Source organism: Thalia democratica, chromosome 8, assembly GCF_965202585.1.
Source record: "Thalia democratica chromosome 8, ktThaDemo2.hap1.1, whole genome shotgun sequence".
NCBI lineage: Eukaryota > Metazoa > Chordata > Thaliacea > Salpida > Salpidae > Thalia > Thalia democratica.
The window spans coordinates 41,130,587-41,202,675 of record NC_139172.1 but is presented as its reverse complement, the minus strand read 5'-3'; the positions used below and the strand labels follow the sequence as shown (position 1 = coordinate 41,202,675).

At 25.3% G+C, this 72,089-nt stretch overlaps 2 protein-coding genes across 2 annotated transcripts; both read right to left on the bottom strand.

The window, feature by feature from the left end:
• Window positions 1-22,275: 22,275 nt before the first annotated feature.
• On the bottom strand, window positions 22,276-35,696 carry LOC145842644 (ciliary microtubule-associated protein 3-like). Its single transcript, XM_082950117.1, has 6 exons — window positions 35,608-35,696; window positions 34,877-35,025; window positions 33,063-33,152; window positions 30,282-30,415; window positions 28,331-28,448; window positions 22,276-22,418 (listed from the first exon to the last, which is right to left on the bottom strand). Exons 1-6 carry the CDS (start codon window positions 35,642-35,644, stop codon window positions 22,353-22,355), a joined length of 594 nt encoding a protein of 197 aa, XP_082806243.1. The 5' UTR covers window positions 35,645-35,696; the 3' UTR covers window positions 22,276-22,352.
• Window positions 35,697-39,845: 4,149 nt separating this feature from the next.
• On the bottom strand, window positions 39,846-57,215 carry LOC145843236 (alpha-2 adrenergic receptor-like). The gene is made up of 13 exons (XM_082950698.1): window positions 57,201-57,215; window positions 50,871-50,900; window positions 49,962-50,024; window positions 49,622-49,680; window positions 48,806-48,997; window positions 47,828-47,903; window positions 45,782-45,873; window positions 44,241-44,366; window positions 43,524-43,612; window positions 43,195-43,259; window positions 42,733-42,872; window positions 41,425-41,542; window positions 39,846-40,073 (listed from the first exon to the last, which is right to left on the bottom strand). Exons 1-13 carry the CDS (start codon window positions 57,213-57,215, stop codon window positions 39,900-39,902), a joined length of 1,239 nt encoding a protein of 412 aa, XP_082806824.1. The 3' UTR covers window positions 39,846-39,899.
• Between the last annotated feature and the right edge of the window lie 14,874 nt (window positions 57,216-72,089).

The window sequence follows — 72,089 nt, the reverse complement described above, 5'->3', positions numbered from 1 at the left end:
ATGGTCGTATGTTCTAGGCCTGTTAATATTAAGTTATTTGATAAAAAAAACTAAAAGACGTTTAAATCGTACAAACTTAATAATACAATAACTATAAGGTTTTTAAACGTGTTTGCTTTGAGAAAAGTACCATGTACACTTCACAACTTAAGGTAAACTTTTAAATAGACCGTTTCCCTGTTCATCTTAAGTTCATGACGGCTTGTTTCCCGTCTGTTAAAAATAAAATGCTTAATATAGATGAAGACTAATATGCTATGTGTTTATGATGCTGTTTAAAGCAAGTTGCTCAGTAGTACTTTAAAAAAAATGATTTGAAAGTAAAAATACTTTGACGGCTGTACATTTCGACCAAAAATTTTTAACGTTTTTAAAAAAACATATTAAACTACTAACTTTACAACAATAAGTTTATCATGGACTCTAGACATTTGAAAAAATTGTAATTGTTATATATCATAAACTTATGACTCTACGGAAAAACAAGGTAAAAATATAGATTTTTGTTAAAATTTCAGCAACTTAAAAACTGTTCATGAAGACAAATTTTCTTTCATTTCATTTAAACTATTTTTTTAATATTCTTACCTACCTAAAATCAGATATTTAATTTATTTATAAAATAGTTTAACGTATGACTTTTTTTCTTTTGTTTAGCTTTCAGTTAAGCTTAAAATTGTTATTTCAAATAAAAATTTTTAAGTTGTACGCTGTTTGAATTTTTTCGCTATAAATAGTTACAAAAAAAAGTTATGGAAAAACAAGCCGTCTAGAGTGAACAAACAACCTAATTTTCATTACGTTGAGTTCAGAACAAATATAAGTTTTGAGCAAACAAACGCTATTAAGTTACTGAAGCAGTATTTTATTGCGCGTTTTCAGATAAAACTGAGTCACAATTGAGTGCTATAAGCCACAAGTTCACAAGTTAAAAGCACTACTGGGAGATAGATGATTTCGTGATACTCAAGTTAGTGAAAGTGTTGTTAATAAAACTTACATGAACGTGTTTTTTTTTAATATTCTTACCTACCTAAAATCAGATAATTAGTTTATTTATAAAACTATTTAACGTAATAACTTTTTGAATTTTCTTTAGCTTTCAATTAAGGTTAAATTTGTTATTTCAATTTGAGACATGAACATTTTACGCATTTTTAATTTTATTCACTTTAAACAGTTTATAAAAAAAATTATGGAACCACAAGCCGTCTAGAAATAAAAAGATAAACTAATTTTCCATTACGTTCAGTTCAAAATAAATATTTGTTTTAAGCAAACAAACGCTATAAAGTTACTGAAGCAGTATTTTTTTATTGCGCGCTTTCTGATAAAACTGAGTCACAATTGAGTGCGATAAGCCACACACAAGTTACAAAGTGAAAGCGCAACTGGGAGATGGATGATTTCGTGATACTCAAGTTAGTAATAATTTTATAAGTAAAAACTTACATGAACATGTTTCAATTGACTGAAATTTTCTAAACTACTAAAAGATTACTTTTAATTTTAATAAACTAGATTGTGTCACTGTCTAAAATATTATAATATTTCGTAAACAATTATTTTTATAGTAAACTTTCTTTATGAAAACTTCTTAAAAAAACTAAGAGTTAAAGTAATAGTTATTTCATAATGTGTAATTTTTAGATGAGTCTGTTATCAAGCTGGTTATATTGAAAAGTAAAAGTCGGTGTATCGATGAAACCCAGACAACATCATTGAGTATTTAAGGTTAGTCTACAAATTATAGTATAAAATGATAAAAAACTTCTGGTTTAGTTTTTTTTGAGATAATCTTATTTAAAATATATAAACATGCAATCATGCATTAAACTAAGACTTTTAAGATTACTATCTAACATTTTTTATAAAAACATGTTTAAGCTTTGTAAGTATAGTTTTATTTGTAATTAGTAAAACTTATTATACATTGGCGTAGAAAATTAACAAAACCTTTTACTTTGTCTGATGACAAGAATAAAATAAAACTAAATTTAGTTAACTTTTTGATTACCAAGAGAATATCAATAATTGAAAAAACTTAAATTTAATGATATATTTTTTAAAACTAACAAGTAATAGTTATTTTTTATCTAAAACTCTCTTCTTTAAACAAGTAAATATTAAAATTAATTAATTTGATAAACGTTTTACAGTCTAGTTGTGGCTCGTTATAGTAAAAAAAATCTACAAGACCAATTAATACAATTTGTTTTAGTATTCAAAGAATTACTAGCTACCAAGTTTATGTGGTCGAAGTAAATGACATTTTCTTTTATATAAAGTAATATTCAATTTGAAAAATTCTTTTAGATATACTAAGTTAATAAGTTACTGGTATAGTGATAGTTATTTTAAAACCAGTTTTTATCTTAATCAAACTGTTCAGTTTCTTACACAGCTTTATATAAAACCACTCAAAAAACAAATAAATTGATTTAAGATCAACAGCTATTTAGAGTAGTATGTTTGAGTTACAATTTATGTACTACATTTTTATTCAGATAATAATTTCTACTAAATGATACAATTTAAACAACTTGAATACTAATTACAACAGACACATGTTTTTTTAGTTATTAAATTTACTTTAGTCAATGTATAAACTTAATTTTCGATAACATTGCATTATAAATTCTGTAATTAGCGAGTTTAGAATACTGTAGTAATGTAAACAAAAATCTTAAACTAATTTCTCATAAGTTAAAAGTTTTTAAAACTATATTTTGTGTATGATACCAATCAATTACAATCAAAAACTCTTTTTCATGTAACAAGTTTCTTTAAGCAATGCATTTAAAACTTTACTAACTTCAGTTCTAAAACAAACTAATTATTCATGAAACTATCTAATAAAACTAAAAAACGAGTAAACTTAAAAAACATTCAATAAAATACTAATCAAAAATCTAACCAAACAAAAAAAAAACTGAGTAAATATAATTAGAACAAAAAACGTACATTTTAAACATAACTGCAACTTTAGATTCTTTATAAGGTCCTAAATGGTGTTTAAAATTCAGTTAAAATTTCTTAGAATTAATTGCTTCAACTGCTAATAAACTACTATGCTTTTTACCAAATTAAATTACGCAAAAAGATTTATAAATATAATCAGAATTTTGATTAAACTTATATTGTTTAATGTATAAAAATAATGTATTCTTTATTGGTTTAGTATGTTTTTAAATTTTAATAAGTATTTGTCGCTCCGTTTCACCAATATACCAGGTATCCATACCTCCTGGACGTAGAAATATTTAAACGAAGCCACTACTGTAATGTTTGCTAGTTTTATATTTCAATAAAAAAATATTTTTATATTTTTCTGCCTTATTCGTTACTTGTATATCAATACCAATTAAGTCAAATACTTTAGTTGCATACAAGGAAAGCATTGCTAAAGTTAACTTTTTAATTGTAAAAAGCGTTTTCAATTGCAATTACTTGGTATTTAAAATTAGGTAACGTGCTAAGTTGAAACCGCTTAAAAATTTTGTTTGTTTTATATTTTAATTTAATAATAATTGGTTAAAACTTATTATAAATTTAACAATAATTTATTTTAAACTAATTAGAATTTTTAATAATTAAAATTTTTTATAAGTTTAGTTTAGACGCTGTATACTTTTTTTATAATAATTTAAATAAAATCCTAAGATAAAATTATTTTACATATTTATTTTTTCATAAGTTTGTTTAAAAAAACTTTAACTAATCGCCAAATTTAATTCCCAAGTAAATTTTATAGGATCAATGGACATTATTATATTGTTTTAGCAAGAGTGTTTGATAACTAAATTTAACTAAAGTTTGAAACAATTTTGTCAAAGTAAAGTTCAAAGCCCTTTTTTCAATGTTTAAACAATTACTTTTGTAAACATTAGTATCGTAAATTACTGTAAATTTGAATTTGTTTACTCGTTTTTTCTGTCACCTTAAAGTTTAGTGTGACAAATTGTTTCACACCAAAAGTAAAGTAAACAATAAAGTTACGTCATACAGCAAAGTATCGATAAAAAACTTAAATGCATTTAACCTTGACACTTCATCGAAGAAAAAAGCAAGAAAACAAATATTTGTTGGCAAATTATTGACATGATAAAAATCTTGTTTATGTCTTTTTTTATATATTTGCTTTATGGCATATAAATCGATAACAATTTAAAAGTTTTTACTGATTAGTTTTCAACCTGTGATAATTTATTTTAACAGTATTAAACTAGAAACAACTTAAAAAATTTTAGACTTGAAAATAATCAAAATTTTAAACACTGAACTTTAACTAACATAACAAACTAAAATGTTTATGTGCAAAATCTGTTATATATTTTCAAGATTTTCAATATTTGATGTACTAAAAAAATACAACAAACTCATAGTTATGGCAAGTGATTGTTTTAAATATTTTTTCTCTTAGCTAATAGATTATTTTCCTCTTAGCAAACAGTAAGAATTTTACTAAAACTGACAAAAAAGTATAAAACTAAATTTAAAAAATCTTTGTTTTAAAAGTACAATTATATTTGAAATTGGGGTAGTTCAGCTTAATGTAATATAATGAACTATTTTAAGAACCAAATTTCAATACATAAATAACTATTATCCTTGTACTTTGATACAATTGTATCACATAGTATAAACGGGTAATTTCAGATATTTTCACATCCAAAACCTTTTAAGCTATTTAGAAAATTAACATTAGTTAGAACTTAAACATTTAAGTTTAGTAGAATCAATTGAGTACCTAGTGGTTTATAAATGAGCTTAAAAACTTTAAAAGCACAATTTTAACTTATTAAACATAAAAACAGTTTACTTTTTTGTTATATAAAATTATTTTACTTGCATATGTAATACATACTTACTTTAATGCAATCTATAAGGTATGCTTCATTAATGTGCTACACAAACATTAATATAAACTTTTTTTTTGTATTTTATTGTACTAAAATAAAAAATTTACCTAGTTTAAAAGTTTTTAAAGTTTAATGTATATTATTATTATTAATATTATTATTGCTAAGTTGGTTACTAACATTCTATGAAATGTTTTACTATCACAACTTTACAATAAGTTTTATATTATAAGACTATTTAACAGTATAAAGGGAACCTGTTTGCACGAGTTATTATACAAATTAATTATAACCTAAACTTAAACGGCTAATCTTTAATACTGAACTTTAAACACTATAGCTATAAAACTTTCATAAAGTAATTAGAATAAATATCCAAGCAAATGCTTTACTACCTGAATGCATTACTCGTCTCTAAACATTACCAAGAAAATTTAAAGTTATCTAAGCTTTAGTTTATTTGAAAGTAATTTCATTGCAAAATAAAATAAATTACACGACGACGCCAAGCACAAGTGGTAGGAAAACAACATAAAATTATTAAAAAACTTTTAATTTACAAAAAAAGTTTTTAAACTGGCTTTTATAACATCCATTTAAGTCTAATCAATAAACGTAGATGAAAAATATTTAAAATAGAACATGTATGTAACTTTACTATGTATACATTGTTACTTATGTATCAAAAATAAAAAAAGATTGTCATGATAAATTAAGTTTTACTTAGTTGTTAATAACTAAATTGAAACTATATTTATCATGATTAGCAAACAAATAACCTTGTTAGCTTATTTTCTTGTGATCATCGTGCGAATGTGAAAGTATTGTTAAGTAATAAAGTCAGTGAAAATTATTCTATTATTAGTTTTTTTGCTTCTTCAAAATGCACTTATAAGTATAGAAAGCTACACCTTTAAAAATGATTATTACTTTATATTGATATGTAACATTTAACCTCTAAGAACGTTTTCAAACTATATTTTGACTACTGTTACCGAATTATTTTTTATTGATAAGTGCTACTAAAACCTAAATTTGTAAACAATTAGTTTAATAACTAGCATAGATTAAGTAACCATTTTTAAGATCCTTTTAGAATTAAAAGAAATATTTTTAAACTTAATAAGAATAAATTATTTCTTGCAGAACTTTCTAAGGTGTATTTATGTTGATGCAAACATTCCAAATTCTTCTCATTATTTGTCTAGAAGAGCAACTACCAATAAAAACTAGAGGTGGACAATTGTAAAGTAAAAGCAATTAATTTTTGCATATACAAATTTATAAACTACATCAATTAAATAAGTTTCTTAGAAATATATGAAATATTAGTAATAATATGTTTATCCTTTCAAGTCTTTATTTTACAAACTAAGTTTCGGTCAAAAACCTCGTCAGTGCTTTAAAAATAAATTTGAAAATACATGTAACAGTCATAGAAAACAGTATATAAAGAGTTAAATAAAAACAAGTTTTCACTTAAAAACAAAACAAACTAAATTTAAACTTTAAGGTTGAATTTATGGTGAATTTTAAATTTTAGTTAAATTTAGAAATCAATATAATAATAAAAATAATAATAAGAACCTATATGTAGCCTTCTTTTTTCTTCTAGTGAGTTTTCAAAATAAACATTGCTTAAATGAAAATGTAGTTAGTAGTAGTAAATGAGCTTTAAGTTGAGAAACATTTTAAATAAACTAAATTTAATGGTGACGTAACTATTAAAAATTTAAAGAATTTTATGCTTGTAATAACTATGAAAATTTAAATCTTTGCTTGAAAGCCTTTTATAAAAATTATTAGTTTCAGGAAAAAAGTAGCTACATAAAACCTATATTAAAGCTTATATATAAGACTTAAGTGTTGAAGTGTAGTTTTTTGAAGTGCGGGTAGGAATAAAAGAGTTCGTACCGTTTATTTAAGTTATCCCTTTTGTTGGCTTTGGCAATCGCGGCTTTTTTTAATATGCAAGTACTGCAAATACTTTGTGGGTTTTATTTTCAATTACAATTCTTAAAGAAAAACTAGTTTTAAATACATTTATTGTTGTTATCTTAAGTTAAACGTTACCATAACCAATTAGTAAGCAAAATAAAAAGTATGTAAATGTAATCTAAAAACGGTAAAATATTGAATAACAACTGATAAGTAAAGCTAATTAAAAATTAATATCTCATAATATTTTTGACAACTAGATTCAATTAAATTAAAAATTTTTCTTTTGCATTAATTAGATACGTTTATTCCATTTACCAGGGTCTTTTTCTTATTGAAAAAGTAAAATTTTATATTTATAAATGCTTTTTTGTTCAAATAGTAATAAATGTCTATAGTTTTACTGACTATAAAAGGAAATAAATTTCAATTATTATTGTTTGTTGAATTTATACCATACCTAATTTAAGTCATAAAAATTCAATAAAAAAAAGTTATACAACGGTAAAATCTTTTTTACTACCAGTATTTATTTGTGACAGTGTTTATTTATAAAACTATTTTTTGAAATGTTAGCCGAAAAGTTATCTAAGCTCGCAATATTTATAATTTTTAATCAAAACTAAATTATTGTTTACACTATAGTTATGTAATATTAGTTTATTTTAAAATATTTAATTTAATATAAACTAGATTAATGTTAACTCGTAATATTTTGTAACTAAAGCTTTTGGTTATATTTTTAAATGCTACGTTATACTTTTATTTTATTTTTGCATAAACCCTTTTTTTATATAACTTTAAAAGTGGTAAACAGATGCTTAAAAAGCTTACTTAAAATAAGTATATCCTATAAAACTTTGTTAATTAAGTTTAAGTGAAAAACATAAGTAGAGTTTAGTTTATTGTTTCACAAAGTCTTTTTGTATACTTTAACGCCTTAGTTAAACTTAAAATCTAAGCAAAATTAAAAAAAATGACACTTATAGTTAATTTACAACTATTTTACCGAATATTTTTGAAAAACACTAGTATTGATAATTACAGCAACAGTTGGTTAGATGAATGAATTTCTTTTGCTTACAAATATATAACTTTAAATTTTACTGCAACATACTGATTTGCAAAATAAAATTATTACAAAAAATTAGACAGTTTTTAAACTTAATACAGCATGTTGTTAAAGTGCTAGAATGTTTCACAATATCTAAAGTGTATTTATTTGTTTAGCTAAGTTTAGTAGTATTATTCTAGTTAAGAGCTAAAAATAGATGAAGCATTTTTTAACAGATTATTGTTTGCCTTAAACTAGTTTAAAGTTTGTTGCTAAATTTGTAAAACTTACTTTTAATTTGATCATGTTTCAATTGAAGTAATTTTTAGTGCTAAAAAATACTGTAAACTTATTATGTAAAACACATTTGTTAAAATTTTTTAAATAATTTAGCACAAAACAGTAACAGTAAAATACTTATCAGTAGACATGGAAAAAAACTTATGCATTTAAAAGCATAAAAATATAATCTTTTTTTTATTCTTAAATCAAATAAAAGTCTTTTTTTTATCATTATTTACTTTTTTGTTTGCAAAAATAAAATAAAAATAATTTTGATCGAATAAACAAGTCTATTTTAAGTGTTTTGAACTTGATTTTAATTTAATTGATTGTAAAGTTATTAGAACTAACTTAATACAGAACATTAAAACTTGAATATTTAATTTGTCTAATTAAAATACAATAAAATGGAAAACCAAATGACAATTTCAACCACTTCTGACGTGGTCTATGATGCCGTTTTCGTTTACAAACTGTTCAGTAATCCCAATTTGTTGGAAAGTTTGAAATGCGTTGAAACAGTTGAAGTTTTCACAGCTATTGACGAGTTTTACATTGGTGAACTGAAGGTATAATACTTAGGTTTTTAGTAAGAAATAAATTGTTAAAATCTTATTTTAAAAAATATAGGACAAGATGCACAGTCTTCAGAATGAAGGAAGGACTTACGAGATTGTTGAGTTAATCCTGTACAAAGGAGCTTGTCGAAAACTAGTTCCAGGATGGAGCAAAAGACTTCTTACGTCTTTGGAGGAGCACAATTTCAACAAAGTTTCTCATGCCGTTAGACCTAGTGAGTTACTATCAAACAATACTTAAAACCTTTTGCTGTTTGTAATAAACTATCTACACAATCGTAAGACATTTAAATAAAATATAAATGACTTCTGATATATTAACAAGAAGTTGTATTGATAGCGCATGTTACTCCTAACTACATAGGTTCTCAAGCTTAAGAAACCTAATAGATCAGAGCTTAATATTTCAAGTAAGTAACATGAAGTTTTCTAGCAACCAAATTTGTTGTGGAATTAAAAATATTTTTTCTAAAATCTATTGTTTTAAAGAAAACTTTTTATTAAATGAAGTGTTTTTCAGCTACTGATGATCTTTCCGAATTCAATAAAAATGATGGACTTTCAGGTAACTTTTCACATAAATTTTTACTATGATATAACACATTTTCATTATAACTGTTTTTGAATTATATGACTAACAACTATCTTTACTTTCTTAAAAATACTTTTTAAAGACTAACTTAAAACTTTGTTCAAGTTTTATCATAAGCTATAGTTTAATTCTTATATCGCTACCGGTATTTTATATTATTTATGTAGTGTTTCAATATTTTCAAACTGGTATATTATTCATAACTTATGACATTTTGTTGTGTATTCCTAACGTATCGTTTTGTATTTAATCAATTTTAGTTATACTCATTGATAGTTTATGGTTTAAATGTTTAAAGATAGTGTCTATAAAACAAATCTTAATTGCCTTTTTAAGTTTATATTCTTTTTAAGGATCAAACTTAGCTATCAAAATATTTTTGTAACTTCTACACTTTGTATATTTAAAATCAAAAGTACACAGTTTTAAGTGTATATTTGTGTACAAAAGTCAACTAAGAAAATTTTTTATGTAATAGTTTAACTAAACAGAAACAGAGAACTTGTACCTTTAAACTTGTTAACATTTAGAAGTCAAACTGTTATTTTTTTTAATACCTTTTAAAATATATTGAACACATTTTTATCAGTAATTGAACATTGCAGCTATAAAATAAATAAATTTTATTGTTTACATACTGTTTGAGCTAAAGTTGAGAAATAAAACAGAATATATAAAACTGTTATATTTTTATTTATTCAAATAAAACGCTACAATATAGTTGCAAACGGCTTTTACTGAATTATTTTTTCAAAAAATCTCGAATCTGATCTTAATTTATACTAGTAACCAAAACTCATTTGATTATTCAAGAAATATTGACACAATAAAAGTATTATATGATACTTGCAACCATAAAACATTGAATCCTCAAACATGGATAATTATATTTATAGTCTTTTGTGTAGTAAAATAAATGTTGTGATTATTTTTGCTAGATTGCAATAAATAATAAAAATAATACTAAAGTACTTAAAATTTTTATTTTATTTAACTGTTTAGGTTTTGTTTTTTATTTTAAGGTGAAGACAAGATACTAGTTTTAATAAATAAGATAATAATTTAGAAAATACTTCAGTTATTAATAAGTTATGCATTTTTCAACGTTTTGATATAAAAGATTTTAAAAAATACATGAGTAAGTATAAAATATTTGCGTTTTCATTTAAGTTACGTAAAAAAACTAATAAAATTTTTAATAGTTAACTTTTAATTACAGCAAATTCCCTAGTGATTAAAATGAAGGCGGTGTTACTTAAGAATTGTGGCATTCTTTCTGATCCAATGGGAAAACCTGACACTGTTCAGATGAGCCAAGAAGTGCCTGTTGTTCACCCAATGATCAAGTTGAGCTCAAATCATTTCCAAAAGAATACAGCTTTCACAGACGCAACATACCAAGTTCTCAATAATCAAAGAAACGCTTACAGAGATGCTTTAGAAATTGAATTTGATGATGTTGTTGGGTTAGTTTTTGCGTTTTGTTTAATTTAACATTTAGTAGGAAAACTATTAGTATCTGTATAATAAATTAGCAAATACGTTTTAGGTACAGTACAAGCTAACTAAACCTTTTGTTTTATGTAAATTAACACAGTTTATCTATACAATAGTTGTAAACTGACGACATTTTCTTTTTCTCGCTCATTGGTTGTTTAGTAGTTAAAAAATGTCTCAATTTTTTTTTGAAGAATAGAGTTTTTAATATTCACTAGAACTTATGAAAACTAACTTTAGAATGGTTCCTTAAAATAAATCCATCCAAATAGTCCAATGATAGTAACAAATTTACAGACTAGGGAACCAAAATCAACCGTCAAGCCCAATTAGGCAAGAAATAAGAAACAGCCCAAACCCATATATCTTGCTTATAGGCCCAGCTGGTGCGGGAAAAACTACTCTAAGCAAAAGAGTGACTCTGTCAACATTTCAAAATAACAATTACGCGTTTTTCGCCCCGCTGGCGTTCATTGACCCTCAAAAACCGATTGACTTGAAATATCTTCTCTTAAGCCTTGGGATGATGTACTTCTCTAGCGGTATTATGTTTAGTGAGAACCAACTTGATGCGGCGTTTGCCTGGTTGCTAACCAACCAGCACAAAGTGACCATCGTTCTAGATGGTCTCGATCAGGCAAGGTTCACTTTAGAGAACTGTCAAGCTCCTGCAGAAACAAATATTCACGGAAAGCACTTACCTTCTGAGTTATTGAGTTTGTTGCTAACAAGAAAGGTTTTACCTAAAGTACGGCTAATTCTGACGTCAAGACCGCATAGTATTCTAAATTTAGAACGAGAAATGCGACCAAACTACGTACTGTACCTAGATGATCTATCGGGAGCTGATATGAAAAAACTGTTTCGCTTCTACATTAATACAGTAGATGTCGACGAAATAATAGGCAAACTTTTAGAAAAGTCTCCGAAAATCCAGCAGTTAACTTTTTGTCCCTTGTTCTTAAGGTTGTTTTGTCATTTGTACGAGATAGTTGGTGACGAAATTTGGAAAGTGGTTGAATCGACGGCTAACCTTTTCGACGAGCTTCTTAACCGTTTGCAAAGCTGCGCGCACAAAGGGAGCCAGTTAGAGGAGGACGAGGTTATGACAAAACTTTCAAAACTGGCTTACAACAAGACTATGGAACGTTCGGTTGTAATCGCGCAGGAAGATCTTCTTGGATGCCAAATCACACCAAATGAGGTCCAGGACCTCATGATCGGAGTCCACGGTGAAGCAAGCTCGGCACTGGTCGGACCAAGCTTGTTTTATTTTGCTCACCAGAGTATACAGGTATTTTTAAAGCACTGTTTTACAAACTATTTAATGTTGAAAGTTGACTTTTTTATGAAAAAAATATAAAATTGTGTACGAGCTTGTTTTGTTTGCTTGAAATTATAATTTATTTATTCACTTTTTCTAAACTTTTATTCAATACAAATTTAAATAAATTGCTACAATAGTTAGAAAACACTCACTAAATTCTAACTTAAAAGTATTAAGATCATTTGAATTATAATTCTCACGTTAAACAATGTATCAAAAATATTTATTGTCTATTTATTTTAATAATTTGATAGATATTTTCTTAAACTAACATGTGTTAGAAAAGCATAGCTTTATCATTTAAGTAATTCATAATAAATAAACCTAAATTCTAGCATTTTTGATGACAACGACAATTTATTAAAGTTTTAAACAGATTACAGTAACCTCTCGCTTATTTACGCACATTGTGTCCACAGAAAAAGTGCGTAAAGATATGAGAGATCGTAAAGAAACGAGAGGTACCAAATATACTCACTATGATGGCTGTTTTTTAATATTGCTTCTGGTTAAAAGCAGACTGGGCACTTTCCCACTTTTAATTATTTGTTTACTTAATTTATAAATATGAAAACAACAGATAAAACTATACATATATTTAAAAAAAGGATTTGAATTTCTATAAAATAATAATACGAGTAGAAATAATTTTACTATTTTAATAATTAGTAGAAATTATCTTTATCTTTATTTATGTGTGACATTTATATTATTTTCTACTTAGCAAATTCAATTTATAATTAAGCATTTCTTTACAATTATAAAATGGTATTTATTAATATATAGGGCAAGACTGCTGTATTATTTCTTTGTGTTTTAAACTCTCATTATTTCATTACACTTTTATTATTAAAAACAGTCATGTTTATTTCAGAATTTTGATTTAATCTCTTATTGTTAACAAAATTTCTGATATACTGAGGTATAACTAAATGATTATCAATTAGTCAAGGAACATAAATTTACAAAGTCTAAAGATATAGAGAGGTGTGTTAGCATTCAAAAACATATTTTAATTCAAAAAAACACATTAAAGCTAATTTGTGCAATATTAAAAAATTGAAAATTTTTATTTTCTGAATTTTATAGAATTCTGAAATGCGTAACTAAACGAGAGTGCGTAACGTCACGAGTGCGTAAAGATCCGAGAGGTTACTGTATTATGACAAGATTTTGCATTAAAGTTTTTTATGACTTTAAAACGTTAAAATCTATCGGAAAAAAAATTTGAAGATTAAATACCTTATTGTATTATGTGTTTTTATGAGTATTTTAGATTTAAATACTTTTGTAAATGTATAAATAGAATAACTTTAAACTTTGAAAAGCTAGTTAAAAGTAAATTTTAAAATTATGTTGAAAAAGTATACGTTTAATAACTTACCAAAATTATATTTTTATATTAAGGTTATGTTTCAAGTTTGCATAAGTAATTTCATTTATACTATAAACAGGAATACTTAACAAGCCGATATGCTTGGTTACACTCGACAGATGAACAATTTAAAAGGTTTCTGGAGCTCACGTTTCCTGAGCTTAATGAAAATGGCGAACTAGTTGAAGATAAAGATGAATTCAGTGTGGTGAGAATGTTTTTCGTCTCCACTTTAAACATACTGCAGTTTGGTTAGTTTGTAACTTTTATTTGTCTTCTACTTTACAATTTACAAAATATTAGTTAAGTTTTTTTACTAAATTTTGGCTTTATATGCATTTATGTATAGATGTACAAAGATTTTTGTTAGTTTTTTCGAGGTCACTAAAGTTCTTAATTTATTTTCAAATACTTTACTTTGAATTTAATTTATTTGTAATTAAAATACAGTAGAAGGTACTATACTCTTCACAATGTTTAATTCTTTAATAGATACAGAACAGTTGAAAAACAAAAAATCAAAATTCATTGAAAAATCAATTGAACATATCACGGGATGTCACAAAATAGGTAGCTAATAAGTTTCCGTTATTTTGATTGAGTATTTTATTGAAATGTTTAATGTTTGAAAAAAAAACATAAAAAGCATATTTTAAATACACTATTATCATTAAGTTTTTAAATTTTATATTTTAAAGGTAAAATACTTAACAATGGTAAATTTTTTTACAAGTAATTTATTAGTTTAAACACTAGATAAATAGTTTATAAGTTAGTTTATTTTATTTGAAAATTGTTATCTTTTATTTAAGTTTAAAGACCCACAAATTCCATAATAACACAATTCAAAACTAAGCTAGCCTGTATACTAAGCATGAAAATTACTTTACCGACTTAAAAAAAACTTTAAAGTAATGGATTGCTGTTTTGTTTACTAATAGCTTGTTTCCTTAATTTAAAAACAGTTGCTTCTACATTTGAGTTGTTTTAGTGCATTTTACGCCAATTATATTATTTAACATTTCAAAATTTTTAAATGTATGTTTGTATATAAATAAACATAGTACGAGTTTAGCATGTAATCAACAAAAAATTATATTTTACAGTTAACATGCATTCGGTAATAGTCAGAAGTGATTTCAATGAAATCACTAACTCGGTCATTATAAATCAATTTAAGCGAAAACTTCAAAACCTCAATTTTGCCATTTGGACGAGCCGTTCCAATATTACTATTGCTTCTAACTTTATCTTCAAGTTTGTAACTCAAATTAATACGTTGCAAATGAATGCTGATAGAATGATTCCAAACAAAATAGAGAAACTGAATGGAGCTTTATCTTCTTCGAAAGCTAAAGTTTGTTTTGTTCGTTAAATAAGTTTGAAAACTTTTGGCAGTCGAGAAAAAAAGTTTAATACTTATGTAAATAGTATCTTAAAAATGATGTACACATAGATTTTTAGATTGATTAAGGAGTTTATATTGATTTAAGTTTTAAATTGTAAACATGTATAGATATTTATTTAAATCATGAATTATTTTAAAACTATCATAATGTAAACCAGACTAAAAGATACGTTCGTAAGTTTTTTATAAACAAAAAAAAATGCTTTTGAATTAAACAAACAGGTTGAATTCTTTATAGTGACTGATGTACAGAAATACAATGAAGAATTGTTTACGATTATGTTTAATGTTATGAACAAAACCAAAGTTGGAAAAATTATTATTCATTTGCATTCGTCACTCAGCCACAACGAAATGAACGATTTATTTACAAGACTGGAAGAAAAAGTTAGAAGTCTAGAAACAGGAAATATAATTGCTAACGATGTTAGTTGTTTTATTCAGTTTTTTTATGACTAAGCTATTTTTTTTTTGTAGAACTAAAATGTTTTAAGCATAAGGTTACCATACCTTTTGAGTTATTTTAGTTATTTTATTATTTCAAATTTAGATCACAATTGAGATAAAAGCTTGGGAAATCATACTAGAAGCAAAAATAGTAAAGGAACAACCACCAATACTTTCTACCCGGTTTGTTAACAGTTTTCATCGGTTTTTACTAATTTTTACAAAAAATTGTTGACTTATTACCATTGAGTTTTATCAATAAATATTTAAATCAAACTGATAGGTTGGTTGTAAATGATGAATACTTACTATCGAACAGTATGAAGAGAATAACTAGTTTTTTGTCCTCTTCTTATGTTAAAGTTTGTTTTGTTTTTTAATTATTGCTTAAATATGTTGTTTTAAAGTTTAAGAAAAATTAAAAAAAAAAAAAGAAGTTTTCTAAAAGTTGTACATCAGACATTTTTAATATAAAAAAAATTATACAAATTAAATTTCGGTTTATAAGTTGTAACAACAAACGACACATTTAAAAAACAATACTAAAAACGTTATTTGTAATTTTATACAGACTGCAAGTCGAATTTATCAGCTTTATAATAAAAAAACAGGTTGAAACGCTGCATGTATTGTATTTACAAAAGTACGATGAAGAGTTGTTTAAAATTGTGTTTGATGCTTTAAACAAAATTAGAATTGGATATATGTGTATTGATTTGCATCCGTCGCTTAGCAACAAAGATGTGAAACATATCTGCGCAAGTTTTCAAGATGAAATAGTACAAACAGAAAATATACCTTCTAATTATGTTAGTTGTTTTATTTAACTAATACAACTAAACTAAAGGTATTTATTATAAAACTTAAAGCCTTTTTACTATAAGATAGCTAACAGTCGTTTTTGTTTTAAGTGTATCAAATTTACAGACCGCAATTTTAGTTCGAGGTTTTATACGAGACTCGACTCGAGTTGATGATTGGAAAACACTAATCGAAGTAGAATTAAACCAAGGACAGCCTAAAATGTTTACTAATCGGTTTGTTACCTACTTTTTACTAAGCTTACATTTTGTAATAAGTTTTTATAAGTTTTATTAACTGTAACCTATGTTCTATGACTTTTAATGATTAATAATAAAATACAAGGTTTACTTTTCCACTTAAACGTTATTACTTTTACTTTTTTTGAATTTTTACATTTAAAGCACTTATTTACTGCTTAGTTTAAGATGTAAGTTTGTTGATATAACGTTAAAGAAAATATTTAACAAAAGTAATTGTAGAAAAATAGTAGTTTTTCATTTTTGTCTGTAAAAATTAAAAAAACTATATACGGTTTTACAAAAAAATAAAAAACTTTATTGATAACAGAAAAGTATTTTGAAACTTTCTAAACGACTGTTTGTTATATGATACACTATTTCAGGGAATATCAGAATATAGAATCAGACTGAAATCCGGATTCAGATTTTCGTCTTAAGAACCAGATGTAAAAGATTATTTAATGTTTTTTGTTTGCAATATTCAACTTTTATTTGAAAGTTCGAATTTAGCTTTTGTAAGCTTCAAAAAAAAAGCTCTATCAAATTAAATACATTAAAATTTAAACAACAAATTAAGCTTTTTTAACAATTTTGTGGTACTGTTTCATATCTATTAAAAAAACATAAAAACAATGTTCAAACAACCTATTATTACTGGTTTATACCGAAGTTTTCTACTTTTTTTAAGGTTAAACGAAACATTTTTTTAAAACTTTAAAACGTTTTACATGTTAGTTTTAAAATTTACATAATGCAATGATTAAATGATTGTTATGCTTACTAGTATTCGTATTTTTATGTATGTACTTTTATAAGTTCAAACAGCTGCTAAGCTAAAAATTAGTTCAAATCAGTATCAAACACTCTTCTTTGATTATTTTACTATTTTTTATAAAATTGTTTTGTGTAACTATATCTTCTAAACTTCATCAAAAAAGTTTCGGTCATTTAAAGATTGACATAAATCTTAATCGTGAGCTTGATCAACTTGTTTTCAATTCTTCTCAACACGTCTTTATTTTTGTCTTATTAAAATTTTACTTTATATTTTTTCAAATGCATTTTATAAAGAAAATAAAATAACTTTACAAAATATATGATTTCTAAGGAATAAATTGTTATTTTATATGTTTTTTTTGCAAAATTTAGCCCTTTTTTTTGTTTCAACTTGATTATACATTATATAAATAAAAGGTGCCAAAACTTAAACTAATCAACACATAAATTTTTAATATATAGGATATGTAAACTAAGGTTATCGTAAATGTATATCTAGTTTGTTGACTCATAATATTAGTTCAAAAAGTTCATAAAAAAAAACTTAGTTATTTTAGTCAAAAAGTTTTCCATAGTTACAAACTACTTGAAAATAGATTTTATCACTAAAGATGTGTAGTTATCCTACGCTTAAAAAGTTGTAAAATTTGTAACATTTTTCAAGGAAATTGTTCAATTTTAGCATTTTAGAGAATTTGTTTACAAACAGTTTTTGCCCTCTATAGCTCTTTGTGTTTTTAAAATAAATTCTTTAAAATATGTTACATTTGTATTTATCTCAATCGACTTTAACGTTGAAAACTCTTTTTGCTTTTGAAATAAAGCAAACATATATAAGCAAATTAATGCAAACTTTTACCAAATGGTGGTATATACTTTGAAATAATTAATTAACATTTTTTTTATTAACCATAAACTCATAGGCTGTAAAAATAAATTAAAACTTTAAACAGTTGTATAAAACAATGTTTTGTATTATTAGTTTATTATAAAATCATTAACTTTATATTCGAGTAAAATATTTTTTTAATTAGTTTTAAAGTAAGAATTTTTCATACTTAGTTATGTAATGGTGCAAAAATCTATCTAAAGTAATTTTTCAGTCGTTTTTATTTTTATTTTTTGACCATATAAGTTGTTTAAATATTAAATTTAAAATATTTTAAATATAATAACAAGATATAAGCTATAAAACTTCGAAATGAATATATTAATCAACATTGAATTATTAGTTTTTTATTTATTTACAAAACTTTGACAAATGGTAATTGTACAATTACTGCTAAAATTCTTATTATGACGTCATAAAGCTTTATTACGTCATATCTGCGTAATCGTATTACAAGCTTGAAATTATTTTTATTTAACCGGTTAATAAAAATTCGATATATACTTATTTAGTAAATCATAAGTTTTAAAATGATAAAATGGTGACTCTTTGAAAGTTTACACTGTTTTGAAAATTTTATTACAAAACTAGTTTGCACCTGCCTGTTAAGTTCGCACATTTGACTGCGTTCAAAATTGCGATTTAAATCGCATTTGCAGTAATTTTTTTCAAAGCGGGGTCTTTATAAACAAGTTTTTTAATTCAAGCAATGCTAAAACTGCAGTTTTATGCACTTTAGTTGTTTAATATTAAATATATGACAATATAAATATTTAAATCACGGCTACTTCAACCACTAGATTTACGGAAATTCTATTTATGTTAAACTTGCTTAGCGCTGTTTAGTTTATTAGAAATTGCTTTTTAGTGAGAACAAAAACTTGATTAGTAGGTAGTTTTGATTGACTGCACTGCAATATTACCATGGTTTAAGCTTTCGAAACTTCGCACTTGTAAAACGTAACAACACAAAACTTAGACTTTAATGCTTCTAGTTTAATAAATAAAGTTAAAAAACTAAAGCTTTAAGATAAAAAAGATCTAAAGAATTTTTAGTTATGGAAAAAGTAATATAGACTTTCTTAAACCTGTAATAAATTTTATTTTAAACTAAATGCCTTTAACTAAAAGTGTTGTTATTAAAAGTTTACTACAGGCAAAGTTAGTAATTACTTCAGAAACAAAGACAATAAACCTCACGAACTGAAATCTAATACAGTCTAAGAATATAAGGGCTCTAAGGATATATTAGTTTTACTTTGAGACCATTAGAAGAAAGTGAAAAAGCACCTAAGAAGAAAAAAGCTATATCTGACCAGATTTAAATTGTAACAAATATAAAAATAATAAAGAATTACTGCTAGCAACATTGGTATTTTAAAAGAATGTAAAATTAAATTTTATTCGTTACTCAGTGAAGCAATTTTGCATAAACAATATAATCTAATTTCATTTAATCTTAATTTAGTTTACGAACAATTAATTAAACCAAGTATTACCCACACTTAATTATTTTATTTAAGCATATACACCTTCTTACTGTGTATAAATGATTGTCTTATAATTTTGTTGTACTGTATGATCTTTATGTATAAATGTACATATTTCTTTAGCTAACCTTTCTTATAACTTTAGTTTGTTAATACTAATTTTAATTGTTTCGCACCGATCTGTTTTTTATAATGGCTAAGGTAGAGTCGAAACGTCGATGTTGAAGTAAACTATAAAATTGTTATGTGTATATTTTTAAATTGTGTGTAATTAAAAGACTTAAAATACACGACTTAATAGTTTTTATGGTCTTAAACATATATCATCATGTATAATTATATAAAAAACTGTTTTTAATTGTTTTATAAAATATAGTAACTCTGAATGTTTTATTAGAGTTTCATAGTTTGGTTTTTGAATTTTTAAAAATTGTAAAAAATTATTGTTATGCAATACATTTCTAATCTCTTTTATTGCTGTTGTCACTTGAAAAAAAAACTGTAAAAATGTGTGTGATACTTTTGGAAGTTTTATTTTAGACTGCCTTAAATACACATTAGAAGAAGTCTTTAAAAACATTAAATAAAACAGTTGCTAATTACCACTAATTTACTTTTAGTAAAACAATGTACATCGTAATTCATTTTAATTGAAAGTACATTCTACTTCTTTCAACTATTTTACTTTTAGGATTCCCTAAATCCTTGTTGTTAATTAAGGTCGTGAAAAACTATATCAAAATGAGTATTTTGAAATATTTCTGTTTCATATCTTATAAAACTAATCCATAGTTTACAATAACGACAAATAAAAATTTAACCTCTGCGAAACAACTAAAACTACTAGTAAAGTAAGTTTTTAAAACTTTATTTTTGAATGAAGCGGTTTCAAAGATAGTTACATGTCAAATTAAAAAAATCAGTTTGTTTTCCATTGCTTACAAGTATTTTTCTACTAAAATGGTGTATTTTCTAAAAAAACTTGTGATAAACGTAATAAATTTAACATTCTTTCATTGTACTTAAATCATTTATAGCAGCGATTCTTAACCAGGGGGTAAATTTTCTTTTTTATAGATTACGAAAATAAATGTTTTTTAGGTTTCTTTTTAAGTTATAAGTTAGTATTTAAATGTAGTTTTTTTAAATTAAATAAAATCTTTAGATTTTTTATATCTAATAAGCTTAAAGCCAAAACTCTTTTTTTTCCACAAAATTAAACACTACTAGATTTGGTAATTACCTTTCATAAATGAGAAAAACATGAGGGGTTTATAACCGCTGATTTTAAGGTAACAAGCAAGAAAAATTTTATCAAAGAGAAACGATTTTTAAACCGTTCGTTTAAAATAGCCGATTTAGAGCACGAAATACTTAATTTGTTCTAATTCCAATAAACGGATTTAATGTTAGTAAGCACCTGTATTAAAAAACAAAAAGGTTAAACAAAAAACTGATTCCATAAATTTACTTTTTATAAACTAATTGCTGTTCTCTAAAAAATCTATAAACTTTTGCTATGGTCATTTTTTCAACACATTTACTTATATCAACAGTTTTGGCTGTCTATAAATTTAAAACATAGGTCGTCAAACCGCGGTCTGAGCAGAAATTTTTGGCCCACAATGTGCTTTTTAGCGAATTTACAACTAATGTAAAACAATAAAGTTTGAAACATAAAAGAGTATATATTTACAAATATGCCTTTTGTTTTTGCTGACGAGAAAACTGTGCTTCTTACCTTCAACTTTGTTCAGGTAAACACGTTTATACGAGCTTTTTTTCAAAGCTATTTCGTGAAAAATTTTACAGTCAAGTTTCATTTAAATCTGACCCACTGCTAATATAAGTCTACTAGTCCAGACTTAAGTTAAATGTAAGCAATCAAAAATGTTAGGAATAAGTAAGACTTACTAAGAATAATTCTTTAGCAGCACATATTTAAAAATTTAATGTAAATTATATAGGATGTTAAACTCTTAAACTATAAAAGTCAAGAAAAAAATTATAACTTTTTAGGTCAGAAAAAATTGACTTTGAAATTTCAGGAAACTTTTCTTTTTTTTATTTAGAAAGTATATATCGTAAAGAGAATTTTAGCATGAAAACACAAGTAATAAGGTTAATAAAGTAAATTATATAACAAAGTATCTAAAATGTATTTTATAACTCTGTACTAGAATCTGTTTTTTTTGATTTTATAACTTGAAAGATTAACTTATCGAAAAATATTTCAATGCTAAACTAAAACAATAAAAATATGGTTTACCTTAAAAAACAGACTAACATATTAAAAAAAAAAGTAGAACTCTAAAGGTTTTGTTGTTGATATAAATTATTGTCTAAAAATTAGTTAGATTATAATAATAACAATAAATAATTTATAATGATAATAATAAAATTAGTTTTTATAGTAAAAGTAATTTGGTATTTGAATCGATGTTTGTATTATAAACATATGCTGGCTAAATAGAAAGAAAGCTACGAAGTTTTATATGTTTATTTTGATTTTTCAAGCATACTCTAATTTTCAGACTAGTTTAACAGAGAAAGGGATCTAAATAAACTGCAAAGAGACAGAAAATGTCCAAAAAAGTTTGCAAAAAAAACTATTAAAAAATTGGCTCGCTACAAAGTTTAAACAACCACTTGAGTTCGATACAGAAAATAAATCATTTCAAAAAATTTACTAATGACAAAACAAAAGCTAAAAAAATTAGCCAAAAAAGTCACAGTTTATTTTCACCAGTTAAAATAAGCATAATGATTAAAAAAATGTTTTAATATATAATATTAGTAGTACAAACGAAAATAAGCAACTTTGTTCTTGAATTTTCTGTATTCTTTGTCCACAAGAAGCTGTTAAATTTGTTATAGTTATTACAATTACGAAGTAGTTGTCATATGTTTACAGCAAGCAACTAGTCATAATCAAAAATATTAAACAAATTTCACTGATGGCAAATTTAAAAACATGATAGTGTAATTTATATGAAAGCATCAAGTACAAAATACGAGCCAGTTTTTATAGAATTAAAAAATATTATTATTTAAATTTTAAAATATTGTAGCTTTTGTATAAAGTTTCCAAAATAAACATATAGACCGCAAATTTTTTGGTGTCTATTTTCTCAGAAACTAAAAAAATCACTAAAAAAATACCTTCTCCTTCATTTTCTGAGCTAGAGACCTCAAAGTTTCAGAAAAATTTTCTTTTATAGTTAAAAAGACTTTGAATGTTAAGATTTTAAAAATGTTAAAAAATAAAAATTTTGTATAAAATAAACAAAAAATAGGTGTTTCTTTTAAATAAAAAATTCATTATTCAATTTTATAACAATTCATGCATTCAATCATTTAAAAATTTAATAATAAAATTTCTGTGAAAGTTTGAAGAAGATTGTTAAAATTGAAGGAGAAGTTAGATTTTTAATGAAATAGTCTTTTTCGCGTTTTTGATTTGTACCTTCCATTAGGGACCTATTGAGGTCACCAACTTTGATCGCTTATATCTCAAAAATTACTTTGAATTTTTCAAGCGGTTAAAAATTTCCGATAGCTCATTTAAAACTCTATAAAATAAGATTAACTTGTAAAAATCAAGGTGGATATGCCCGTAATTTAAATTTACAATATCTTCCATTTTTTTTGATTAAATGCTTTTTTTGAAATTTATTCATTAACTGAAGATCTTTTATAGATTACTATAGGAGTGAAACGTTATATAGTTTTTATGATCTGCAAAAAAAAAAGATTAATCTAAAATTTAAAAACTGTAAAAGTGATAAACAGTCGCCTTATAATCAAAATGAAATCAAATTTAAAAAAATTTAACTAAAGTATAATTTTTTCTATTGAAAATCGCACATTGTATAAAAATAGTATTTAAAAGTAAATTCTGTAATATATACACTTTTGTATACCATTATCATTTATAGCATGTAACATAAAACGTTATAGAATTACTCATTTTATTACTTGGTACATAAAAAAATTAATCAAATTAAAATTTCTTAGCTAAAAGCAAAACTCAATAGTGTTTTCAGTAAATGAAATTAAAATTATAAAAATATATATAAATTTTGGCTTCATATCAGATGATATAAAAATTAAATAAAAATAAATATATATCTTAATAATTTATTATTTTTGAGAATAAACAATTACTCAGTTTCACCGCAGAGCGGATTTTCAAATTGTAAATCTGTGGTAAAATAATAATATTAAAAATGACAAATATTTGAAAATTGGTTTGAGTTAAGCTGATATAAAAAAATAAAAAATAAATTAAGAATTATATTAATGTAGAACAACCTTTAATTTTAAAACTATCAAATTATAGTCTACAAACAATACAATTAAACCATAGTATACTGTGGGGTATTGATATCTAATGGATTTAAAGAGATTAAAACTTTTACAGAGTTAGAAGTTATGGAGTAGTATATACATATTATTAAGCACACAGTTCTAATAATAAATTAATAATGTAAAAATGTTCAAAATAAAACCAGGGAGTAAGCATTAAAAATTTTTTATGAAAGCATTGTTGTTGTTATTGTTAACAGAGTTGTATTATGATGACAAAGTATAAAATGGCTTTTTGTGAAAAATTTTTTAGATAAGCGAAAAATAGAATGAGGGTTAGATTTCAGATGTTAAATTTAAAAAATAAGATAAAAAATTGAATATATTTAGTTGAGAGATAATCAAAGAGAGTATAAACTACTAATAATTCAACTCAAGAAAAAAAATATATGTATACTAATTCTCCAATAATTATGATTTACAACTGGAAATGGGTATATTATAATATATGCACAATTTATCTTATATCTTAATAAAATATATTTAACTAATCAACAGACTTGAAAAAAAAAAAAATAAAAAAAAAAAAAAATAGTTTTAACAGTTTAAGACTGAGAATGGGAATAATATTATAATATATGCACAAATAATAAAATATTTTAATAAAATTGATACCTGTGTGAGATATAAATTATAAATATTCATTTAAGTAATGTGGGCATTGGGTTATCAGTTCATTTCTCTTGTTTAAGGTTTTTCTTTTGTCTGCTAGGGCTATATGGAGTCTTTCTAGGTTACATAAAGTGCACATGTTAGTATGGTTTGTGTTAGATTTTACTGATTCTACTATTTTCCATTCAATTGAGTATTTTATATGGTTACTGTATAGATCCCATAGGTGATTTGCAAGTTGGGTACAATTTTTGGGTTTGCTTTTAAAAGGTTTTGGGAAAGAGGTTTTGTGTTCATTATATCTAGACTTAAATGTTCTTTTGGTTGAACCAATATAAATTTTGTGGTCATTTACGGATGTGGAGACTTTAGCTTGATATATTACATTACTTAGGCAACACTTGTTATCAACGGGGCAGTTTGTTTTTATTCTACAATTACAAAGTTTTTCGTTTTTATCTGATTTTTTCGTGAGTTTTTTGTTGTGGGAATTTATGAGGGCCATAATATTAGGTGCGCAGCAGTATGATATTTTTATAGAATTTCTGTTGATTATTTTGTGATAGATGGTGTCTTTCTTAAAATGTTTATTTACTAAATCCAGGAAAAGTTTGCCAATTTTAGTCTGTACAGATTTACAAAAGGGGGGATTGTAATAAATGCAATTTCTTTTTCTAATTTTGTTAATGTTTGTACTATCAAATTGTTTGTAGGTTAAATTATATTTAAAATTACTTTTATTTAATGCGTTTTGGTATAAGCCTTTGATGTTATTAAAAACTTCTTCATTTTTAGATAGTTTGCATAGTCTTTTTTCAATCATTTTTGGTATATTGTTACGTATATTTTTAGGGTGGTTGGAATTGTTGTTGATGTAGTTAGTTTTGGAATTAGGTTTACGGTAGGGACTGTAGGTGTTTAGGGATAGGTCCAGGGAGACGTCAAGAAATTCTGTACTAGTGTTGCCAATATCTATTGTAATTTCAAAACCTATTGAAGACATTTTTTTTATAAGGGACTTTTTAATTTTTTCAAGTGTGGTTCCAGAGGATTGTTTTATAATTGCAAGACCATCATCTCTATATAAGCCTATATTTGATGGGCCTGTGATTGGGGATATTTCGTTTAGGATGTATAAGCCTATTAAGTCACAGACCTCGGCGCCCTGGAATGAGACCAAAAAAACAAATAACAATAACTTTGATATAGCTATGGGTTCATTCCAGGGCGCCGAGGTCTGTGACTTAATAGGCTTATACATCCTAAACGAAATATCCCCAATCACAGGCCCATCAAATATAGGCTTATATAGAGATGATGGTCTTGCAATTATAAAACAATCCTCTGGAACCACACTTGAAAAAATTAAAAAGTCCCTTATAAAAAAAATGTCTTCAATAGGTTTTGAAATTACAATAGATATTGGCAACACTAGTACAGAATTTCTTGACGTCTCCCTGGACCTATCCCTAAACACCTACAGTCCCTACCGTAAACCTAATTCCAAAACTAACTACATCAACAACAATTCCAACCACCCTAAAAATATACGTAACAATATACCAAAAATGATTGAAAAAAGACTATGCAAACTATCTAAAAATGAAGAAGTTTTTAATAACATCAAAGGCTTATACCAAAACGCATTAAATAAAAGTAATTTTAAATATAATTTAACCTACAAACAATTTGATAGTACAAACATTAACAAAATTAGAAAAAGAAATTGCATTTATTACAATCCCCCCTTTTGTAAATCTGTACAGACTAAAATTGGCAAACTTTTCCTGGATTTAGTAAATAAACATTTTAAGAAAGACACCATCTATCACAAAATAATCAACAGAAATTCTATAAAAATATCATACTGCTGCGCACCTAATATTATGGCCCTCATAAATTCCCACAACAAAAAACTCACGAAAAAATCAGATAAAAACGAAAAACTTTGTAATTGTAGAATAAAAACAAACTGCCCCGTTGATAACAAGTGTTGCCTAAGTAATGTAATATATCAAGCTAAAGTCTCCACATCCGTAAATGACCACAAAATTTATATTGGTTCAACCAAAAGAACATTTAAGTCTAGATATAATGAACACAAAACCTCTTTCCCAAAACCTTTTAAAAGCAAACCCAAAAATTGTACCCAACTTGCAAATCACCTATGGGATCTATACAGTAACCATATAAAATACTCAATTGAATGGAAAATAGTAGAATCAGTAAAATCTAACACAAACCATACTAACATGTGCACTTTATGTAACCTAGAAAGACTCCATATAGCCCTAGCAGACAAAAGAAAAACCTTAAACAAGAGAAATGAACTGATAACCCAATGCCCACATTACTTAAATGAATATTTATAATTTATATCTCACACAGGTATCAATTTTATTATAATATTTTATTATTTGTGCATATATTATAATATTATTCCCATTCTCAGTCTTAAACTGTTAAAACTATTTTTTTTTTTTTTTATTTTTTTTTTTTTCAAGTCTGTTGATTAGTTAAATATATTTTATTAAGATATAAGATAAATTGTGCATATATTATAATATACCCATTTCCAGTTGTAAATCATAATTATTGGAGAATTAGTATACATATATTTTTTTTCTTGAGTTGAATTATTAGTAGTTTATACTCTCTTTGATTATCTCTCAACTAAATATATTCAATTTTTTATCTTATTTTTTAAATTTAACATCTGAAATCTAACCCTCATTCTATTTTTCGCTTATCTAAAAAATTTTTCACAAAAAGCCATTTTATACTTTGTCATCATAATACAACTCTGTTAACAATAACAACAACAATGCTTTCATAAAAATTTTTAATGCTTACTCCCTGGTTTTATTTTGAACATTTTTACATTATTAATTTATTATTAGAACTGTGTGCTTAATAATATGTATATACTACTCCATAACTTCTAACTCTGTAAAAGTTTTAATCTCTTTAAATCCATTAGATATCAATACCCCACAGTATACTATGGTTTAATTGTATTGTTTGTAGACTATAATTTGATAGTTTTAAAATTAAAGGTTGTTCTACATTAATATAATTCTTAATTTATTTTTTATTTTTTTATATCAGCTTAACTCAAACCAATTTTCAAATATTTGTCATTTTTAATATTATTATTTTACCACAGATTTACAATTTGAAAATCCGCTCTGCGGTGAAACTGAGTAATTGTTTATTCTCAAAAATAATAAATTATTAATTATCAATCTCCTATTAGTGGATAGATTACTGTGTCTTATTTATTTGTTCTAAACTCTCTAGTTAAATATATATCTGCCAGTTTACTTTACATAAAAATTAATATTACAATATAAATCAGAAATATATATACGAAACACAAAAAAACTTGTACCTAAACAAAAAACTGAAAGCATGTACAAAATACTAAAGGTAAATAAATAAATTAAAAATAGTAAGATATAAATCAAAATACAATAATGTAATACTATAAATTTTAACTGAAAACTTCGATAATTTAAAATACTATTTTTTTATATGAATTAGTTTTATAACTTAAAAATGTGTAAACAGACACATTAAACAAGTAACATAACAAGTACATTAGTTAAACAAAATTTTGTTAATTTTTCTAATTAAAAATTACTTTAAGAAATCAAGTCACAAGAACTTATGTAAAAATAAAATAATAAATTGCTAAAAAATTAAATTTAGAATAATTTCAGCTTCAAAAGTTAACTAAATTTATTATTTTTATGTTTATAATAAGTAATCAAATAATATTAAAAACAAACTTCAGTTTTAAGTGATCTCTGGGGCAGATTAGGTTCAATTGGGAATATGGGTTTGCCGAATTGTTCCGGCCAAATTATTTTCCTGTTGACCTTAAATTCATGATCGTATGTTCCAGGCCTGTTAATAACAAAACAATTGATTAAAAAAACTAAAAGATATTTTAATCGTACAAATATAATAATCCAATGACTATATGTTTTCAAAAGGTTTGCTACAAGAGAAATACCATGAAATTTTTACAAATTAAAGTAACTTTTGAAACACTAAGCATTCACTTAATACAGTGTTAGATCGAAAACAAGTTGAAGTAACATCTTTAAGTCTGTTAAGGCCATAGGGGGGGGGGATGTAAAACACTTTTTTTTTACAAAAATTAACTTTGGCTTTTATAAAAAAGCTTTAAGTACAAACTACAAGCAAGTTTTTATAGAAATCAAAACTTTTATTTAACTTTTATATATTCAAATTTTGGTAAAAAATTTCTGATACAAACATATGGACCGTAAATTTTCGGGGTTAATTTTCTCGGAAATTTAAAAAATCACTAAAAACTATCTCCTCCTTCATTTTTCAAGCAACCTTCTTCAAATTTTCAGGAAATGTTCTTTATATTATAAGAAAAAAACGTTATTTATGAATCTTAATAATTTAAAAAAATAAAATTTCATCACAAAAGAAAAAAATTTTACTAATTTTTTTGAAGTCCAAAGTAACGTTTTTTTTGTTATTGTATAAAAATTAAACTGTGAAAGTTTGAAGAAGGTTGCTTGAAAAATGTAGGAGGAGATAGATTTAAATAAAACTGTCTTTTTCCCTTCCCATAACGATCCTATTATGCGGCCCAGCTTTGACTAGTCATATCTCGAAAAATATATCAAATTTTTTATAACGATAAAAAACATCTTGAAGCTTAGAAAAAACTCGATAAAATAAGATCAACTTGTAAAAAACATAGCTTAAACCCCCCTATGGCCTTAATAAGTAAAGAAAAACAACGAAATAACTTATAAATAAATGCATGTACTAAGGGTGGTTACTGGTTTAAAAAATATTCCAAATACTTTAAAGCATTTTCCAGATACTTTTTTGTTTCTTTTTAATAGAAACTTAAGCTTTAAGTAAATAAATTATTTTACTAATATAAAATTACATATGAGATACTGCAATGCTTCTTAAAACATGTTTTTTTATTTTAAAAACTCTGCTTTTTAAATTTTTTAAATTTATAAACTATTCTGTTTTTTATGATAATAATTTCTTAATTGTCCACATTTAACTAATTTAAACATATAACTGTTCAAAATTTAAGGTTTTTTCGTTGATTTATTAAAAACCACAGAAAAAATAACTTCAATTTTACTAATGTTTAAACTCCAGTTATTCAGGCAAAATCTCTGTCCTGTGAAATTTTAAAACCAATAATGCTGTCATGTTGGTACAAGTAGATAGCTTGATCTAGTTACAAAATTTAATAAAATGATCAAAAACCTTAAAGTTGTTTTTGAACCACTAGGCTTTAAATCAGATTTAGAATTTATTGAAAACTTTTTTTGCAGAACTAAAAAAATATCAGCCTTAAAACATATAAATAAGTTGTATTTTACACACTACAAAATATCAACAAATCCAGTCTCACGTACATTTTTTATGTTAAAACAGGCTTATTACTTTAGAAAATTTTAACAAACAAAATTGAAAAAAACCTCACAGTTGCAATTTAAATGCTGAGTGAAATCATCAAAATAATTTTTTTCATTGAACTAACCTAGGTTCAGATAAACTTTAATTCCTGTGCCAAGGCACTTAAAAGGATGTATTTACATATCCAATCACATACATAACACGAATAAACAACATATGCTAACAAACCAGAATTTCAGAAGTGTGAAATTGCAACAATAAATCTTATAGACAATATATTACACATGTTATCAATATATATTAACTAACCCGGGGCCAAGCACATCCTCAGCTTTCAATCTTTCCTGAGTGCAGTTGAACGCATGCATGTTGGGAGTTTTCAGCTTGGGCAAGGTGGTGTTCCTCTGGTAGTGAGATGGATCAGGCGTCCTTTCCTGGTGTTCCTGAGAATACAAAGTTGAATTTAAAGCAAAAAGTTTTAATACTGATTAGTAATGATGACTTACAACGAAAAATTTGAAGTAAAGGCACCCCTAATGCAACAAAAAAAGGCATTGATACATTTTATTTTCTTGGAATCTTAAAACTGTAATGTTTTTGTTAAATTTTTGAAAACTATTAAATTAGTACTAGACAGGGTTGCTAATTTTTTTTGGAAAATTTTCTCTATGTTTTTAAAATTTCCTCCAGGTTTTTAAAAGTACACATTTTTGGGTCTATTTTTTTAGTTTAAAGTTATGTTTAAGAAAAAAAAACTGTGTTAATTAGTATAAAAACAATGAAAAGATACTGCACAGTTAACTCAAATGTGATTATTTATAAAAAAATTTGATAGTGACAAAAGTTTTTTATCTATATGGTAGACTTTATGTGTCAAATAAAAATTTTAAACTTAATGTGTTAAAATTGTTTAACATTCCAGGCTTTTTCGATTTTTTTATTTAATTTTTCAATTTCCATTTATTTTGCCTAAAATGTCTAATCTAGGTTTTTCCAGTTTTCTAAGTTTTTTGGCTACCCTGATTAAAGATAGAATTTATATAGAACCCAAAAGTGTTAAGTTAATTTTTAAATTATACGCGTATTATAAAAGAAGGTTCTTTTAAATACAGTAAAAAATGTAATAGTTTTCAGATGAAAACTTTAACTGAACATACAAAAAAGTGAAACTAGACAAGTAACTATGTACCATTTGCTTAAATATTTAAAAATTATTACTAAGAAATTTCATTAGCCTCATGACCTAAATAATAAGACTCCAAAATTTGTAGTAAGTTTAATTAATTTTGCAAAAAGGTGCTAGAAACAGCACAGTTCAATCCTTGAACAACTAACGGAAGTATATAAAAAATAAAAGTAACTTTTACATATTTGAAGTTAAATGATGGTTGATTTAAAATAAAGATGCACTCTATAAGCATAAAGATTCATTAAGGGCATAGGGGGGTCCACTTTGATTTTTACGAGTTGATCTTATTTCATAGAGTTTTATCTGAGCTATCAGACATTTTTAACCTCTTGAAAAAATTCAAAATAAATTTTAAGATATGAGCGATTACAGTCGGTGACCTGAATAGGTTCCTAGTGGAAGGCGCAAATAAAAAACGCAAAAAAAGACTATTTCACTAAAAATCTATCTTCTCCTTCATTTTTAAAGCAATCTTCTTCAAATTTTAAGAGAAAGTGTATTATTAAATTTTAAAAAGATTAATTTCAGAAATTTTTTTTATTTTGAAAAATAAAACTTTTATAAAAAAAAACTATATATTTTGTTTTATTAATCTAAAATTTTTATTTTTTAATATTTTTTAAATTCCAATATTTAAAGTATTATAAATTACGAAAGGAACGTTTCCCGAAATTTTGAGGTCTCTAGCTTAAAAAACTAAGCAGAAAATAGATTTTTAGTAATTTTTTAAATTTCAATAAATTGACCCCAAAAAACTTGCATCTATACATTTGTATCTGAAAATTTTCATAAAAATTACAATATCTTAAAAGTTAAATAATATTTTTTAATTCTATAAAAACTGGCTTGTAGTTTGTACTTTAAGCTTTCATGTAAGATCCAATGTTATTTTTAGTAAAAAAAAAACGCGGACTTCCCCCTATGCCTTAAACAATGTACACCCTAGTTTTTTGTGAAACATATTATAAGTTTTAGAATTCATAGCAAAAATTATAAAAAACCCATTAGAAATTATTTATACTACCAAAACTTTATAGGAAAAAAAGTTGCAGAGCGATAGCTAATAGATGTGCTTTCTATTTACTAGTAAACATATACAAATTAAACATTAACATTCAAAATAATATTGTAAGTTTTTGCAATTCTAAGAGCAGTTATTCTTAAACAAGTGTAGCACAATTTGCTAACCAGCACTTTTAATTCCCTAGTTTAATTTTCATTATATACATTATATACGGGAAAGGGAAAAATATGCACAAAGACACTGTTTCACTAAGAGACACTTTTGTAAAAAAAAATGCATGAAGGAGATAAATAAAATAAATAATAACAATAATAACTACTAAAGAAAACAGTGACTAAGAGTTAGGGGTAACAGCATAATAAAAAATAAATAAGAAAAAACTCGACCTGGGGTAAGGGTTAGTAGTCCTACTAAAATAAAACTAATAAAAAATATAAAACACAAAGAATTTCACCAAGCCACCAACAACAACATCCAAGACAACGTACGACTGGTTTCGTCCTTAATAGGACTCATCAGGCAGGCACAATTGCAAGAAAGATTTAGATATATTGAGATCTTACCAAGAGGGCTTAAGTACAAATTACTGAAGGAACCGTTTGTTGGTAAAGTTGAAAAAACTGACACAGCCAAAAGTTGTCTTGGATGCTGTTGTTGTTGGTCAAGTGGTGAAATATATCATTTATGATTGATTGCCGAAATAAATACCAGTTAAAATAACAAAAAAAAAGTTACCAACTAAGGGTAAGGGTTAAAGGTTACAGTAGAGGTAAAAAAAACAAATAAAATAAGCCTTAACTTGTGCAAAAACACCTTTCTTGCATACTTGACAGTTCTCCATTATAAGATATACATACAAAATAAATTTAAAACAAACTTTTGCAATCCTGGGTGCAGTTCTTGCTGAGCAAGTGTATCCCAGTTTGCTGGTCATCCAACGATCAGAATTTGTCTTTATTGTGTTGTACTGTATAAAATTATTTATTCAATTAATCGATTGCGTTAAAAAAGCTTTATCAGTTAAGATCACAGGGGTAAGAAACTATTAGCAAGTTTTTACAGAATAAAACATCTTTATTCCAATTTTAATTTTTATTGTGTTGAACAGTTTGGAACTGATATATAATGACTATAAAATATGTATATTAGTTATTAGAAAGTTGACTTTCAGGCATATTTGTGTTGCTAATGTAAAGTGATGTCAACATAATGTTTACATGCATAAATTATGTGTTATTAATATTTCACGATAAAATGTAGGATTAAAAAGTATAAATATTTCTTAATATAAACAACTGTAATAACTAAGGACTTATAGGTTCACATAAATTGAAAAAAAAGATCTTGAGTATTTACAAATGATATAGCTACATTGATTATATGTATAAATAACTAAATGTAGTTAATACATAAACTTTCTATAAAAGTAAATACTTAATATATTTTTCATCTTGTGCAGATTAAAAATGGGTAGCTGTCAAATTTGCACAAGGGGATAAAATTGGGCAAAAATAAAATTGCATGAAAACTTTTTCACACAAAGGGTCACTTTTGCAGGATGACACTTTTGTACAGAGACATTTTTGCATGGGTTGAAATTATTAAATTATTTTATTCTTTTATTAATTTAAATTTATTTCTTTTTAAGTTTTATTTTTAACTATTACTGTTACCCCTAACTCTTACCCTGACCAGTAATTATTTATTTTTTAATAAATATTTTTCTAATTTTTTTTTTACTACCACTGTTACCCCTAACCCTTACGCTCGGTCAGTAGAATTTTTTTATTATTAAATTATTTTTTTCTTTTGTATTTTTTTAGTAAAAAAATTATTAGTTACTTAATTTTTTTAATATTTTATATCACTGTTATCCCTAGCCCTTACCCTTAATCAGTATTTTTCTTTTGTTATTTTTTCTCTTACTTTATCTTTTAGTTTTTTTTCTGTTTTTTTATACATTTTTTTTTATAATTTTTTTTTTACTTTAGGCAGAATTGACTATGGTGCAAATTTGTCTTAGTGCAATTTTTTTTGTACAATTTTAACCTTTTTTTATCAAAAATAACACATACCATTCTTAAACAAATATTTATAGTAAGTTTGTTTTTTAATAGACAAAAAGTATATTTATTAAGAAGGTAGCTTTAAAATCAAAAGAATAAAAATATTATAAATTTAACATACATAAGAGCCAATGTAGTTTTTTTATCAAAACTTAACCTAGTTTTTGCAGGGTTGTCACAGGTCTTAAAAAACTGTTAAAGAATACTTAGGTTTTATAAAAATGTTCAAAAATTTTAAAGTTCAAACTTATTAAAACTTTTTGTAGACTTTAGATACAAATAAAAATTTTAGTTTTTGAATAAATATGTTATTTTTTCAGAGTCCTTTACTTTTGTAAATAAAAATTAAGTGTTCAGTATAAAAAACTACAAGAAAAACATAATTTATTATATTGCATATTGTTAACATTTTTATTTCTATGGTTAAGTTTGCTTAAAGTTCAGATTTGCACAGCAATACTTTTGGAAAGGTGACAGTAAGGTAAGTATGAACAACATTTTGATATATTGGCTTTAATAAAATTATTTTTGGCAAGAACTCTCAAGTAAAACGTATTTTTGGACACTCTTTTTGAAAGGGTTTTAGTGAACAAACTTTTGATAATTAACTAAACCACTAACTCACATCATGGTTATGATAGGCACCAGGTCCAGTGTTGGGCTGCCCCTTAATCAACTTGATGCTGGCCCCCATCCTGTCATGAGCCTGACCCGTTGGAAAGTTGTTCCTCTCCTGAGTGGTCAGAAACGAGAAGTGTTTCTTCCTTTCCTTTTCTGTGTGTAATTTGTATTTTTTAAAACAAGCTTACTAACAATATACACGACTGATTGTTTCAATGTGCTCAAGGTATTAAAATTAAATGTGTATGCATATACATTTAAGAATATTCCTTAATATATCAAACCTTACCAGAAGTACTGCCTAATAAAAACAAAAACTATAACTGAGACATAAAGAAAATCTTGATTATAGCTTATACTTGGCCAATTTAAAATTTATTGTTATGTTACCATAATTATAATTACGGAGTACCATAAAGAGTTAACTATGTAGTTTGATTGAACAACAGTATTTTTATCACAGCCAGATTAATGTTTAAAAATGATAAAGTCCAATTAGCAAAAATAATTATGCTAAAATTACTGTTTTATAGTATCAAAAAACAAAGAAAAGTTAAAAATGTAAATTTTTGGTATATATCATTATAAAAACAAAATAAATATACAGGTTTGACAATGATTTTTTTTTAAACATTTCTAACAGAAAAAAGAGAATTATGATTTAAATTAGTTTTTGACTCTTATATCAAAAAGTTATTTTAATTAAATCATAAGATTTTTATTTTTTTTTCTTACCTTTTTCCTTTTCTTCATCTGATAAAATTTCAGACATTTTGAATGTTCAGAATTTTAAGTAATAAGCAACGTACGAATTTAAATTGATTTCTGAATTTGTAAAGTTAAAGTTGTAGCTTTTTATATTTTAAGCTGGTTTGTTTCATTTTATAATCTTAACACAATTAAAGTTTGTATACAAATAATATTTTTGTAGATTTCTGTAACTTTATTTATTATATAAAATAAAAAACTAAGGATTAAATCTATCTTAAAGGAAATTACTTCGTAATACTAAGTCAGTATTTGAATATTAAAAGTATTTGTTTTAGAACTATAGGTTTTCATTGAATATATACAATACCTGAGACAATACAAAATTACTACTATTATTGTTTTGAATGAGAATGATATTATTTGCAAAAGAAAAAATGACCCATAAATTATTAGATTATTGTTTTAGTTTCAATAATTTTATTTTTTAATAAAATGATAGTAAGTCTAAGTAAATGATATCTGAATTATTTTTTAAGTTTTCTAAAAAATGTTTTGGATTTAACTGAAAAAGAATGAAGCAAACACTTAGAAGAGAAAAATTTATTTATAACTCCTGTATAGCTTTTTTAGTCAGATATTTATAAAAAAAAACTTGATCTAATAATTAGCACAATTCTACACTGAAACAAAAAAATTACAGTCTAAATAACTATTATACTTTTAAAAATTGCATAATTACTAAACTTAGAAGCACAACTATTTTCTAGTATACAAGCTGATAATAAAAAAACATCAGGATCACTCTTCACTCTACAATGTTAAACAAGAAGGTCAAGCAAGTAATTTGTCATAAACTGTAATTCTACCTCCCCCTTTAAAATTACTAAACTAAATAAATATTAAAAATAAAAAACTGATATTTAAATGATAAAATATTTCTTGGTGACACACCATTTGGCAAACACTTACAAGGTTAAAATCTGAACACTAAAAACCACAAAGTGAGAAAAAATCATGAAGCTCAAGCCCCTACACAAGTATCTGCTGATCTTACAACAAAAATCACATCAACAATCCAATCATGTGATCACTGCCACCAGTGTGAACTCACAATATTTTGTTGCAAATACAGATATATCAATATCTAACTGAGAGTAGTAAGTTCTTTAAAATAACTAAAAAAAATATACTGTAAGTAAAAAAAAAATAATAATACTAAAAATAAATACTGACCTTTTTGTATACTTTCATCGTCTAAACACAACAACCAATCTTTCACTAGTGCCTTAGCTTTTGGTAACTGCGTTAACATACTCACATATACTATCCTTTCCTACTTACAAATACAAAAATGCAAAGGCTACTTGGTATGTTTAAATGTTCTTTTATTATTTATTAATCATATGTACTGAAAAGTTTCAGAAGTGTCCATAGAAACAAAATCTTAACTTAGGGAATTGTTTTTACATAAACATTTATAATTTATGCAACCAGGGGCAAAAACTGTAAATGGATAATTAAGATTTTTATAATTTAATAAAAAAAAAATACTTGGTTTTAAAAACAGCTTGCTAAGCTTAAGTAGTTTACAGTAAAAAAATTAAAACATCAAAAAGTTTACAAATAAAAAACATGATAACAAAAAGCTCAGTTTATTTAAGTGTCCTGTGCAGGCGTAGGACTTTTAATAATGATGGCATTAAAATATCTTTGACTCGAATTGTGCAAGATCATATCCAGAGTGGTCGACCGAGACATATCAATTCAGCTTAACTTAAAATATTTAAAAAAAAGCAAGATTTTCCATATACCATTATATCTAAAGTAAATCAAAGCGTTTATCAATTTTTACTTATTTTGACAACTTAAGTTAGTATGTTTTGAAAACACGGAGTTAGAATTCACGAAAAACTTTTGTTTGCAATAAAAAAAAAAGGTCTTCAGACCTTCTTTAATAGTTATATTATAGTTTATTAAATGACAAAAAAAAAAGATAAAAATATTTTGTCCAAACACCTAGTGCACAAAGAGCCTTTCGGTTATTGAGTTACACAATCGACACAACGGATTAATAACACTGTCTTGCTTAGAACAATTTTTAAATTTTTTTAGCACATTTGTTTTAAAGCCTTATAAAAAGCACACTTAATCTTTTAACAAATAGATTTTTTGCAAAAAAAAATTGTTTTCTGTTGGCATCCAACATTTAAAAAGATATAAAGTCGAAATCCTTAATTCAACCTGTTAGCTGAATTTTTTCTTTAACAACCAATATAAAAATTTTCTAGATTTGATTATGTAAGCCTTTATAATAATTTTGTAAAAGTTTATTTTTAATGTTGTAAATTAAAATAGTTTTAAATTTATTTTTAGTTTTTATTAGATTTTGCAGAAATTTTAAATACATATAATAAAAAATTTTAGTTAATTCTTTTTAAAATACAAAACTATAATTTACTATTGTACTTAGTAGATGTAAAGCTTTATTACAGTTTATTTACAACGTTTGTTTACCTTAAATATAGTTTTAATTATAGTATAAATAAGAAGTTTTACCAGTTTTTATCGCTCTTGTTTAAATATAGTCAATAAATTTAAGCTGAGCCATAATGTCTCTAATAATGTTTAATTCAATTTTAGAGTTTATTTTTAATTGAGGATCTCATAAATCTCGTTTATTAACTGAGTAAACAATATAAATTTGTTAATTGATGAATTCATAGGTTTAAACTAAAAGAGGTTGATGTTAACATTTTTAGTAGTAAACTATTTAATTATTTAAAAAATGTAGCCAAATTAGATAAAAAATAACATTAATAGTTATATGTCCTGGACAAGACGTCAATAGGTAACCGTGGTGTGCGATTCGATAACCGAAAGGTTTTTTGTGCAAAAGGTTTTAGGACCAAAAATTTTGAGCGTCTTTTATTGGTCGTTTAATAAACTCTATGACGTGTTTTACTAAACTATTTATGTTAAAATGTTTATTTAGCTTACACGGTAAAGTATAAGTATTACGTCTATTATAAAGTTTTACAATAAATATATAGTCAGAAATGTTGTAAAGTTAAATTATTTATTGTTTGACTTTTAAAAACTCAGTTTTGAATTGGTTAATAGTATTTAATTTTGATTTAGTTACTTATATATACTAAACTATTAAATAAAACTTACATCAAATTTTTTTTCTTTTGTCTTTAGTTAATGTTTTTTTTAAGTTTTTAAATTTGAGTCTCGAACATTTTTTCTTTGGAAAATAAAAGTAACTGCGTTAACCTTTATGAAAAAACCTTTTTTGACAAACCCAGCTTAATAATTTACGTTCAATAGATACACAAAATCTTTAATTGTTTATGTGAATTTTTAAACGCAAAACTATTAATCCGCTTTGAATTCAAAACTTTAATAAATTTTTTCAAAATTGAAAGCAAATTATTTATCAGTGTTTACTTTAAAAGTTTGTGCTGTTTTTAAGTAAAAAATCGTTTTTTTTTACATACACTTGTATTTATATTCAAAGTGTAAAAATCTTCAGCCTTCTTGTAAAATGTAATTATGTACTAATTTAACAAAAATAGAATAAGTTTTGATCAAATACCTTATTTGTTTGGTTTATAAAGTTCTGCAACATCTTAAAGTTAAAATAATAAAACTTGTAAAACAACTTCTACTATATTTTACTATAGTTATCAAATATTTAAGAAAACAATGTGCCGAAGTACTAAAATCATACAGTAAAAAAAACTTAATTAGGTTTTTTCTAGAAAAACTTTCTGAAAGTAATTGAATATCGAAAAATATGAATTAACCAATAAGTTTTGTTGTTCAAAATTAGAAAACAATTGTCAAAAATTAAATAGATCAAATACTGTTGTTGGTAGAAAAGTAATCATAAAACTTTTATGTTAAAAACAAAGAAATACAGATGTTTAATTAAAACGTTTACTGCATTTTCACAACACTTGAAAACTTTTTTAACGTTTTAAACTGAGTTTATCCTTATACTTATAAGATTAATAAGAAAAAAAGAAAATCTAAAGTTAAACTTAAGACAAAAGTTTAGTGACATAGCTAAAGTTTTATTCTTTAGTTAATTTTTTTTTAGAAAAATCACATCAAAACAGTTGTATTTTATTAATTTCTAATCGTTATCATTTTTTAAGTGATAAAATATTTTTTAAACAGTCAAGAAAAACTTTAAACTAAAAAAACAAAAACAAATAGTTTAACTCAATTTAACTGCAACTCATAAATACAACCATCCACTCAACACGAGCCTGCATCTCAACACTTTCGGTGCTTTCCCAAACTCGAAACTACGTGAACTTCCTCCTCGTATACAGTCTCTTGAACGCCTCCCTCAAATCCTTGTTGAAGATGGTGTACAATATTGGGTTGAGACCTGAATTGAGGTATCCGACCCAGAAAAATATGATGAACAGTTTTCGGTTGATGCAACATTTGATGCAAACCGCGTACAACAAGTAGGTCTGTGATTAAATGAAACTACAAATACTTAATAATCATTGGCTATTAGTAAAAATACTGGGATTTTATTGGTTAATTTATATGTCTTAATTTGGGTTGATGCAGCATTATATGAAGACCGCGTGCAATAAATAGGTTTGTGAATATAATGTATTGCAAATAAAAAACTATACTTCTGTTTGTCAAAAACATTTTACTGTAATTGGTCTGACTTCGAAATACTAGGTTTTGATAGATTGAAAATAAAAATACCAGGTAGTCGTTGATTTTGTGCACAGTGCACATATACTTATAAGTGATTGATTGAAGTTATAAATGTTTGTTTTGGTAACTAGGAATAGTGTGTTGTTGTCAGTAGCAATAATAAATAGTATATTTTGATTAGTTCAACTTTGCTCCACTTTGTTTTGGTCTTTTAAACCTGGAGTAGTGGATTTTCATTGGTTTATACTACCTATGCAGCATCTTCATTGTATTATATAAAAAAATAGAACATTAATGGGTCAAAATTGTTTACCGTTTTACTTTTAAGATTTTCATTAAAAAAAACAGAAAGATTTGGTTGATATATTGATTTAAATAATTTACGTAGCTATTTGATCGATTGAAAGCTTGTAATACTTTGTTTTCACAACGTAGAAAAATATATGTTTTGATTTTATCAAGTAAAACTAATTTGATTAGATTTATATGTTTTTATTGTAAATTTTTTTCTTAAACCATTTTAGTTTTGTTTATGTAATAATTTAAAGGCGTATTACAAAAACAATCATTTTGATTGGATTGAAATTTCAACTGCTGTGATTTAATTGGTTGTTTTAGTAAAACTGTGGAATTGGATTCTTAAATGTTTTACCTTATTTTTTAATTGAAATGTTTATGAATTAGACTTTTTACGTATTTGGTTACAAAAACAAATATATATTGATTAACTTCACAGATTTACGTAACTAAAGATTAGATGTCACTATAATTTTGACCACTAAATATTAAGCTGAAAATTTCGACTTGAATACATAAATAAAGCTTTGAAAAGTAGAAAAAACAAATAAGTTTGCGTAAATTTCCTTTCTGTTTACTTGCATAAAAGTTTGTGGAATTGTTAGAATGTGATACGATTATAATTTATAACGAGTTGAATTTTCAACATAAAAAGCATTAATATAAAGACTACTTAAAAAAATATAAAAGTTTATGCGCTTATAAAAACTAATTTCTTGAGAAGTGGTGATTTTATTTTTTTACAAAAATTTGTATAAACTGAGCTATCAAATGTTTCTCTTTGTATTCAAAAAACGTAAAAAATAACTAACAAATCTATAAGTTAAAACTTTTGATTATGACGTAACTAACAGTGAAAAACGGAGTCCAGCACAGCATGAAGCACCCCATCACCAGACTGATGATGAACACGAATCTTTTCTCCCTTGAGGAGTACTTCTTCAGATGGTTCGTTGAACTTTTTCTTCTTCTGCTTTTAAAAATTGAGTTTTCACAAAAGTATAAATAATTTATTAAAAATTAAAATTAACATGCGTTTTCTGTTTTTGATTGTTCAAACAGTTTTTCACATATAAAACTGATAAAAAAAAGAGTAATCTAATCTATTCGATTGCTTTAGCACAAGGGTCGGCAAACTGCGGCCCGCGGGCCAAATACGGCCCTCAAAGTCAAATTCTGCGGACCTCAAAAACTTTTACTAGATAGTGCGGCCCGCGAGTTACAAAAGGCACAAAGCATGTTTCTTTATACTTTAAAATTTTTACACAATGTAAACTTTTTTGTTAGCTTGACTATGCTAGTAACTTATACTTAATTTCAATAATTACGTCACATAAACTTATGATTTTTTTAAAACTTAATGTTTCAGAAGATGGTATGGTTGTAAAATATTAAATCTAAAACGAACGCAAAACAGTATACTTCTTTATATTAAATATGTTTTAAAGTATCCTTTAGCTTTATGTTAAAAGTATTTAAAACGACCTTTAATCTTCAGTAACTAAATTAAACACGTTAAAATAACTTAATTCAAATTTTTTGAAATAATGCAGACTTGCCATACTAATCAAATCGATTTTTTATCAAGTTTGCTGAACTTGTCGGATTTACTAAAAAAAAAAGATATTTTATAAATTTTGTAACGATATATAAAAAAATTGTTCAAATGAACATCATAACTAACGATGATATTTTTCTAGTTTTATCTATGATATCGGTTAATTTTAAACTAATCCTTTAGGTTCTTATACTTTACTTGCTTTGTTACTTATACATTTGTAAAATTTTATTTTTACTAAATATTTTGCTTGTAATATGTTATAGTAAAATCTGGCATAGGATTAAAATACTTTTGTTTTTTATTGCTACTTAATTGTTATAACAAAATAATTGAAAATAAGTGTAACATAGTATCAATAAAACAAACTAAACATATACAATTACCTACATAAATCAGTATAAAATTTATAAAAGTTTAAAACAAATGTTTGCTTTCAAAAAATAGTTTAAAAATTGTTTTTAGCAAAAAAAAACAAAAATGGTGGTTTTTTGGTAGCAAACAAATTATTAAGACATTAGGTTTAACTAAAATCATAAGAACTAAAATATTCTAAGATCAAATTAGCAAACTGAATACTAATTATGAAAGTCTAAACTAACAAATTAGTGGTATTAGGCAGCAATAAAGTTCCTCCGACAATAGATTTCTCCACACACTCTTTTTGGACTTTTCTGTCCAAATTTTCCTTTGAAGTTTTTCGATCAGTGTTCGTTTTTGTCAGTTCAGTTTGAGTTGTTTGCTGTTCATTTAAATAATTATTAGAACAAATTCAGTTGAGTTTATTGCAATTAAAATAAGTTATCAATAACACCTTTACACTGATAGACAAAAGCTAATGAGACAACTAAGAAGTATAATTTTGTACTGAACTTGTTTTTTCCATAAAAATTTAATTACTGAAAATCGAAAGTAAATGATTATATAAGTTTATATTCAAAAACTTCTTTCTAAAAGTTTTAATCCTCTACTTTATTTTATGAATAAAGAAAAGCTAATATTTAGCAATTTATTTAAAGTTAACGCTACGAATAGTCAATTTATCAAATTCTGTTAATTTTAACCTTTTCGTTTGATAAATTTACGTCGGTCGACAAAATTTTTCCTTCGTTCTCCATTCCATTGTCTTCTGAAATAAAATAATATGAATTTGCAAATCTAATCATTTGTTTGTATAGAAAATGTGCGTTTAGTTGAACAATTGTTCGAATTTATATAAACTTATAAAATGTAAAAAAACAAATCACTATAAGTTAAAGTTATTAACTAATATTTTTTTTTCAAATGCGATTGATTAATAAAGTTGTTTTAAATTCGACAAAATTATAAAAAAAAAATTGAAAAACATAAATTTTTAACATTTGTTAGGTAATATAAAAGCTATATTGCAAACCGGTTTTTTCAATTTTTTTCGATCTTAGTTCGCAAGCACTGATGTCCGAACACTTTCTTGACTGAGGTAGTAATTTCTCCGATTTTATTCTAAAATACAATCAAAATACTAAAATGATACTATCAAAGTTACTAATACATTGAGTTTGTAAGAACCTTAAAGCTGTCAGTGAATGTTTTTTACTAGAATTGTAAAGTTTACTTTCTTTGTAATAAGTAAGGAAAAAAATTATTCTATGTGTTTACTGTTTATTTTGCTCAGAATAGTGAAGCCTTTATATGTTGTTTGTCAAAAGTAAAAAGTAAAAGCTTAAAGTTATACATTTGAAACTTTAATATTTAACTATTAGTCGTAATTTTATCACAGAATATACAATTTGTACAAGCTTTGAAATTAGCAAGAAAAATCTAATTAATTATTTCTATACTCATAATTTTAGACCTCCTCCACCTATGAACAAAAACCTTAAGTTTACAGAAAAAAGTATTTCAAAAGATTGAGCAATTAAACTTTCCTTTCTATGAAAACACAAAAAACGTTAAAATGAAAATATTAATTAAGTTATGCAACATTATAATTTTTTATTTAATTACTCTTATAAATCAAACTAGTTACAAAGTGCACAAAAAATTTAGTATAACATATTTTTTTTTTCATGCTTTTATTTAAAACTTGTATAAATATCATTTGAGTTTGTACATTTTTTAAAATTAAAACCTTTTATTTTCCCTTGCTTTTCTTTTTTCTTCAATTTTCCTACCGATTGCGAATATATTCAAATAAACAGGGCAAATAATAATTGTTGGAATATAGAAAGAAAGCATACTCGACAGAATAATGTACCTGGTAAATTGTTTTTGTTATAAGTTTCAAATTAGTTCTGCAGATGTATGTTTTGATTTTAATTGTACGTTTTCAATTCTGACAATAAAGTTTTTAATACCTTATAAAAGCAATTTATGCTCCAAAAATATTTTGTAATATTTGTTTTTACTTTATAAGTATTATAAAAATACTAAACGTACTGTAATATAATTTTAAGACTATACCTATAACTACTCTTATCTATAATGCTTGCTTTACTTTGCTTTCAGACAAACATTGAAAACTTAATTTATGTTTCTAGCTTTTAATTTAGGGACGTGAAATTTAATATTCTTACTATATTTCAACTTTTACAGCTTTATATGAATTATGTTTTAAAATTAAAAGTTTGTTTTGTACTATTTAACTAACAAAAAAAGTTTTATATGTGCTTAATAAATCTTAAAAATATTAATTACATAAAATTAAGAAATTTTTAAAGAAAACTTATAAAATAACAAAAATTTAACTGACGTTTTAAAAATAAAATAAGATAGTGAAACATTTTATTCAACCTTGTGTGTTTTCTCACGAAGTTAAATCGTTGCAATTTAAAATAATTCTAAATGCTTTATATTTAACAGAAAATAAGAATATTAATCAGCTTTCAGCTAATTGACAAGGAAATTTTCTAATGCTGGCGTATTAATGGGGTTTAGAAAAAACTAAACATCCTTAATGACAAATTAAGTACTGAGCAATTGATTTAAATGCTGATTTATAAATGCTCGTTTAAATATCTCATTGAATTTTAAAAGTTTTATAACTTGTTGTTACAAAACTATGTATAGTTTTAACGGTTTCTTTAGGTTCTATACAAAAAGATATACAAACTTAAAGTTTTGTGTTTTATGGTGATGTTTAGTTAGAAAAAAGGAAAGAATACTAAAATAAATTATAAGTAGCCTTAAAAACGCTATTTGTATTTGTAAATATTTTTATTTCATTATAAAGTTAAACGTTGAAACTATTTACATTTTGTATTTAAGTTTGTACTCAAAAAGCTACAAAAGTTTCGTACAGACCGTGGTTTAATGCGAATACATTAAACTTTAAACCTTGACTATTGCATTTTAAATAAATATGCTGCAATGTTGGTAAAATTAGGTTGTTTACGAAGTTTAAATCATTGAGTTTTTTTGATTTATAATCAAACATAAATTGTTACATATAAAACTAAATACAAAGTTTGTTTTTATATTAGTCGCTTCTCAAGTACAGCTTTAAATTATTTGATGCAACTGTACTGCAAGATCATTAAAAGTGGTTTTATGACATAATAACTGTAAAAAATAGATTTTTTCGGAAAAAAATAAATATTATTTTATTATCAATGTATTATTAAACAAATTTACTTAACTAAGTATTTTATGGAATTATAGAATAAAACTAACCAAGGGGAATTGTTTATTCTACAGCTGCCTTCTTGTTTAATTGTTTCAGCCATAAATGGTACAATACTAACCAGTGCGGAAAATATCCAAATCTGTGATAAATGATTAATAAATTTAATCTTACAAAGTATGTAGTACTTGCAATACAATTAGTTAAGAATGTTTTATGATATGATTGATAAGTAGTATTATATATTATTTAAGCAAGAATTGTTTTTCTTTTTTTTGTGTTTTTTGGCCAAAATATAACAAAAGCACACGTTTTATAACTTAAATTCGTTTGATTTAGTGCTTTAACTGAATTTACTTCTTTTTCAAAGATATAAAAACATAAGCAAAAAAATTGCGTTTATAGTTTTCTATTAAGATATATAATACAATTTATTTTATCAAATACTTTTTCAAAAAGTTTAAGAAAATTTCTCAAATAAACAAGTTAAATAGTAGACAAATCGATTGGAAACAGCTAGACTTCAGTTATTTAACTTATTGATTTGTTCGTAGGAAACTTAAAAACGAAGTTTTGTTTCCGAATGTGTTTTGCAGGAAACAGAAACAAAAGAAGTTTAAACAATCAAAACTTATTAAAAAAAACTTACCACAGTGTAAGTTTGACACTACACTATAAATGCGTAGTAATCTAATTTTTGTCTTAACTGTATTTTTATAAATATAATTAAAGTTTATTTAAAAAAGGAAAAGTAAAAACTGATAGCTTTGTTACGTAAAACCAAAACAAAGGCAAAATAGAACAATAATGTAAACAAATTTAAAATTCTGGAAACTGAAAGTGAAAAACTTTGAATATTTAAATTGCATAACAAAAGTTTAGTAAAGGTTTTAGTATTAATAAAAACTAAGTTACTTTAAAAATTAAACAAACTAAATACCAAACTTCTTTTTAAAAAACAAATAAAATTTTCACACTTTAAATGACATTTGGTGAAAACTTATAAAACTTTTGCAATTCGACATTTATCATAATCCATCAAACAATTGTCAAATTTCTGTCAAAACTTTTGACGAGCGTTTAAATTGCGACAATAGGAACTTTTAAATATTTAAACAGATGCCCTCACAATAGGAAAATGAATTTGAATTTAGCACGCTTTTTGTTACTTGTTTGCGAAAAAATTACTAATTAAACTTCAATGTTAAAAATAAAATACTTGCGTTTTGAAGTATTTTAGCTAAAAAAGCTAATGTAAAGTGTGAATATAGAGACAGGCAATTACCTCGGATAAAACAATCAGAACCTCTTTGGCGAAATAAATTATTTATCGAAAGCTGTAAATTGGGCATTAAGCTGTTGCAAAGTTTCATGTTTGACTTAAATGCGCACAGAAAACCGGCGTTTTTGAAACTGGGTTAATATTTTTATTAAAAAGAATGCTGCTTTGTGAAAGTGCTCTAATTTTCAAACAAGGGTAATTAAACCTAGTATTTTTTTGTTTGCTTTGCAGTAGCAAGACTAAGTACTCAAATTTGTTTATAATATTTTAAAATTTGTGCATTGTAAATCTGTAATAATAAAAGAGCCTGTAGCTTTCAGCTTGTAATTTTTAATAAAAAAATATTGTAATGTAATATTTTAATGTTTTTGATAAGTTTTGGTCACAAAACTTTTAAAATTGGGCAAAGTTTAATCAATAAAACAAATAAAAAAATTATGATAATTTTGTAAAGTATTTTTTTTGTTGTTGATTATTACGTGTTTAAATTTACATATTGATCATATATTGTTTACTTTTTTTTATGCAAGACATTTTAAACTTGGAGGTTAAAAAAAGTTTTACTTTATTGTCATTTTTTACAAATACTTATTGCTACAAAGTTCTTATAATAGAAAACCAGCATTTAAAATGTAAATATGCATCTAACACCAAGAAAACATTTTTACTACTTTATAAACTAAAGTTTTAAAACTCTAGGATAACCCATTATAATTATTTAATTTCACGGTGGACACAAAAGTTCTATTATGACGTAAGAAACATAACATTTTCCATTTTACGTAACAAGTAATTCTATTATGACGTAACAAACCGTGCTGATTCCAGCAGTCACTCTTGTTTTGCTTCTGAATCTTCTGAAAGTGAGCGGGTACTTGACAGAAAAATACCTATAAATTGTTTAAAAAAGAATTAATGTTTCAAAAAATAAAAAGTGTTTAAAAAAAGTTAATATTTTTAAAAACGTTAACAAGATCAAACTTTTATTATTCTCTAATACCTAATAATATTAAGTAAATATGGGTTTTTTGAATATAGTTTTTTTTATTTTTTTAACGTTTAACTTGTGTTATGATTGTTATTTTTAATAGAATAAACTACTCAAACAATTGAAAATTTTAAACAGTATATAAACAAACAGACAAAACCTTTTTACATAATTCATAACCTTTCGATAATAGAATTGAATTAAATACTTCAGACAATCAATAAGCTAGGGTTTAACTGTGAGGAAGCAAATAGTCATAAAACTAAGTAATTGCCAAATATGTACTTTGTAAAATTAGATGTGATCTTAAAAAAAAAGCAAACATTGTTTGAACTTTTAAAATTAGAGACCGCTGAATTAAAATAATTATTTATTGCTCTACCTTTTATTATAAAGCACGAAAAAAAAAAGTTTCAATATCGGTGCTAGTAGCTTAACTAATAAAAAACAAAATCATACTTCTCAAAAAATTGAAACAAACAGTAGTTTGTTTAGTCAAAAACATAAAGTAATAAATACTAACTCTTATTACAGACAGAATATAAAGACACAGTCTCATGGCTTTGCATTCAAGTATCAATATAAGAAACTTGAACTAAAATAAAGTAAAATGTCTTTAGTTAATCTTTAAGAAAATATTTTGTTAGCTAACAAAACAAGAAAATACTTTTAGAACCTTTTACAAAGTAAAAACCATATTTAATTTATTTGATAAGCTAAACTATAACCGTACAAAACCAACCTAACAAAATACTTATGTAAACAATTTTGAAAAAGCAATTAAATAAAAATAAAGTAACAAACCTATCAACCCCTATAGCGCAGATGTTCCAAATGGAAGCTGTGCACAGCAGCACGTCAACCGAGAGGTACACCCTGCAGTAGAAGGCTCCGAACGGCCACTTTTCAAGCAGCTCATTGGTCAGCGAGAAGGGAACCACCAGGAGCACTACGCCGGCGTCAGCAACCGCCATCGAGAGCAGGTAGAAGTTTTGACTGTTTGTTAAAATATTGATAAGTGAATAGAAATCTGGAGTGAAAAATCAATCAGTTGTGATTGCTAATAAGTAAGTAGAATTTTTGAGTGTGAGATGTAAATAAATAAAGTATTGATAAATATAAGTTTGTTTGTGAAGATCGTAATTCTCTATTAGTTTTCTATTTTGGCATAAATTTAATTTTAACTGAAGTTCCTGAATATATTGGGACATGTTTTTATAACGAAACTCTTTGAAGTTAAGTATTTTATAAAAAAAACTGAAAAATTCGACAATAGTTCTGAAAGCGTATTGTCAAAACATTTCATACTTATCTCCATGGTTAAATTTGTATTGATTTCTTATAGACACATTACAGTTAAATTAGCAAAAAATCTATGTTGCTTATGACAAGTCTAAACATGCATTGTATACACAATAAATACTTATTACTTAACAAAAAGTGTTCAAATAAGTACTTAAATTTAAATAAAGAAGAGGTTAAAAAGTAAGTATATAAGCTTTTTTGTTTGTTGCTTTTAGTTTAATAACAAATATGTTTACATATTCATTTTAATAAGTTTCAATGAAAATAACTAAGGTACTTTACAATCAATTGAGTTTCAAAAAAAAAAAAACTAACCGATGTTTGTTAATGAGTTCATCTTTTAGTACAACTACCATCACTGACACATTACCCACCTGAAAGTAAATTTTAATTAAATTGAAAAAAATATTTATTCAAATTTTAAGGAACGTCATGACATTTAGTAACACGTTTTGATATGCTTCATTCAGCTACTATTAATCATTGTTTAACTATTATCAAGGTACATAATTAGTCGTAAAACGATATAAAAAAGATAAAAAATAAGTAATGTTTTTCTAATGAACTTGATTGTTAGTATTTTTTTTTTCATCAATTAAAAAAAAACTTTCAAGGATTCCTTTTATATTTCATGAAATATAATGTACCGACTCACAAGCGCAATGATGCAGAACAACACTGTTGCTAAGGAGATGACGATCCGTTCCGCTTCAGTGTACTGCTGATCTGTTTTGTTTGTGACGTCATATTCGTTCAAGTTCAAGCACACCTCAGTCGAGTTGTCCATCTGTTTGCTACTGATGATGATTTTTGTTTTCAAACAAGTTTATTTTGCTAAAAGGTTGGAATCTGAAACAAAAACTGAACATTTGTCGTTGAACAACTTAAAGTTATATTTTAACATGATTGCTTTAATTAAGTAAACATAATAATTTTTTAAGAAATTATTTGGACCATATAACAAACAAACGAGACAAAAAACTTTATTTAATTTTATTACTAACAACGTAAAGTGTACATACTTGGTTTTTCATGAACATGGTTCAATAACATTTGAAACTTTAACATGATAGAACAGTATGTAAAATTAGCAGTTAAAAAAAACGTGTATATTGTGCTGATTAAATTATCAGTTACATTAAATATAAATAAAAATTAAATAAGTTAAATTTAAAAAGATTAATTAAAATAATAACTTTTTAAAAGTTTTACATAGCCTAGCTATACAATTATCAATACTGCCAAAAGTTTAATATAAAACTTTACATAAATGAACTTTTAACAAACATAAAAAAATATTTGATTTTTAGCAGTTTTAAAAAACTGCAACTAAATTATAAACAGTAATAAACAAAAAGTCTAATAAAATCGACTTGATACTTTATACTACAAACAAAGCTAAACTTAAACAAATTTGAACATATTTTTTTAAGAACTTTAAATTAGAAATCTAAAGTAATTTACTAGAACTGATTATTCTTTGAAATGAAGTATTTTGCAAAAAAAAAATTTTTGTTTAAGGAGCATGTGTATTGCATAATTTTTTAGTATATAAAATCTACACTAAGATACTATTTACAAAGATGTTGGCGTTCTACACAAAAAAAAAAGAAAAAAAAGAGATAGCGTTTTTTGTTCGCGGTCAATAAATTTGGCAATAAACACATTTTCTTCTGTACTTCTTCAATTTAATTGTGAAACTATTGACAGTCGAGTTGGGCGAATTTAAATTTGAATACATCAAATAAATGGGGGTCAAGTATGAATTGGAAGTAAAATCGATAAACTACAAGAAAATATCACTCTTCTCCATTGAAAAAAAAATTGTGAGCAGTTAAATAGCTTAAATTCAAAAAATACAACTTAATTTTTAAATGTCCTTTATCTAAATTATTTAAAAATTTCAAAACACTACATTTAATTTATTAAAAATTATAGAAAGGTAGATTGGTAATTAATAATTGAAATAAACCATTTAAGTTGTCAAGTAGAATTTGAATTAGCTTCAATGCAAATGGGTTCACAATTAAGCCATGAATCTGTTAATTATGCTTTAGCTTTATTAAAAATAATTTCGTTTGAATCTCAACTAAATTTGTACCTATATATCATACTTTACCAAAGTTACTATAAAGCTTTAAGCTCAATTTTTTTTTATAAAGTTATGAATTTAGTATAAATTTAAAGCATTAAATAAAAAAGATTTATAAGACATAACCAAAAGTCAGCTAATAAAAGCTTTGATAATTTTTACAAAACTGAGGTGAAAGTAACGAAGCATTTAACATATTTTTCTGGCTGTATATGATCTTCTTCCAGCAAAAGATGAAATAAAATTTAAATGTGTAAATAATTTTTCTTTACTACCAAAAACAATACTGTACGTACAACTAGACTAGTGGTTTTTTGAAAGCTGTATAGTTTACTGAGTTATTTTAACGATTGCAAAGCTTATTTTTAAAGGTTAAATTAAAAATGAACAAATGTATTTAACAAAATTAGCATAAATAACCAGAAAAGTAATTAAGTTAAGTTATCTCATAAAACTTAATAACCGAAAAGTAACAGCAGTAAAATTAAGTTACAGCCAACAAAGATTTTATTTCAAAAGACAAATAACACTAAAATGATAATTTATTTTCAGATTAAAAGGGTAACGAGGTACTAAAGACTGAAAAGTGACCTACTTTTCAGCCTAATTCAGTCGGATTAAATTTTTGATTGAAAACTGTTTAGCAGATTACCTCATTTTCTCTGGTGGTACTCTTAAATAAAGTTATGCAATTTTAAACTAAATTATGGTACTTTTATTTAAAATTTGCTTGGCCCTTGAACTTAATCGTTTAAGAAATTAACCAAGCTTAATAAATATAAAAGTTAAAAGTTTAGCTTTTGTTTTAAAGCACGGTCAACTTTTTTCCTAATTTAATTTGTGTAAAAAAACAGTTTTAAGCTTCATACTAATTAAATATGAAATAAAGAAGGGGTAATTTTTGTTAAACTTAATGAAAAATGTAAGTTTTAAACTAACTTTGTTTATTAATTTAAAGCTTACGCAAGAAAACTGAAATTTTTTAACAAAAATAAAAGGAAGTACGTATTTAAACTAATTATAAATTTATACGCCTTTCCAAATGCAAAAACTTATTGATTTTAGATTGGAAAACAAACCGTAGCAAAAAAAGTATTGTAACTTTATAGTTTACCTATGAGAATTTAAAACTAACATAATATTTTTATTACTATCTTGTTTACATTTTTGTTTACAAATTTTATATAAACTCTGCAACAAAAGGTGTATGTTTAAACTTAAGTAAATCTCAATAAAGTCTTTAATACTTTTGTCAAATTTTTTTTAATTCAAAGTATTTAAAATAAATATATACGTTTGACATTAAAGCTCTTTTTAAATAAATGCAAAACAAGTCATAACAAAATAGTACAAACACTTTTAACGAAAATGAATAAAACAAAAGTCTTTTGAGTGTAGTAAATGTAAATGAAAAAATGAATATACAGCTCACATAACATAACAAATAACACACGTCCTAAAACAAAAGTTGCGAAGTAAAATTCATGCAAGTTCGTTATGTACATTCAAAAATACGTGTTAGAGTTATCAGAAGTGAAAAATGTTGATAAATTATCAATAATCAATAATAAGTCCAGACGGATTAAAGAAAGAAAATTTTTACATCGGCTTATAAATGTTTAGTTTGCAGTTTTATGTTCGTTTCTTTAAATTTACTTAAATAAATGTTATGTCTTTTTTATTTCTACTTATTATAATATTTAAATGTATTAAGTTAAATAGTTCTTACCACTGCCAAATCTAAACTAACATTTCCTTATCATTTTAAATAAGAAATATTTTATTTTGTGTTTCTGAAAAAAAGTAAGATTAAAGTTTGTTGCTACTACTTAAGTTTCAAATTTTCGTTAATGCAGCTTAAAACTAGATATAGTAACAAAAAATAGAGCGCTGTATTAAAAAACATATGTTTTTAAGCAAACAGTTTTCTTTTTCGTTTTTAAACGAAAAAAAATACTTGTAATAGTTAAAATCAATTTTCAAAACGTATATATTGGTTTATAATTATATCGAAATTTAATGATTTAACTTCAATACTAAAAGTTTAAGATTTGATTTATAAAATAATTTTTTTCTGTTTTTAAAACTTTGCATACAACTTTATTTTTGCTACTAGATTTTCCTTAGTACTTTTTTGATTTCGAATATTATAAAAATGTTGTTCAACGTATAATATTATATATTTTAAGCTCAAAGCAAAGCTCATAAAAGCGTGCAAAAATATTTTAGGATCATGAATTAATTAATGAGTGTTTATTGTAACGTAAAGTTGTGACTTTGTGACTACAGTTTTTGTAACTTTCGACATTTTGGTTTGTACAAAATCAAGTATTGAAGTTTTATCTACTTAACTGAGTTTGTAATTTTTATAATGTAGTTAATTTTTATTAAGTTTTCGATATAGCCAATATTTATTTTAACTTTTAAGAAAAAACAGCATGTTTTAACAATTAAAAAAATAATCATGTTTACTAAACTAACAGTATTTTGTTCTAACTATTAAATTAGTGCTTAAATTTTATTGTTAGTTAATTAAATTGTTGGTGAGACTGAACAGACTTACAAAACTATGAGTTTTTTTTACAAATTTTTCAACCAAAGTTTAAAATTTGTTAAACAACTCAAATCAAAAACAACTTTGAACAAATTAAACACTTTCTTAGCAACAAAAATTAGTTATCTTTGTAAAATAAAATGTTTTCAAAATAAAGTTTAATTTCATTTAAACTAAAAAAGTAGAAAGAGTTATACTGATAAAAAGCTATTTTAAATTAAAACTAAATATAATAATTGTAAATCTAAATAATACTTAAATAAAAAAGATTTAGCAAACAAAAAAAAAATTGACTTAAACAGTATTGTTGCACTGAAAAAAAAAACAAATTAAAAAACACTATTAGAAATAATAAACATGTTAAAGCTTAACAAAAGCTTTCTAAAAATTGTGAGCGTAAAAAACTATACTCCAACACACGTTTTTATTTCTTGTTGATAATAACTCAAGATGACAGGTTTTTTCTTCTTGTATATATATGCTTATAAATTTTACTTTTTAATACATTACTCAAAAAATTTTCAAAACAACGCTTTCTATAAATCAATTATGGTTTACGTTAAAACTCGATTTTAGATTTAAAAAAAAAAAAAGCTTTTTTCTCCATCTGTAATTGAAAACAATGTTATTCAGAACTAATTTGAAAGTTTTCTCAACTTACTAAAGCGAAAAAGCCACATTTGTATTCGAAAAGAAGAAAAAATTCACAAAAAAAAAAACTTGAACCGAAAGTTAAGTTTGTGAAACAAAAGAGAAAAACTCCCATCAAAAGAAAGCAGTAGTAGAAGTTTCGATAGCTTTTAAACATTCAAGTGTTTTATAACCTAGTTTGGCTCGTAAACAAATTGGTTTATTTATACCAGTATTATACAAAACTGGTTTTATTGCCCCATTAGTAAACAAATTTTCTGGTAGCTAAACGCTTTGAAAGGTTTGCTTAGTTTGTTTGAACCTTTATTGCTTATTTTAACCTGTTTTTTTATCTTAAAATGTACGCTTAACAATCTATACTTAAAACTATCTTTTGAAATTAAATTAAAATACGTTGGTACTAAAAAATATATTTATCACCGTTAAATTATAAAAATTAGCTTATAATATGTTTTTAAATACTTTTATTAAAAAAAAAAAATTAAATTTTTATTTGACTGAAAGTTTATATAAAACTAACCTTATTAAACAACTTGTCATTTCAAATAAATGCATGGATTTAGACAATGCTGTTTGCAAAAATTATTACAAAACTAATTGCATAAAAGCTTTTCGTATGAATTTAAATCAAATGAATTATAACTGCGTTCACTATACCTTAATAAAACTTTAAAAGCTTTCTGTGAAATCTAGTTTTAAATAAATTACATTATCGTGTGTTTAAAAAAAATTACCAGTTATTTTTATTTCACACGGATTTTAAATCTGAAAAATTTTAACTAAAACATTTTTGCCTACTGTTAGTATGCTGCTTATATAAATTTTTAAAGAATTTATTTTTGTACATTTAAGGTATGACTTTTGTTCTATTCATTTAATATTAAGTTTTACAAAATAAATAACTAAGTTGTGATAGTAAACATAAGAATATTAAACTATCTCATTGTCACGATATAACTTTTTTAAAAGTATTTGAAAATAAGCACTAAATTTTTTTACTTCTTTTTGCAGTATGTCTTGTCTTATTTATAACTTGCACACCCAAAGTTCGTTTTGCAACTTTTTCATTGTTACAAATTTTATGTTGATCAAAATATAGTAAAAAAATAATGAAAACAAGTTGGAAAACAATGTAAAATAATTAATCAGCTCAAGCTCAACAAAAGACTTCTAAAAACTTTAAGCGTAAAAAAGTTATGTTCCAACATACGTTTTTATTTCTTGTTAATAATAATTCACTATGACAGTTATTTTTTTCCTATATATAAGCTTATAAGTTTAACATTTTAATACATTACTTCAAAACAACGCTTTCTTAAATCAATTATGGTTTACGTTAAAACTCGATTCTATATTTTTGAAAAAAAAGCTTTTTTCTCCGTCTGTAATTGAAAACAATGTTATTCAGAACTAATTCGAAAGTTTTCTCAACTTGCTAAAGCGAAAAAGCCACATTTGTATTCAAAAAGAAGAAAAAATCAACAAAAAAAACTTGAACCGAAAGTTAAGTTTGTGAAACAAAAGAGAAAAACTCTATTAGTAAAAGAAAGCACTAGTAAAAGTTTCTATAGCTTTTAAACTTTCGAGTGTTTTATAACCTAATTTAGCTCGTAAACAAATTGGTTTATTTACACCAGTGTTATACAAAATTGGTTTTATTGCCCCAATTACTAAACAACTTTACTGGTAGTTAAAAGCTTTAAAATATTTGCCTTTTGTTCCGAATTGTTGTTTGTTTGTTTTAACGTAATTTTTTATTACAAAGTTTACATAAAACTGTTTTTCAAAATAAAACTATGTCTTTGAAAAAAAACTTAAAATATAAAGATGCTAGAAATGATATGTTTTATAACTTTTTATTTTAAAAAAATAATCAAATAATTAAGTTTTAAATACTTGTTTGAATACATATGTTGAAAATAAAACTTGCAAAAATATTCAGCTTGAATTTAGTTTAAAGCCTAACATGTTTAACAAGTTGTGTTTTCAAATAAATGCATTGTTTTCTATGAAACTAATTGCAAAAAACTAGTTACAACTTGCATAAAAGCTTTTTCGATGAAATTAAATCAAATGAATTATACCAAGCTGCTAGTACTTTGAAAGCTATCTAGTAATTTCTAACTTCGAATAAATCGCATTATCCTGTGTTTCAGATCAAAATAAATTTGTAAAAATCTCGTTTTTTTATTTTGATTATGAAAGACACAAAAAACTGCAAACTTTTATAAACATTTCAAAACTTTTACTATTTCGTTTGTGATTTTTATCTGACAAAATTTCAGCTATAAAGTTTGCGGTGAGACTGCGAAACTGTAAACTTCTGCTCACTGATAATATGCTGTTTATATAAATTTTTAAAGCAATCATATTTTTACATTTAGGTATAATTTTGTTCTGTTCATTTGATAACAAGTTTTAAGAAATAAATAACTAAGTTGTGATTGCAAACATTCAAATATAAAACTATCTTGTTGACTTTTCTTATAGTTTTACTATCGGTGTAACGATAAAGTTTAAAAAAAAGTATTTAAAAATAAGCAATAAACTTTTTTTTACTATTTCTTGCGGTATTTCTTGTGTTATATATAACTTACATTCCCAAAGTTCATTTTGCTACTTTTTCACTGTTACAAATTTTTATATTAAACAAAATATAATAAAAAAAACTCTTTAATTACTTTTTTATTTCTACAAAATAACCTAATAGAAATCAAAATGATAAATTAAACCTTTAAAACACTTGAGTACGTCACTTGTTTTGAATTAAAAAGTATTTGATAGCACCTAGTTGCTGTATATTTATAAATATTTAGCTAAATATTGTTCTGTCGAGTATAAATTTTACTTATCACACTGAGGTAAAATAGATAACAGAAATGCGTTTTAAGAATTAATTATGTGTAACTATTTTTATAACATTTTTGTAATAGTTTGTACACGTTACTTCAGAAAACATTTCCACAACGTAAAATAGTAAATTAAGTTAAACTAATTATGATGCCATAAGGCCACAATTTTGTAGCCAAGTTCAAGACCAAGGCATTATAAATGAAGCTTCTTTAAATACATAAAGTTACATTTCTGCTTTTTATTGTCATAACATAGTGTAAGTCAGTTTAAGATTAAAACGTACAAAAGCTATAAATACTGAAGTTATGGCAATTATGGCCTCTGGAGAACTAGGTAAAGCAACTTAACCAGTCAGCGTTACTTGAGTGAAAAATTTAGTTTTTTTATTAAATTTTCGCGGGTGGTCATCTCATTTTTTCCGTATTAAGGAAATAAGTATCCTTTTGTTAGCAAAAAACACATGCGATTAAACATTATATTTGAAAAAAAAGTTCAAGTTGTTGTGTACAAGTCTTACAGGTTAAAAGTTAGTGGTGGATAAATTTGCTCGTAGATTAAAAAATATTCCATTTAACCCAACAACATTTATCAATTTATAAGAAATTTAGGGAAACTTTTATGTTTAAAGTAGTAAACTGTATAAATTAGATCCTTTCAACAAAGTATGTGCAAATTTTGTTAAATAAAGTCGTTCCATGTTTTAATTCATTTGATTAATACAAATATAAAAGACAAACTCTTTGTTCTTAACTAGTATGTTTTAAAATTTAAACTTTAAAAAAGTTTTTGTTTAGTTTTTTTTTCATGATAGTTCTTTTAGTACTTTAATAAACAATTATTGCGCAACGTTTTAAAAAAGTTTCGTAAGTATACTTTAGTATAACAACACAATGAAACACAACGAAACGTAATCTAAAACTACAATGATGTGAATGCTTTATGTAACTTATGTATTTAAAATCTTGCAAACAATGGTCTTGCATTTAATAATATATGTCCAAAAAGACCAACTATACTAATAACATCAGTTTACAACAACATTACTTAACTGCATCGATTAGTCACAATAATATTCAGTATCTCCATAAGTTATATTAGTTATATTTTGTCTTATGAGCTGCACTACAAAAAAGTGAACTGATATTTTAGTAATCTTAAAAACATAAAAAAAGTGCATAACACTGGTTTCGTAAGTTCCATTGTAATAAATAGTATATATACAGTTTGCAGAACATTCAATATGTGCTCTTATGAAAAACCTTAAGATTGAAATAAAAAATTGTAACTTGTTTGTATTTTAAAACAAGTGTACAATGGTTTATCTAAAACTAAGGATAAGTATACCATTAGTCTTAATACGATCTTAACAGATCATTTTTGATAGTAAAATAACTTAGTTTTAAAAGGTTGTCAGAAGTTTTGTTTAGCTTAATCAAGTAAAACTTTGTCAATTGCTTATTACAGCAAGTTTTACTTATTTAGTGATTATAAAAGGTAGTAGATTAATATTACTAAATAAAGTAGATTAATATTACTAATATTAGTTATAATCAAAAATTTTTGTATTCTTTATTAATCAAATTTCATTTAAATGTGTGTTCAACTGCTAATAGTTTTTTCAAAACGTAAAACATAAATAAGAATTAAACTGTTTTTGTGCTTTTTTTAGGAGCAGATTACTTTCTTTTGATTTAAGTCATGAAACAACAATTTCAAAACTTTGTAAACAGTTTGAACGGCATTATGCTTTTCTGAAAAAAAAAACAATTTTTAACAACCTAAATCAAAAAATTAATTTACTTTTAGTTCAGGCCGTCTGCTATTAAAATTAAATTTTATAAAAAAACATAAAAAAATGTTCAAACCTAAATAGTAAATTGTAAGTATGTGATTTACTGTCAAAATATAATCAAAACAATAGTAATAATATATAATTGTCAACTAAGCAGATTTTTATGTAACAAGTACATATGCAGAAGTATTAAACAGTATATAATATTCATATTACAAATTTTCTACAAAAAGAGTTATTTTAGTTTTTGCAAAAGCACAAAGACAAAACTTGCTATAGTTTCGTCTTTTTCAATTAAGTAAAAATAAGTAAAACATATAAAACTAATACTTTTAGGTTTGTTGTTATAATATGTATATAAACGCCTTTTGTTTGTTCAAAAAGTGTTGTTTAAAAAGTTTACTTTATAGCTAAGCCTATAAAATTGTTTTTTTTTAATATCAAGTACAAGTATGAATTTTTTAAAGTAACAACAGTAAAGTGAAACAGTAAAGTGCAGTAAACTAATGTTTAAATTAGTTTTTTTGCTAAAGTAGCTACACTTGTAAAATGCTTAATGTGTAAAGTTAAGTAATTTGAATTACTCAAAAAACGTATGTTTTAGTTTAGTAGGCTTTTGCGTGGTTTTTGTAAGTAAGTCAAATAAATGTTTGTTACGCTTTTTTTTTTGATATAAAAATTTCCAAATGTAAACAGTTTTTTACCAGTTTTAAAAGTGTTAACTTGAAAATTAGCTATAATAAAACTGTAGCTATAATTTTCATAACTTTTCGCCGTTTTTGTAACTAAACTTCACACATTTAAATACTTGAGCAACTTTGGAATTTTCGGCTCTTTTAGCAACTTTCGTTGGTCCAAAAAAAAGATTTGTTGTAGGTTTGATAAGTAACACATAGTAAAATAGTTTTTTAACGATTATCTTTTATCAAGTAATTAAGTCTATATAAACAATTATGTTTTAAAGGTAGAATAATAACAATGTTTGAACTGTATTCCTAAATTTTTTTATAAATCACTAAAGTAAAGCAGGCTTTCTAAAGACGTTGAATCGGAGTACTTTTAATTTTAGGTGTTTGTTTAAAAACAAAAAACAAAAACAATGAAAGTGTTCTTGAAAGTTTTGTGTTTCGTCTTGGTGCTGAAACTGGCTTCATGCAAGCCCGTAGCGGATGACTCCGCAACTATGACGTATTACGAAGAAGAACATACCGGAAACTTTTTAACCCCAAACTTCGGTGACGCGGAGCAATCAGGCGATTTCTCAGGTGATGACGTCATTAGCAACGACGAGGTGGACGGCGTCATCAAAGAGTTCTTCACCGGCGAAGAAACGAACGTAACGTACTTCAACGGTTACGATCAAAACGAGAACATCACTTACGAACCCGTCACTGATTATGAAGAGTTTTTAAGCATGAACTTCTGGGACGAAGACAAACAACGGTTCGTGCCCGGCACCGAGTATTTCACCGAAGAAAGACGTAGAAAACTTATTTCTGAATATGGGGGCAGCGATTACTCCGAATATGATTACGAAGCGGAGCTGCTAGAAGAGCAGAGGTATTGGGAGGAACAGGAGCGTCTGGATGAGCTGAGGTACGAGCAGGAGAGGAAGGCGGCCGAGGAGGAGTGGCTCGAGGAGCAGAGGAGGATGGAGGAAGAGGAGCGTCTGGAGGATCTCCGGTACGAGGAGGAGAGGAAAGCGGAAGACGAGTACTGGGCGGAGTACTACGCGGAGCAGGACAGGATATACGAAGAAAGGCGCTTGGAGTTCATGGCTGAGATGGAGCGCACGGGGCAGTACGTGTACCACGATGACGTTTACAGCGATGACGTGTACAGCGATGACGTGCAAAGCGATGACGTGCACAGCGATGACGTGCAAAGCGATGACGTGCACAGCGATGACGTGCACAGCGATGACGTGCACCGCGATGAGTAGTCGGAGTGTGTTCGATAATGTTCAGCTGCGTAGTAGTAACTTCCGTTCTTATTTACTTTTTATATAAGATTTGATACCAATTCGATCATCGTCCAATTTGTATTTTTTTCATAAGTATTTAAAAATTTAATTTGTTTTTGACATGCTTCTTTGAACGTTGAATAAAACGCAATAAAAAAAGCAAAAAATAATAATTAATTATAACTTTTATATTGCTGGACTGATAATTAAGTTGAATGAAGCAACCCTTGGCATTCAATCATTAATTAGTTTAATATAATTTCAAAAAATATAAATTATAATTGGTACGTTAGTGTTAAAACATTTGATAGGATTTTGGGACAATATGGTATAATACCTTTATAATATCACAAAGAATAAAATGAAATTAATTTTATTGAAATTAGAAAAACTATTTTTTCAGTTTCATTAAAAAAAAACTCAATTTACTGCAAAATATTAGCAACATCATTAATTAGGTTTACTATAACAATATTAAGTAAAAGAAAAAAATTTTTTTATACTTTTTGAAAACAGAATACAGTTGAAAACTAAGTTCTACAAATTTTTAACTGATATTAACTTAATTTTAGTTTACTCTAGTGTTTTGAGACCCCTAACATCCGTCTAAAAAAGTTATCAGCGCACTTTAAGTTTGATTAGTAGAATGACTTTACAAAGAGCAAAGTAAAATTTTAAACTCAGACACCAGTAAGAAAGAAATTACCTTTTTTTTTTACAACATCTTACTTTTTTAGTCGCAATAAGTGTTAAAAATACTTAATACAAAGTTACAAAGTTTTTACTAAAACAAAGAAAAATATTTTGAAGTGTGCTTTTTTTGTTACATTAAAACTTTTCAAAAACAAGGTTACAACTTTCAAAAGAAATAAAAACTATTTCTTAAATACCGTTAGAGATTTAAAAAGTCGAAACTTAGGTTAACTTAAACTATTACTTTCTATATTTAAAAAAAACTACCTTTTTTTTTATTCAAGCAAATAATAATGCATAAAACACAAGTATCACACAGATATCAAATGAATTTTTTTTTCTGAATTCCTTGGCATCATTTGCTTATAGTATTGTGTGTCTAGTATTGACAAATTAAGTGAAAGAGTTATAAAATTTAGTGCAGCTAGTTTTAAAGAAGTTTAATTATTAACGGCGCTGCTTTGAAAACAAATTTAACTTCCCACAAAATGGGTATGAAAATAGCTTATATGGTTTCAGCAATAGTAATTTGAGTGTTATGAGTTTTTATTAATTGTGTGTAACATATCCTTTTAAAATCAATGTAATATCAAAATATTTAAACAGTACTCTTTCTATATTACACTAACACATGTTTCTGTTTGTAAACATGTTAATAGACTTCAACAGAGCTGTGAAAGTTCAAGAAATAGCTCTAAAATGTTTCTTGAACTTTCGTAGCTCTGTTGAAGTGTGTTAACATGTTAACACACAGAAGTATGTGTTTGTGTAATAAAGAAATAATACCGCTTAAACTTGCTATTATCATACATTGTTTCGCTAGGATCTTTATTAGCACACGCAAAAATTTATATTTTGAATAGTGTAATGCAATATATGTTCTATTTAAAAAGAAACACATACGCTCAAAATATTTGGTCAAAGGACCTGGTGTACTAAAAAACCTTTCGGTTATCGAGTGACACCCCATAGATACAGTTTAATGTCTTGTGAAGGAAAAAAAAGTCTTTAATTTTATAACAACTAGTTATTACAATTAGTTTAATAGTAAGTTAGTACTATGTGACACGCTTTTATTTAAACTTTTTTTTCGATTTAATTTTAGTGCACTCCAACAATCATTTTTTCTTGGTTTAGAAAAGTTCACAATCCTAGGTCACTTTCTTTCTATCATTTGTAAGGTAAAACCAAACATTATTCAGTTCACACCACATGCTGTAACACTTGTTAAATAACAAGTAGTTTCAGTACATGCATAATTCTAACTATTTTATCTTCCTGATTTTATTTTTTAGTTAATTTTTTTATAGCTTTGTAGTATACAAAAGCCATGAGAAACACATATAATTTTTACTGTGCTTAATTGATTGTAAAATAAGATTATCTTTATCTGTACACTCTTTTAACAAAATATTAAGAATGTAGAATTGAATTGAGTTAAAAATTACTAATAATATTAAACATTTATATTTTTTACTACATATTGATCATGTAAAGCAGGGGTCGGCAGTCAGTTGGTGCTCGCGTTTTTCAAGTTTTTTAAATCTTCGCGGGCCACAGTTTTAGTTTAGTGATATTTGTATGATGTTATGGTTTTAGTATTGGTCACACAAGAGATAGCTTTTCTTTTATTCACTTAATTACTTTAAATGACTTTTAGCTACACATAGAGTGCCTATTTAATATATGAATACCTATTGTAACAGAATTTACATTGTTTAATATATTTAAGTCTTAATAAAATGTGTACTTTCTTAAACACTTGATAAGATAAACTTAATATAGTACTTTTATTATTTTAGTTACAACCTAACTCTCTATAAAAACCGAACTTGAAAAACATCTATCGGCCACTTTTATACATTGTTTAGTTTTTGCTTTAGAAAATAGTTTTTGCGTCTTAAATAGTTTGCACTCTTTAGAAAATTCAGTAGTTATTTAATTAAATAAAATTAATACCTATTTAAACCGTAGATAAGCTATACCAATTTTTTAGCATAATTAATGCTGGAACACTATAATAAAATACCTTATTAGTAATTAATTAGTCTTTTAAACGGTTGCCACTTTAAAAGCAAAAATGTCTGAATTATATTAAAAGTTTACTAAAAGTTAAAAAATTTCTATTAATCAAGCTTAAATACATAACTAAGACATCATTATTATAAAAAAGCACAACATGTAAATAGACAAAAAATTACAATTAGTAAACTACACTACAGTCATAAAAACTATTCTGAGAGTTTGAAGATTTATTTAAAGTGTTTGAAATAAATGTTTAAGATACACCTGAGTTTTATAAAAATCAATCACACAGCTTTAACCTAGTCTGAATTAAATAAAATAAACTAGCCTGTTTGTTTGGCAACCTTGTTTAAAATAAAGTTCACAAAATAAAGAAATACCGAAGTTTATAAACAGTGAATTAATTAGATAACTAAAATTGTTGTAATTCAGCTTGAATGGACAATTAAGTTTTGAAATATTTTAAACAAATGTATAAAAATTTATTAACCTATTTTTTATTGAGCATTATAGCAATTCTTTATCTGCAATAAAAATATTGCATTTAAAAAGAACAAATGTTAATTACAAGACGAGCGGTAAATAAGAAATATAATACGTTAGTTTTGAGTTATTGCGAGAAACAAAAAAAAAATTGCTTAAGTCAGTTTCAACAACGAACATAATTATTTTCAGTAACTACAGACTGATCAAAAAAAAAATTTTAGGCAAGTTATAAAGTAGCAAAATTATGTACTAAAAAAAGATACCGTTGATTGTTGAAAACTTATTTAAATAATTTGTGTTTGCGTTAGTAAAATATTTTTGTTTTTTCTTCAAAATCAACAAGAAGTCGTGTTTAGGAAATTTTTGAAAATTGTAAAGCCGCATAAACCAAATTAGGACTTAAATCAATCTGTTAAGATGCGAGAACTAATACAACAGATATTGCTAATTTTAGAATTTTTATTACAGGTGGTTTAAGAATTTTGACAATTTAGAAGAATTTCTAGGTTTAATTCCAATACAAAGCACAACCATAGGTAAACACATTTTAAAAGCAAAGGTGCAATGCACCAATATAAAGTTTTTAAAAGTACAAACTTTTGCTTTTATTTTTAGTATATAATTAAGTTAAAGTTAAAATAAAAAAGTGTCTTAAATAATATTAAAAAAAATAAAAAGATACTGTTAAGATACTTTAAATGTTTTTTTTTAATAAGAAATATTTATTTGGTAGATTTTTTGTGTCAAATCGAAATTTCATTACTTTACATGTAAAAATTGTTTAAAATCCGTTTTTTTTTTCAGATTTTTAAGTACAAATTGTCAAATTCCAAGCTTTTCCGGGCTTTGTTAACAACACTTACTGTTCACACTTATATGTATACTATTAATATAAAAAATAATTCAAATTATATCAGCTAAAAGACTTAAAATTTGAAATATATTCTAATTCAAACCAACACTGTGCATTAAACAAACATACATCATAAATTTAATTTACCACTCTGTAAAGAAAAAAAAGTCAGTCCGAGTGACAAAACTAGCCTGATATTTTAGCACACAAAAAGCAATTTAAGCCAAAAACTGAAAATTAATAAATTGGCCTGAGATTTGAAGTCTTCGAATAGTCATAGTCTGATTTTGTGGCATTTTTTATTTGTTTATTTGATCGAATTTGAACTGTTTTGATTAAAAATGTACAAACTTAATAAATTAACATTTCTCAATCTAGTTTGTATTAAAAAGATAGTATCAAAAAACAGCAAATGTTTATATTAGTATGCATCGCATAAGAATTAACTTATTTTGCCAAAAAACATGGTATGAAAAATCAAAAAGTATACCTAACAAAATATTTTTGAATTTATGTCAAATATATTGTTTTAATTGTTTCTGTACGCACTTAGATATTACATGTAGAAACAATAATGTTAGAAAATTATGCATAAACTAAATTTTATTTCGTTAAGTAATAAATAAAAAGTGGTTTAAAATATTAGAAACTTTGTTTATTGTTGTGCACAGGAACTAATAAAAAATGAAAAGGAAACTTCTAAAAAATCGTAGGTGTCAAAACCAACATAAAATTTACCTTATTTCTTCTTCTTATTAACATCATGTATTTTAAATGTTTTTGTGTAAAGTAGAATATAACATTAAGAAATTAAATATTAGTAATTGAAACTTAGGTATAAAAAACGTTTTAAAAAAACTAAACTAAAGAAATGACATTTTAGTTAATTACTGTGCATGACTTTTGTACAAAACGGAAAACATTTGCAATTAGTTATTACTAAATAGGTATTATATAACTATTTTACTAATTCAAAGCACTTTTACTTTCTTTTTTCAGAAAATAATTTGCTTTTGCAAGAAGAAAGTTATTATTAAATTGAGAAAAAAAACTTTATAGAATTCTAACCTGTCTTTTTCACATTTTTAAGCTAAATCACTAAAGTCTTTTAATTTTTTTAAAATGTTATACAGGAACTTAAAACAAAATGTATCAGACAAAATTAACTCAAAATATATTTTTGCTCAGCGGGCCACATCTACATGCTCGCGGGCCGCAAAATTTTCTTTCGCGGGCCGCATTCCATTCAAAAAAATAACGTGCTCGCGGGCCGCAGGTTAACCCTTCGCAGGCCGCATTTGGCCCGCGGGCCGCAGTTTACCGACCCCTGATGTAAAGCCTCAGTCGTTTTTTTACTAGATAAAGTCATACTGATTGTTTATTGAACGACAAAAAATATTGCTTGAAAAATTTAGTCTAAAAATATGGTAAACGAAAAAACTTTTCGGTTATCAAGTATAACACAATATAATTGTATGGTTAAATGTCTTGTCCAAGACAACGACTAAACAAATATATATTTTCTGAGGTAAAGTTCAGACTGTTCAATTAGTTAATAAATGTACAATTAGAAAAATTTGCAAGTTATAAACTGTTTTTATAAAATATTTTATATGTTAGAGTGGTTTGTCAAATCTGGTTTTGTCGAAACAAAAACGATAAGATGTAAGGCCATGGTTGGTGGTTTAAGTTAACTTAGTGTTGTGTTTGAAACATCTAAGAAGCTTGTTTCATAAGTTTTTTTCTGTAGTATTCTAAAATTCAAACGAACTTTTCATGCATAGTGGACAAAAACCTGGGAATCGTTTTTGAAGGCTTTATATGAAAAGACTAGTTTCTTAAATGTATGTCTCATCAATTTTTAAGCAATTATTTCTATCTACAACAGAGTGTAAAAAATGCTCTAAAACTTTGGCGATACTTACTAACTCCACGAGCAATTTTGAATCTTTATAGTTTATAGTATCTTAAAGTTTCTGGAAAACAAGGATTAATGCTAATTTATGTAAAAAAGTCTAAACGTTATTAAGCTATTTAAACAGTGACAAGTTTTAGTTAAAAAACATAAAAATTATTTGATTAACTAATTTTAATACAATAACAGCAGGTCTTTGTGTAATATTTATTAGACTGTGTAGCTTTATATGTCATTTCAAAATACCAATAGACATATACTTTGTTTAAGATTATTAAAGTTTTACTTAAAATATTTTCTTAATCGGTTGTCATAAACTTTCGTTTCATTATGTCAAACAAAATTGTTAAGAAACAGCTTTTAAGTCAGCACAGAAATACTTTAATAATTCATGAGTAAACTTATACCAATTATGAATGAGTTTTCAATACTTAAACTTTTTTTAGTTATAATTTGCTTTGAAATATAAACTTTTAGTACAAATACTTTGTTTAAAACTAGTTTATTAAAAAAATTATATTTTAGATCAAATTTCTGATTTAAACTTTTTTTTATGGTATATCAAGTATTTTTAAAGTTTATTGCACAAAATGCTTAAAACTTTTTGAAAATGTTATTTATAAATTGTAGTATAACAATACAGTTGAAGTCTTACAGTACAATGGTATAAATGCTTTGTGTAACTTATGAATTTAAAATCTTGCTAAAAGTAATCTTACGATTTTATGTTACACAAAAACAAAAAAGAACTAAATCAGTTATACTAATACCTAACAATGTTTCTTTACTAAATCAGTAAGTAACACTAAATACCTTAATAACTTGCATTAATGTTTTATCAAATGCTCTACACATTTGCAACCTAAGTGTTTTTTAGTCAGAACAACAATAAACGCAACACTAACTTTGTAATAAACAGTACATAACACTTGTTTTATAAATTGCAACAGATCGTATATATAAACGTTTGTACAATGCTCTATACGTGTTCTTATGAAAAACCTTTTAAGTGAAATGAAAGAAATTAACTTTTTTTATTTCACAACATATGTACAATGTTTTTTTATATCAGTTAGGGATGATAAAACTAGTAGTTTTACAGTAAGTTTTGAAAATATTTTGTTAAGAATTTTCGTACCTGATTGAAAAAAAGCATTGACAATTTTTTGTCACAATTAGTTACAGTTATCAAAGGAATGAAAAATAAATTACTAGGTTAATGCTTTTACTAATTAAAAATAATATTTTTTTGTATTTTTAAATTAACACAAAACTTATTTTTAGATTACTATTGTGTGATTTAGTTCGAATAAAGTTATTTATTTAGATAAATAGAAAATGATAGTATATTTAAGTTCTCGTTTGTGATTAAATTTTGGGCATAAATTTGCATTTATATTGTTTAATTTTTGTAAACGTATTGAATGACGTTCCACATATCTAACAAAATATATTTTTTTAACCACTTATTTCCGTTTTTAAACAAAAACTTGTAGAAAACTGTCTATTAGTTGCTTTTAGTTGATTAAAAGTAACTTTTCTATATAAAACCATGAAATTTTTTTCAAAAATATATTGTAAATCAAACTATACTACTAAAAGCCAAAAATACAATATATATAATACTGTTACAGATCATCAACAACTTCGAATTATAGGTTTTTAGGTAATAAGTCAAAAAAAAAAAAACAATGAAAATGTTATTGAAAGCTTTGTGTTTTATTTTGATGCTAAAGCTGGCAACATGTAAACCCGTGGTAGGTGAATCTGAATCTATGACCTATGGCGACGTAATCAACAATTTCGTTGACGAAGAGCAAGCTGTGGATATTTCTAATGATGACGTCACTGATAGCTTCTCTGGTGAAGATTTTTCCGAAGTTATTTCCGACGAAGTGTATTCCGAAAAGTTTTCAATCAACAGTTCCGTTGACGAAGAGCAAGCTGTGGATATTTCCAACGATGAGGTCACTGATATCTTCTCAGGTGAAGATTTTTCCGAAAAAATTTCCGACGAAGCGTATTCCGAAAAGTTTTCAAACAACAATTTCGTTGACGAAGAGCAAGCTGTGGATATTTCCAATGATGAAGTCACTGATATCTTCTCAGGTGAAGATTTTTCCAAAATTATTTCCGACGAAGTAAATTACGAAAAATTTTCAAACAACAATTTCGTTGACGAAGAGCAAGCTGTGGATATTTCAAACGATGAAGTCACTGATATCTTCTCGGGTGAAGATTTTTCCAAAATTATTTCCGACGAAGCGTATTCCGAAAAGTTTTCAATCAACAGTTCCGTTGACGAAGAGCAAGCTGTGGATATTTCCAACGATGAGGTCACTGATATCTTCTCAGGTGAAGATTTTTCCGAAGTTATTTCCGACGAAGTGTATTCCGAAAAGTTTTCAAACAACAATTTCGTTGACGAAAAGCAAGCTGTGGATATTTCAAACGATGACGTCACTGATATCTTCTCAGGTGAAGATTTTTCCGAAATTATTTCCGACAAAGTATATTCCGAAAAGTTTTCAATCAACAATTTCGTTGACGAAGAGCAAGATGTGGATATTTCCAATGATGAAGTCACTGATATCTTCTCAGGTGAAGATTTTTCCGAAATTATTTCCGACAAAGTATATTCCGAAAAGTTTTCAAACAACAATTTTTTTGACGAAAAGCAAGCTTGGGATCTTTCCAATGATGACGTCACTGATAGCTTTTCTGGTGAAGATTTTTTTGAAATTATTTCCGACAAAGTATATTACAAAAAATTTCAAAACACTAATATCGTCGACGAAGAGGATTTTTCTAATGATGACGTTATTAATAATAAAGGCTCTTCCGTTGATGACGTCATTGCCACGGATGAAGAGTACTCTCATAAAAGTTTTTCCGAATTTTTTACGGTCGTTGAGGACGGCTCGCAAGAAGTTCCAATATTGGTCGAAGAAGTGATCTTGGAGGAAAACAAGAACTACGACGAGAAGTAATTTCTCACTGAAAATTTCTAACAATGAGGGCAAATATTAGTTGAAACTGTTAATTAAAGCTATTAACTATAACTAATAATTGAAACTTTTAGTTAATACAATTTAAACATTAGTTACGGTATATTACGCTGCTTAACTTAATACTTCTATTTCTAACTACTTATTAATTAGTTTAGGTGTTCTTTATCTATGACTTGTTATTTTAAATGGTGAATAAAACATAAAAAAACGTAACAAAAAACTCTATTATATACATAGTTTTAATTTTATATAACAATTAGACAAGTACTAAATTGAATTAAACAGTCTTTAGCATTTATTTTTTCAATTAGTAATTTATTAAAAAAAAATATTCATGTTCTTCAACCACTAGTTGAAGTAATAAAACTGAAGAAAATACGTACTTAATTGTTGTTTAAAGTAAAATATTTAAAACTTATTTTCAAAACAGTTGATATAAAAAAGAGTTCAAATTACAATTAATAAACTATAGCAGTAGTTGTTTCGTATGGAAATAGAAAAAACTTAAAAACAAAGTTCTACGAGTTTTAAATTATTATCCATTCATTTGGCCTTATTTTGCTTGAATGGGTCAATTTTGCACGAGTAGTAGTTTTTGTACAAGGGGTAAACTTTGCACAAAATTTAAGAAAAAAACATTTAATAACTTTATTTTTAAACTAATTGAAAAAATTACCGACCAAGGTTTATAGCTCGGGGTAACAGTAATAGTAAAAAAAACTAAAAATGATTAAAATAAAAATAAGTAAAAATAAGTTTAGTTTCAACCCGTACAAAAGTGTTTGGAAAGTTCAACAAGTGACGTGGGTAGCGATTGTATAAAAGGGTTGAAGCAAAGTCGACAAATTAAATCGTTTGGATATGTTCCTTAAACTCGTTTTCTAACAGAGTCACTTTAGCTTTTTTAAATCTAGCGGTCAACATATGGAAACAAATACTTTCTGCATTTGAGTTTATTGTAAGTAAACTATAGCACTTAAACTGATTTTCTAAACGTAAACTAAAACTATAACAGCTGTGTTGATTTGTCAATAATAAGCCCATGACTATATGTGAATGTAAGAAATTACAGCATTTAAACCGTTAGATTAGCAGAAAAATTGAACTAATTATAACTATAATATGATTTCCTAGCATCACAGAAGTTCTTAAAAATTCTAACAAAATTCAATTCAAGTGAAGAACACTGCTTATTATAAAAGGATAAGAAAAAAAACTGAAGCTTATTTTATTTTAAACCGATAGTATGTGGATGTTTCTATTTAAATATAATATATAGTATATAATTTAGTTTAAGAAAAATGTTACTGTAATTCATGTCATTAGTTATTTGCTTTAATTGTTAATTACTTATTTAACATTGACAAACAGCAAATGTAACAGTGATTAGATAGAAACCTTTTATATTACACTTTTTTCTTAATTAATACATTCACGTTGTGAAACTGTACGTTTTAAGTTAGAAAATTAATAAAGAATTAGTTAATATAAATCATAATACTTTATAATTTGCTAATATATTAAAAAAATAATTCTAATTTTATAAACCCTAATACTAAATATTTTTTATGATTCATTTCTTATATAGATAATGTATTTAATGACGTTCTTTTTATTTTTTTACGTATATCACACTTTTGTTAACACTGATATGGTAGAGATTTTCAATAATTGTAATCGAATTAAAGTTAGAAGATTAACTATTGATTTTTTAAATATTATCTTAGCATAAACATTAGCATGCATATGCTTAAAACTTTTTTTTTTAAATAGACAAAGTTAAAGTTAACAGCCTGAAGCGTTATGTTAGCGTTATGATACTAAGATGAAATATTCTTTGTCTAAAATGTTTTATACGAAAAGTCGATTAGTTTAAAACTCAATTTTAATGTATG

Coding starts and splice junctions, on each gene's coding strand:
- LOC145843236 (XM_082950698.1), bottom strand. Junction 43,613..44,240: donor AAAGCAAGGGAAAATAAAAG/GTTTTAATTTTA, acceptor ATTGTATTTTAG/AATAAAATCGGAGAAATTAC. Junction 40,074..41,424: donor GCTGGACTCCGTTTTTCACT/GTTAGTTACGTC, acceptor ATTTAATCACAG/ACCTACTTGTTGTACGCGGT.
- LOC145842644 (XM_082950117.1), bottom strand. CDS start 35,644: ATGTCTGAAATTTTATCAGATGAAGAAAAGGAAAAAG. Junction 33,153..34,876: donor GTGCCTATCATAACCATGAT/GTGAGTTAGTGG, acceptor AATTTTATACAG/TACAACACAATAAAGACAAA. Junction 22,419..28,330: donor AGAGATCACTTAAAACTGAA/GTTTGTTTTTAA, acceptor CAAATTTAACAG/CTTCTTGTGGACAAAGAATA.